The sequence below is a fragment of the Salmo salar genome, chromosome 11 (assembly GCF_965601325.2).
Source record: "Salmo salar chromosome 11, fSalSal1, whole genome shotgun sequence".
Lineage (NCBI taxonomy): Eukaryota > Metazoa > Chordata > Actinopteri > Salmoniformes > Salmonidae > Salmo > Salmo salar.
Genome location: NC_138301.1, coordinates 111927096 through 111994473, shown reverse-complemented (window position 1 = coordinate 111994473; position 67378 = coordinate 111927096). Strand labels below are relative to the sequence as shown.

The window sequence follows — 67378 nt, the reverse complement described above, 5'->3', positions numbered from 1 at the left end:
GCAAATTTCAATTTACAAAAAAAAAAAACAATGACGTTTTCGTCTTTTGAGCTTCTAGTCATGAAATCTATGCAGCCTACTCACTCACTTTTTATAGCTACTGTTTACAGGCCTCCTGGGCCATATGCAGTGTTCCTCACTGAGTTCCCTGAATTCCTATCGGATCTTGTAGTCATAGCAGATAATATTCTAATTTTTGGTGACTTGACATTCACATGGAAAAGTCCACAGACCCACTCCAAAAGGCTTTCGGAGCCATCATCGACTCAGTGGGTTTTGTCCAACATGTCTCTGGACCTACTCACTGCCACAGTCATACTCTGGACCTAGTTTTGTCCCATGGAATAAATGTTGTGGATCTTAATGTTTTTCCTCATAATCCTGGATTATCGGACCACGATTTTATTGCGTTTGCAATCACAACAAATAATCTGCTCAGACCCCAACCAAGGAGCATTAAAAGTCGTGCTATAAATTCTCAGACAACCCAAAGATTCCTTGATGCCCTTCCAGACTCCCTCTGCCTACCCAAGGACGTCAGAGGACAAAAATCAGTTAACCACCTAACCGAGGAACTCAATTTAACCTTGCGCAATACCCTAGATGTAGTTGCACCCCTAAAAATTCCAAACATCTGTCATAAGAAACTAGCTCCCTGGTATACAGAAAATACACGAGCTCTGAAGCAAGCTTCCAGAAAATTGGAACGGAAATGGCGCCACACCAACTGGAAGTCTTCCGACTAGCTTGGAAAGACAGTACCGTGCAGTATCGAAGAGCCCTCACTGCTGCTCGATCATCCTATTTTTCCAACTTAATTGAGGAAAATAAGAACAATCCGAAATTTCTTTTTGATACTGTCGCAAAGCTAACTAAAAAGCAGCCTTCGCAAATGGAGGATGGCTTTCACTTCAGCAGTAATACATTTATGAACTTCTTTGAGGAAAAGATCATGATCATTAGAAAGCAAATTACGGACTCCTCTTTAAATCTGGGTATTCCTCCAAAGCTCCATTGTCCTGAGTCTACACAACTCTGCCAGGACCTAGGATCAAGGGAGATACTAAAGTGTTTTAGTACTATATCTCTTGACACAATGATGAAAATAATCATGGCCTCCAAACCCTCAAGCTGCATACTGGACCCTATTCCAACTAAACTACTGAAAGAGCTGCTTCCTGTGCTTGGCCCTCCTATGTTGAACATAATAAACGGCTCTCTATCCACCGGATGTGTACCAAGCTCACTAAAAGTGGCAGTAATAAACCCTCAATTGAAAAAGCCGAATCTTGACCCAGAAATTATAAAAAACTATCGGCCTATATCGAATCTTCCATTTCTCTCAAAAATTTTAGAAAAAGCTGTTGCACAGCAACTCACTGCTTTCCTGAAGACAAACAATGTATACGAAACGCTTCAGTCTGGTTTTAGACCCCATCATAGCACTGAGACTGCACTTGTGAAGGTGGTAAATGACTTTTTAATGACGTCAGACCGAGGCTCTGCATCTGTCCTCGTGCTCCTAGATCTTAGTGCCGCTTTTGATACCATGGATCACCACATTCTTTTGGAGAGATTGGAAACCCAAATTGGTCTACATGGACAAGTTATGGCCTGGTTTAGATCTTATCTGTCGGAAAGATATCAGTTTGTCTCTGTGAAGGGTTTGTCCTCTGACAAATCAATTGTAAATTTCGGTGTTCCTCAAGGTTCCGTTTTAGGACCACTATTGTTTTCACTATACATTTTACCTCTTGGGGATGTCATTCGAAAACATAATGTTAAATTTCACTGCTATGCGGACGACACACAGCTGTACATTTCAATGAAACATGGTGAAGCCCCAAAATTGCCCTCGCTAGAAGCCTGTGTTTCAGACATAAAAAAGTGGATGGCTGCAAACTTTCTACTTTTAAACTCGGACAAAACAGAGATGCTTGTTCTAGGTCCCAAGAAACAAAGAGATCTTCTGTTGAATCTGACAATTAATCTGGATGGTTGTACAGTCGTCTCAAATAAAACTGTGAAGGACCTCGTCGTTACTCTGGACCCTGATCTCTCTTTTGAAGAACATATCAAGACTGTTTCAAGGACAGCTTTTTTCCATCTACGTAACATTGCAAAAATCAGAAACTTTCTGTCCAAGAATGACGCAGAAAAATTAATCCATGCTTTTGTTCCTTCTAGGCTGGACTACTGCAATGCTCTACTTTCCGGCTACCCGGATAAAGCACTAAACAAACTTCAGTTAGTGCTAAATACGGCTGCTAGAATCCTGACTAGAACCCAAGAAATTTGATCATATTACTCCAGTGCTAGCCTCCCTACACTGGCTTCCTGTTAAGGCAAGGGCTGATTTCAAGGTTTTACTGCTAACCTACAAAGCATTACATGGGCTTGCTCCTACCTATCTTTCCGATTTGGTCCTGCCGTACATACCTACACGTACACTATGGTCACAAGACGCAGGCCTCCTAATTGTCCCTAGAATTTCTAAGCAAACGGCTGGAGGTAGGGCTTTCTCCTATAGAGCTCCATTTTTATGGAATGGTCTGCCTTCCAATGTGAGAGACGCAGACTCAGTCTCAACCTTTAAGTCTTTACTGAAGACTTATCTCTTCAGTAGGTCCTATGATTAACCTGTTAGAACTAGGGGGCAGTATTGACACGGCTGGATAAAAAACGTACCCGATTTAATCTGGTTACTACTCCTGCCCAGTAACTAGAATATGCATATAATTATTGGCTTTGGATAGAAAACACCCTAAAGTTTCTAAAACTGTTTGAATGGTGTCTGTGAGTATAACAGAACTCCTATGGCAGGCCAAAACCTGAGAAGATTTCAAGCAGGAAGTGGCCTGTCTGAGAAGTAGTGTTTCATCTTGGCTCTTTTTATTGAAGACTCAGGATCTGTGCAATAACGTGACACTTCCTACGTCTTCCATAGGGTCTCAGAGCCCGGGAAAACGTTGAACGATATCGAGGCAGGCTCTGGCTGAAACACTTTATCGCTTTTGGCAAGTGGCCACTCAGAGTACTATGGGCTTAGGCGCGCGCCCGCTTCGACCGAATGCTTTGTTTTCCTTTGTCTGTTAATCTAAATGCAGATTCCCGGTCGGAATATTATCGCTTTTTTATGAGAAAAATGGCATAAAAATTGATTTTAAACAGCGGTTGACATGCTTCGAAGTACGGTAATGGAATATTTAGAATTCTTTTGTCGCGAATTGCGCCATGCTCGTCACCCTTATTTAGCCTTTAGGATAGTGTCTAGAATACACAAACAAAACGCCGCTGTTTGGATATAACGATGGATTATTTTGGACCAAACCAACATTTGTTATTGAAGTAGAAGTCCTGGGAGTGCATTCTGACGAAGACAACAAAGGTAAGAACATTTTTCTTATAGTAAATCTGACTTTGATGAGTGCTAAACCTGCTGGGTGTCTAAATAGCTAGCCCTGTGATGCCGGGCTATCTACTGAGAATATTGCAAAATGTGCTTTCACCGAAAAGCTATTTTAAAATCGGACATATCGAGTGCATAGAGGAGTTCTGTATCTATAATTCTTAAAATAATTGTTATGCTTTTTGTGAACGTTTATCGTGAGTAATTTAGTAAATTCACCGGCAGTGTTCGGTGGGAATGCTAGTCACATGCTAGTCACATGCTAATGTAAAAAGCTGGTTTTTGATATAAATATGAACTTGATTGAACAAAACATGCATGTATTGTATAACATAATGTCCTAGGGTTGTCATCTGATGAAGATCATCAAAGGTTAGTGCTACATTTAGCTGTGGTTTGGGTTTATGTGACATTATATGCTAGCTTGAAAAATGGGTGTCTGATTATTTCTGGCTTGGTACTCTGCTGACATAATCTAATGTTTTGCTTTCGTTGTAAAGCCTTTTTGAAATCGGACAGTGTGGTTAGATTAACGAGAGTCTTATCTTTAAAATGGTGTAAAATAGTCATATTTTTGAAAAATGGAAGTAATAGCATATCTAAGGATTTGAATAACGCGCCACAGGATTCAACGGGCTTTTGAGTAGCCCATAGAGGTTAAGTATAGTCTGGCCCAGGAGTGTGAAGGTGAACGGAAAGGCTGGAGCAACGAACCGCCCTTGCTGTCTCTGCCTTGCCGGTTCCCCTCTTTCCACTGGGATTCTCTGCCTCTAACCCTTTTACAGGGGCTGAGTCACTGGCTTACTGGTGTTCTTCCATGCCGTCCATGGGAGGGGTGCGTCACTTGAGTGGGTTGAGTCACTGACGTGGTCTTCCTGTCTGGGTTGGCGCCCCTCCTTGGGTTGTGCCATTGCGGAGATCGTTGTGGGCTATACTCGGCCTTGTCTTAGGACGGTAAGTTGGTGGTTGGAGACATCCCTCTAGTGGTGTGGGGGCTGTGCTCTGGCAAAGTGGGTGGGGTTATATCCTGCCTGTTTGGCCCTGTCCGGGGGTATCATCGGATGGGGCCACAGTGTCTTCTGATCCCTCCTGTCTCAGCCTCCAGTATTTATGCTGCAGTAGTTTATGTGTCGGGGGGCTAGGGTCAGTCTGTTACATCTGGAGTATTTCTCTTGTCTTATCCGGTGTCCTGTGTGAATTTAAATATGCTCTCTCTAATTCTCTCTTTCTCTCTTTCTGTCTTTCTCTCAGAGGACCTGAGCCCTAGGACCATGCCTCAGGACTACCTGGTATGATGACTCCTTGCTGTCCCCAGTCCACCTGGCCGTGCTGCTGCTCCAGTTTCAACTGTTCTGCCTGTGGCTATGGAACCCTGACCTGTTCACCGGACGTGCTTGTTGCACCCTCGACAACTATCAAATCAAATCAAATTTATTTTTATATAGCCCTTCGTACATCAGCTGATATTCTCAAAGTGCTGTACAGAAACCCAGCCTAAAACCCCAAACAGCAAGCAAAGCATGTGAAAGAAGCACGGTGGCTAGGAAAAACTCCCTAGGAAAAACTCCCTAGAAAGGCCAAAAACCTAGGAAGAAACCTAGAGAGGAACCAGGCTATGAGGGGTGGCCAGTCCTCTTCTGGCTGTGCAGGGTGGATATTAAAACAGAACATGGTCAAAATGTTAAAATGTTAAAATGTTCATAAATGACCAGCATGGTCAAATAATAATAATCATAGTAGTTGTCGAGGGTGCAACAAGCACGTCCGGTGAACAGGTCAGGGTTCCATAGCCGCAGGCAGAACAGTTGAAACTGGAGCAGCAGCACGGCCAGGTGGACTGGGGACAGCAAGGAGTCATCATACCAGGTAGTCCTGAGGCATGGTCCTAGGGCTCAGGTCCTCCGAGAGAAAGACAGAAAGAGAGAAAGAGAGAATTAGAGAGAGCATATTTAAATACACACAGGACACCGGATAAGACAAGAGAAATACTCCAGATGTAACAGACTGACCCTAGCCCCCCGACACATAAACTACTGCAGCATAAATACTGGAGGCTGAGACAGGAGGGATCAGAAGACACTGTGGCCCCATCCGATGATACCCCCGGACAGGGCCAAACAGGCAGGATATAACCCCACCCACTTTGCCAAAGCACAGCCCCCACACCACTAGAGGGATGTCTCCAACCACCAACTTACCGTCCTAAGACAAGGCCGAGTATAGCCCACAACGATCTCCGCCATGGCACAACCCAAGGGGGGGGGGGGGGGGGGGGCGCCAACCCAGACAGGAAGACCACGTCAGCGACTCAACCCACTCAAGTGACGCACCCCTCCCATGGACGGCATGGAAGAACACCAGTAGGCCAGTGACTCAGCCTCTGTAAAAGGGTTAGAGGCAGAGAATCCCAGTGGAAAGAGGGGAACCGGCAAGGCAGAGACAGCAAGGGCGGTTCGTTGCTCCAGCCTTTCCGTTCACCTTCACACTCCTGGGCCAGACTATACTTAATCATAGGACCTACTGAAGAGATAAGTCTTCAGTAAAGACTTAAAGGTTGAGACTGAGTCTGCGTCTCTCACATTGGTAGGCAGACCATTCCATAAAAATGGAGCTCTATAGGAGAAAGCCCTACCTCCAGCCGTTTGCTTAGAAATTCTAGGGACAATTAGGAGGCCTGCGTCTTGTGACCGTAGCGTACGTGTAGGTATGTACGGCAGGACCAAATCGGAAAGATAGGTAGGAGCAAGCCCATGTAATGCTTTGTAGGTTAGCAGTAAAACCTTGAAATCAGCCCTTGCCTTAACAGGAAGCCAGTGTAGGGAGGCTAACACTGGAGTAATATGATCAAATTTTTTGGTTCTAGTCAGGATTCTAGCAGCCGTATTTAGCACTAACTGAAGTTTATTTAGTGCTTTATCCGGGTAGCCGGAAAGTAGAGCATTGCAGTAGTCCAGCCTAGAAGTAACAAAAGCATGGATTAATTTTTCTGCGTCATTTTTGGACAGAAAATTTCTGATTTTTGCAATGTTACGTAGATGGAAAAAAGCTGTCCTTGAAACAGTCTTGATATGTTCTTCAAAAGAGAGATCAGGGTCCAGAGTAACGCCGAGGTCCTTCACAGTTTTATTTGAGACGACTGTACAACCATCCAGATTAATTGTCAGATTCAACAGAAGATCTCTTTGTTTCTTGGGACCTAGAACAAGCATCTCTGTTTTGTCCGAGTTTAAAAGTAGAAAGTTTGCAGCCATCCACTTCTTTATGTCTGAAACACAGGCTTCTAGCGAGGGCAATTTTGGGGCTTCACCATGTTTCATTGAAATGTACAGCTGTGTGTCGTCTGCATAGCAGTGAAATTTAACATTATGTTTTCGAATGACATCCCCAAGAGGTAAAATATATAGTGAAAACAATAGTGGTCCTAAAACGGAACCTTGAGGAACACCGAAATTTACAATTGATTTGTCAGAGGACAAACCATTCACAGAGACAAACTGATATCTTTCCGACAGATAAGATCTAAACCAGGCCAGAACTTGTCCATGTAGACCAATTTGGGTTTCCAATCTCTCCAAAAGAATGTGGTGATCGATGGTATCAAAAGCGGCACTAAGATCTAGGAGCACGAGGACAGATGCAGAGCCTCGGTCTGACGTCATTAAAAGGTCATTTACCACCTTCACAAGTGCAGTCTCAGTGCTATGATGGGGTCTAAAACCAGACTGAAGCGTTTCGTATACATTGTTTGTCTTCAGGAAGGCAGTCAGTTGCTGTGCAACAGCTTTTTCTAAAATTTTGGAGAGGAATGGAAGATTCGATATAGGCCGATAGTTTTTTATAATTTCTGGATCAAGATTCGGCTTTTTCAAGAGAGGCTTTATTACTGCCACTTTTAGTGAGCTTGGTACACATCCGGTGGATAGAGAGCCGTTTATTATGTTCAACATAGGAGGGCCAAGCACAGGAAGCAGCTCTTTCAGTAGTTTAGTTGGAATAGGGTCCAGTATGCAGCTTGAGGGTTTGGAGGCCATGATTATTTTCATCATTGCGTCAAGAGATATAGTACTAAAACACTTTAGTATCTCCCTTGATCCTAGGTCCTGGCAGAGTTGTGCAGACTCAGGACAATGGAGCTTTGGAGGAATACCCAGATTTAAAGAGGAGTCTGTAATTTGCTTTCTAATGATCATGATCTTTTCCTCAAAGAAGTTCATAAATTTATTACTGCTGAAGTGAAAGCCATCCTCCATTTGCGAAGGCTGCTTTTTAGTTAGCTTTGCGACAGTATCAAAAAGAAATTTCGGATTGTTCTTATTTTCCTCAATTAAGTTGGAAAAATAGGATGATCGAGCAGCAGTAAGGGCTCTTCGATACTGCACGGTACTGTCTTTCCAAGCTAGTCGGAAGACTTCCAGTTTGGTGTGGCGCCATTTCCGTTCCAATTTTCTGGAAGCTTGCTTCAGAGCTCGTGTATTTTCTGTATACCAGGGAGCTAGTTTCTTATGACAGATGTTTTTAGTTTTTAGGGGTGCAACTGCATCTAGGGTATTGCGCAAGGTTAAATTGAGTTCCTCGGTTAGGTGGTTAACTGATTTTTGTCCTCTGACGTCCTTGGGTAGGCAGAGGCAGTCTGGAAGGGCATCAAGGAATCTTTGGGTTGTCTGAGAATTTATAGCACGACTTTTAATGCTCCTTGGTTGGGGTCTGAGCAGATTATTTGTTGCAATTGCAAACGTAATAAAATGGTGGTCCGATAGTCCAGGATTATGAGGAAAAACATTTAGATCCACAACATTTATTCCATGGGACAAAACTAGGTCCAGAGTATGACTGTGGCAGTGAGTAGGTCCAGAGACATGTTGGACAAAACCCACTGAGTCGATGATGGCTCCGAAAGCCTTTTGGAGTGGGTCTGTGGACTTTTCCATGTGAATGTTAAAGTCACCAAAAATTAGAATATTATCTGCTATGACTACAAGATCCGATAGGAATTCAGGGAACTCAGTGAGGAACACTGCATATGGCCCAGGAGGCCTATAAACAGTAGCTATAAAAAGTGAGTGAGTAGGCTGCATAGATTTCATGACTAGAAGCTCAAAAGACGAAAACGTCATTGTTGTTTTTTTTTTTGTAAATTGAAATTTGCTATCGTACTACTATGATTTCGTCTTTATTATTATTATTTGACCATGCTGGTCATTTATGAACATTTTAACATCTTGACCATGTTCTGTTATAATATCCACCCTGCACAGCCAGAAGAGGACTGGCCACCCCTCATAGCCTGGTTCCTCTCTAGGTTTCTTCCTAGGTTTTTGGCCTTTCTAGGGAGTTTTTCCTAGGGAGTTTTTCCTAGCCACCGTGCTTCTTTCACATGCATTGCTTGCTGTTTGGTGTTTTAGGCTGGGTTTCTGTACAGCACTTTGAGATATCAGCTGATGTACAAAGGGCTATATAAATACATTTGATTTGATTTTGATTTGATTTGGGTAACCAGTTTCTCTTAACCTCACTAGGGTAGGGGGCACTATTTTCACCTCCGGATGAAAATCGTGCCCAAAGTAAACTGCCTGTTACTCAGGCCCAGAAGCTAGGATATGCATATAATTGGTAGATGATTTGGATAGAAAGCACTCTAAAGTTTCCAAAACTGTTAAAATTATGTCTGCGAGTATAACAGAACTGATATGGCAGGCGAAAAACTGAGAAAAATCCATCCAGGAAGTGGGATTTTTTTATGTTTGTAGTTTTATATTGAATGTCTATACAGTAACCCATGACTTAGGACTCAAATTGCACTTCCTATGGCTTCCACTAGATGTCAACAGTCTTTAGAAATTGTTTCAGGCTTGTATTCTGAAAAATGAGGGAGTAAGACCACTCTGAGTAAGTGGATAGTGGAAAGTCCCCAGACCTGTTTGCTGCGCACGACCGAGAGCGTGCCTTTCTTGTTTTTCTTTTATATTGACGAAGCTATTGTCCGGTTGAAGTATTATTGATTATTATGACTAAAAACAACCCGAGGATTGATTATAAACATCGTTTGACATGTTTCTACGAACTTTACTGATACTATTTGGATTTTAACCATCATGTGTGCTGCCACTTGTTTCGCTTAGGCCATTCCAGTGAGGACGATCACGGCTCCCAGTATTGTTAAAACTTCTTTAGGATTGGTGGGTCCCCTGCGGGACGGTTGAGCTAACATAGGCTAATGCGATAAGCATGAGGTTGTAAGTAACAAGAAAATTTCCCAGGACATAGACATATCTGATATTGTCCAAAATATTAAATTGTTGTTAATCTAACCGCACTTTCCAATTTACAGTATTACAGTGAAAGAATACCATGCTATTGTTTGAGGAGAGTGCACAGTTTTGAACATGAAAAGTCATTAATAAACAAATTAGGCACATTTGGGCAGTCTTGGTACAACATTTTTAACAGAATGCAATGTTTCATTGGATCAGTCTAAAACGTTGCACACACACTGCTGCCATCTAGTGGACAACATCTAAATTGCACATAGGCTGGAATAATACATTATGTGTTATAGTCTCCTACATTCTTTCACATTTCCACAAATGTCAGTGTTTCCTTTCAAATGGTACCAAGAATATGCATATCCTTGCTTCAGGACCTGAGCTACAGGCAGTTAGATTTGGGTATGTCATTTTAGGCGAAAATTGGAAAAAAGGGGCCAATCCTAAAGAAATTATTTTTAACGTTTGGTCATCCGCAGGTAGTGTAATCGGACCAAATTTAGAATTTCATGTCAAAGGTTATTCCAGCAAGTGCTACAACAATTGGGTGTAACCCATTGCCCCTATTGTACCCAGTCTCAAGGTGCTCTTGAGAGATTTCATCAGACTTTGAAGTCCATGTTAAGAGCTTACTGCTTTGAGTTGGAGAAATACTGGAATGAAGGGGTCCCTCTTGTGCTGTTTGCATCGGGAGGTTGATCAGAAATCTCTCAATTTTCTTTTCAAATGATTTCGTGTTTGGACCATGCCAGAGGTCTTTTGAGCTTTCTGAGATAAAGGTTGTTGCAGGGTGACACAAACACAAAAACAAACCTGTTGGAGCATGTTAGCGCTTTTTGATAAAGATTGCAATGTGCCTGTGAAGGCGCAAACGAAAGTTTGGTACAATCAAATGGCCTGAAAACGCACTTTCGATGTTGTCACGTCCTGGCCAGTATAAGGGTTAATTGGTATTGTAGTTTGGTCAGGACGTGGCAGAGGGTATTCGTTTTATGTGGTTCGGGGTGGTGTGTTTGTTGAAGGGGCATTTGATTTAAGTATTCCGGGGTTTTTGGGCACTGTTTGATTTTCATGTATTCTATGTTTAGTCTAGTGTGTCTGTTTCTATGTTTGGTTAATTGGGGTTGGGACTCTCAGTTGAAGGCAGGTGTTGTCTATTTGCCTTTGATTGAGAGTCCCATATATTAGGGTGTGTTTGTCATTTGTGGGAGATTGTTCTGTGTTTCGCCTTGTGCCTTGCCAGACTGTCAGTGGATCGTTCGTTCTCTTGTTTGTTGTTTTTTGAGTTCATTTTGATTTAATAAATGTTCAAAATGAACAAACACAGTCCTGCTGCATTTTGGTCCTCCTTCACCGACGATAGCCGTGACAGAATCTCCCACCAACACAGGACCAAGCAGCGGAAGAATTCTGGCGAGGACTGGGGAACACGTTGGGTAAGGGAGACCGAGAGGCACCCCCAATAATTTTTTTAGGGGGGGCCACAAGGGCTGTGTGACGGGACAAGATTGGAGACCCAGGCCAGCGCCCCGTACCCCTGTTAAAAGTAAACAGACTGGACAGGTCCCGTGCTTTGGGGTAGGTGCCATGGTAAGGCCTGGTATTTTTAGGCCAGTAGGCTTAATACCAGCACCCCGCACGTGCCAGGGGAAAATAGGCATCGAGCCAGCACCGGAGATGCCAACCCTGCGCTTAAGACTGCCAGTGCGCCTCTACGGTCCGGTGTTTCCCGTTACACGCACTAGCCTTGAGGTGCGTGTTCCCAATCTGGTACGCCCAGTACCAGCACCACGCACCAGGCTCCAAGTGCATAAACCCAGCCTCGCCAGTCAACAGTCGTCAGAGCTGCCCGCCAGTCAACAGTCATCAGAGCTGCCCGCCAGTCAACAGTCGTCAGAGCTGCCCGCCAGTCAACAGTCGTCGGAGCTGCCCGCCAGTCAACAGTCGTCGGAGCTGCCCGCCAGTCAACAGTCGTCGGAGCTGCCCGCCAGTCAACAGTCGTCGGAGCTGCCCGCCAGTCAACAGTCGTCGGAGCTGCCCGCCAGTCAACAGTCGTCGGAGCTGCCCGCCAGTCAACAGTCGTCGGAGCTGCCCGCCAGTCAACAGTCGTCGGAGCTGCCCGCCAGTCAACAGTCGCCGGAGCGGCCCGCCAGTCAACAGTCGCCGGAGTGGCCAGACCGCCCTGAACTGCCGGAGTGGCCCGACCGCCCTGAACTGCCGGAGTGGCCCGACCGCCCTGAACTGCCGGAGTGGCCCGACCGCCCTGAACTGCCGGAGTGGCCCGACCGCCCTGAACTGCCGGAGTGGCCCGACCGCCCTGAACGCCGGAGGGCCCGCCGCCCTCGCCGGAGTGGCCCGACCGCCCTGAACTGCCGGAGTGCCCCGACCGCCCTGAGCTGCCGGACTGTTCCGAGCTGCCAGACTGCCCCGAGCTGCCAGACTGCCCCGACAGCCTGGAACGGCCAGAGCCGGAACCCCCTCCAGAGATAGGTGGGTTGGGGAGGGGGGGTGTAGCACAGTGCCGTCGTTGACGGCAGCCACCCTCCCTTCCCTCCCTTTAGTAGGGGGGAATTTTTCTTTTGGTGTTGTTTGGGGTTATTTTTGTTAAGGTGCTTCCGGGGTTAGCACCTTTAAGGGGGGGGTACTGTCACGTCCTGGCCAGTATAAGGGTTAATTGGTATTGTAGTTTGGTCAGGACGTGGCAGAGGGTATTCGTTTTATGTGGTTTGGGGTGGTGTGTTTGTTGAAGGGGCATTTGATTTAAGTATTCCGGGGTTTTTGGGCACTGTTTGATTTTCATGTATTCTATGTTTAGTCTAGTGTGTCTGTTTCTATGTTTGGTTAATTGGGGTTGGGACTCTCAGTTGAAGGCAGGTGTTGTCTATTTGCCTTTGATTGAGAGTCCCATATATTAGGGTGTGTTTGTCATTTGTGGGAGATTGTTCTGTGTTTCGCCTTGTGCCTTGCCAGACTGTCAGTGGATCGTTCGTTCTCTTGTTTGTTGTTTTTTGAGTTCATTTTGATTTAATAAATGTTCAAAATGAACAAACACAGTCCTGCTGCATTTTGGTCCTCCTTCACCGACGATAGCCGTGACAGATGTGGTAGACCCAGTCCTGGTTTTGTTGCCCATTCTGGGGTCACCGTCGCAATCTCGCTTTTCAGGCCCTTACCCCATAGTGAAAAAAATTGGTAATCTGGATTACGTCATCGCCACACTGGAGCGGAGGAAGAAAGGAACGGCTGTGTTAGGTCAACATGTTGCAACCGTACTTCACCCGGTACGATTGGACAAAGAAGTCGGTGGAAACCGGTAATGATGTTCTGCCTGTAGCCACTGCTGTCGCTGTTCAGGCTGTGTAAGGGCTATTTGACCAAGAAGGAGAGTGATGGAATGCTGCATCAGATGACCTGGCCTCCACAATCACCCAACCTCAACCCAATTGAGATGTTTTGGAATGAGTTGGACCGCAGACAGAAGGAAAAGCAGCCAACAAGTGCTCAGCATACGTGGGAACTCCTTCAAGACTGTTGGAAAATAATTCCAGGTGAAGCTGGTTGAAAGAATGGCAAGAGTGTGCAAAGCTGTCATCAAGGCAAAGAGTGGCTACTTTGAAGAATCTCAAATATAAAATATATTTTGATTTGTTTAACACTTTTTTTAGTTACTACATGATTCCATATGTGTTATTTCATAGTTGTGATGTCTTCACTATTATTCTACAATGTAGAAAATAGTACAAATAAAGAAAAACCCTTGAATGAGTAGGTGTGTCCAAACTTTTGACTGGTACTATTTATATATATAAATACAAATGTGGCTGTTTTGTCTGGTATTTAAGTGTTGACAGACAGTAGACACCACGTTTATGCTGGAAAAGGCGACGCATTTAAATTGATAATGTTCTGAAATGGAAGTTGTTTTCTGTTGGTTGTGAGCAAACTTGTCCAATAAAAATATAGGATATATTTGTTGTCTTAAGGGGGAAGGTGTTACAGGCTTTGGTTTTTTCATGTATATTCCAAGGTTGTACGTTAGCACGTGGGGTGCACCAATTGTTGTCACCTCTTTAGTCAGAATGGGTTACACCTGTGCTGGCTTGTCATCTATTTAGTCAGAATGTGTTTCACCTTTAGTTGGCTCTCCCTATTTGATTTCTAGACAAACAATGCTTATTCTATTTTCGATTTTGCTCCACTTATTGGTTTACTTCCTGTCTTTAAGTTTGGTGTGGGTTTTAATTTTGTTTGCCTGTTCTTGGGCAAATTTAGTGGGGGCTCATGGTGGATGTATTTTAGGCCCCGGTTGTTTTTGCTAGTCAACTTTCAGTGGACACTCCTATGAGTGTCTTCCAGAACCCCTCCTAAAACCCCACCTGTTTCGTTTTGGTTGTGGTTACTGACTCTTTGTTAGTTCCCCCTTCTGTTCGAGTGACATTATTTGGTTTTCTTGCTGGGGAACATAACATTAGTCTAAAGTTATCAGGTTAGTCTGAAGGTAGTCTCAGGTTAGTCTGAAGTTATTATCAGGTTAGTCTAAAGGTAGTCTCAGGTTAGTCTGAAGTTAGTTTTAAGCTATTATCAGGTTAGTTTCATGTTAGTCTCATGTTAGTAAAAAGTTAGTCTAAAGTTAGTCTAACGTTAGTTTCAGATTAGTCCCAAGTCATTATCAGGTCAGTCTCAGATTAATCTAAAGTTATTATCAGGTTAGTTTCAGGTTAGTCGAAAGTTATTATGAGGGTAGTCTCAGTTTAGTCTGTTAGTCTCATGTTAGTCCCAGGTTAGTCTCAAGTTAGTCCAAAGTTAATCTAAGGTTAGTCTCAGGTTAGTCTAAAGTTATCAGGTTAGTCTCAGGTTAGTCTCAGGTTAGTCTAAAGTTATTATCAGGTTAGTCTCAGGTTAGTCTAAAGTTATTATCAGGTTAGTCTCAGGTTAGTCTAAAGTTATTATCAGGTTAGTCTCAGGTTAGTCTAAAGTTATTATCAGGTTAGTCTCAGGTTAGTGTAAAGTTATTATCAGGTTAGTCTCAAGTTAGTCTAAAGTTGTTATCAGGTTAGTCTAAAGTTAAGGATGTAATAGAATGAGAAATAAGAGTGATATCTCACAGTGAGGGGATGTTGGTGAGCATCAAACTGTGAGAAGTAGCACTTAACCTTTACCCTCGCAAGCAGCCTGATCTCGCGAGCTTACGTGAATGTTCGCTGAATGGATAACGGGAATCAGTCTGGTAATTATGAGGCTACGTCACCTTAGGCAACATATTGAGATGTAGCTGGGTGGCTAGTTTCTTAGAACTCTGTTAAATTGTGTGCAATGGTGCTGCCCCCTAGTGGTAGAAACAGTCACATACCGGTTATGGTTGGGTAATGGTTATAATGGTTATAGTAGGGCAACTGTTCATAAAAGATCAGCATAAATTACAGTTATTCGTCTGTGGTTTGTCATCAATCATTCTTACTCTTTTTATATCCAATCTCTCTTGAGCATTTTTACTTTTTATGGTTCGTTTTTGTGGTTATGAAGGGGTTTGTGTCATCTTCCAGAATTGCAAAATAGTTTAGCAGGAGAAGTAACTTGAATGTTTATGCAATGTCTAGGTTCTTGTTTTTTTAAGAAATTAGGGCAAACTCAGCACTTCCTGATAGTAAAAATAAAAGGGTTTGCTTCTCCGAAATTGTCTATATATGTAAGCATATTTTGGGTAGGTATGCATGGAAAATATACCCTTTACCATGAGTGGCTATGGGGTCAAAGAAATGTATAGTAGCCTACCTGATAGAATAACTTTGCAGGGAATGTATGATACTACAACAACTAACTATTATGACCTGGTATCAGGAATTCATAGAAGGTAGGAAATGAATTTGAGCTTATTGCTCTTTGAATTTGTTTATTTATTTGATTACATACTTACAGTACATTTCCATATATGTTAAAATGTTCTTACACTCAAGGCAAGACCAAAAATACAGTAATTGTTTTGTTACATTGTTACAAGCACTTTTAATAGGGAAAATATGTTGCTACAATTCATAATAATATACGTACAGTACCAGTTAAAAGTTTCGACACATCTACTCAAAATAAAGAAAAACCCTTGAATGAGTAGGTGTGTCCAAACTTTTTACTGGTACAGTACATTTCTTTAACTCTCATCCCCTTGGAACGAGCCCAACCAAAACAAAACTAATCTCCAAAACAGCAAAACGTGTTCAAAAGAAATTGTGAGCCAAGGCTACACTCTGGCAAAACACAAAACTTATTGACTGCCCACCATAATATAAAAACGTTTTCGCAGTAACTATGTCTTGTGTTACTTAGGCATGTTGCTCCATTCTCCAATAATTTTTAAAGAGATGCATTCAGTGGTGGCTCACTAAGCAGTATTCATGGCAGGCTTCACCAAAAAACGTACCAAGAAAAAAACATAAAATAATTTCCTTTCATCTCTCTGTGTTTCATCATTTTCCTTCAAGTCGCAAGAGGCTGAATGTGTCCCACCAGTGAAAGCATCCGAGCGAGCCAAACAGTGCCCCTCTGTCTCTGTATGTGTAGCCCATCTATCTGATGCTGTCTGGTCAAAAAGAGTATGACATTGTTGCCGCCCGTAGCATTGAATGCGAGGGAATACAGCAAGCATTTGGCCTCCCTTGATAAACATTTTAATTAAATAATAACCAATCAGCGTTGAGCTAAACTGAGTGAGCTCAACTGTGAATGGTCCTAGAGCACCAAAAAAAAAAAGCGTCAAGGGAAGCCAACCTGATTTGCTTCACACAAATAACATCACATCAAAAGCAAAACGTCATTGACAGAAACAACTTGAATTGTTGCATCACTTTGTGTCATTGTCAGGTTAGCGAGCAAACATTTTAGCCATGTAGCCTAGGACAACTAAAACTAAAAGCGTGTACTCTGACAGAGTCATAGACCGTTTCATCAACATGAGAGGAGGATGGCATTGGCGTTTCTCTACAAGTAGGGTGAGTCAACATGTTTTTTTCTAGTTGCACAAACAGAGGACAGAGGTTGCTCTCCGGTTTTGGGATGAAACAAAGGTGTGGTTGAAATAATTCTGCCACTGTATCTTCTTATTGTCTCGGCCTTAGACCTATATATCACGGTGTCAAGGCATATGAACTAACAGGTTATAGAGCAAATAATGCAATTATTACAACACACAGGTTGTAATATGGCTTTTTTTCCCCCTGACTTGGGTTCCCTAGGGATTTTACCCATGCATCGCTACTGGCATTAAGTTGTCACAGTCCGATCAGAGTTTGTAAAATATCTTGATCTGTGTAAATATAAAAGTTAAATGGGTAGAATAATGTCTGGGTTTATGGTCATTTTCTGTACATAAAATGTTCAAGGCATACACGCTTAGTTCCTTTTAAAACTGTTGCTTACTGGAACTTGACTTTGTACTTTGTAAAAAAGGTACTGTATGACACTAAAACCATGTTCTGTACAATGAGAGTGAAGACATTTGGATAATTTGGTGTGTCTAGTCCATCCACCTCTTGGCTATGACCGGCAGACAGTCATCTATGAACGTATAGTAATGGAGGATGGCCTGATGTGCTCTCAGCAGAACTGGTAATTGTTATTCCTCATCATCAGGGGCTGTTCCTCTTCTTCGTGGTTCAGTGTCTGATCACAATCCTCACTAATCTTAGCTTGGTCACACTGCTCTCCTGCCTCCTGCTGTGGCGTCTTATCCTGCACATTCCTGTAGGTCTGGCAGAAGAAAGGATACTTTGTGTCAAATTAAAAGTGTTGATGTCCCCAAACTACTTTACCCACCAAATTATATTATTCTTACTGTAAATGCATTTTAGGAGTACAGAAAATCTTGCTTTAGGAAATAATAAGAAGTTAGCGGAATGCTAAGAGAGAGACTGTAAATGTAAAACGTAAAAAGACTACAGTTTGTCACTTAAGTCCATCTGACCTGGTCTGGCTGGTCAGGCAGTAGACTCTGGATAAGCTGGCCAATGGTACTGAAGGTTGGACGCACTGTTGGTTCCATGTTCCAACACATCTTCATGATGGTGTATCTGAGGAGAACTCTCAGTTTCAGATACTGCAGCAGGTTGTCAGGTTACATCATCTCTTTTTGCCGATCTTGAAGTATAATACTCACATCTCTGGAGGGGCAAAGTCCGGCTGTGACATGTGGCATCCATCTTTGATCATCTTGTAAAACCGGGTGTCCACCACAATATTAGGGTATGGGCTCTTACCTAGAAATAACAACAAAACATTTATTTAAAAAAAATATATTTTCTCACATACTTTGAATCGACATAAGACATCATTTTTGTCATCACGTGCCAGAGTGACCTAGCCTGATCCCAGATCTGTTTGTGCTTTTGCCGATTTCATTTTCATTGGCAAGCGAACAGACAGACTAGCACCCATGCTAAGTGCCAGAGTGACCCACCCAGAGAGAAGACCTCCCACAGCAGTATCCCATAGGACCAGACATCACTCTGCACCGTGTACACACAGTCAAAGATGCTCTCGGGGGCCATCCACTTCACTGGCAGACGGGCCTGGGAAGGAACATAGTTCACAATCATTGGAGAATCTGAGCTTCCTAAACTAAAGTGATTTCTTTATATTGTTTTATTAACTCACATTTCCTTTCACCACATAGTTGGAGTCATTCTCGATGTCTCGAGCGAGCCCAAAGTCGCAGATCTTAGCCACGTGGCCATCGGTCAATAGGACGTTCCTAGCGGCCACGTCCCTGTGAATGCACTGCAAAGACAACATCGGTTTCACTCGTATAATCATGTGTCAATCTGCATGTTACACTACATGAGTTGACTTTAAATTACAATTACATTTTTCTATTACGTTTTTGGATGCAAGGAAGTCCATTCCCTGAGCCACCTGATAGGAGACCCTCAACAAGTCTTCTATGTCCAGCGACCAGGTGTCTGTCTCTGGATCCTCACATAAAGAACCTTGGACGGAGAGAGAGAGGAAGAGAGAGACTATATGAGACTTAACAGTGTATATTACCACCCTTCACTCCATAACCTAGCAGAGAGATAGAGAGAAAGATCGAGGAAGAGTGTATAATGCCCTTCCACTCCACAACCCTCTCTGTGTTACTGCAGTGTGTAGATGGATGTTAATTACCCATAGGGCAGTATTTGGGCCTCTGCGCTGGATGCATGTCCTGGTAGTTGTTTGAGCTGGAGCAGGAGATCCCACTGTCACTGCAGACACGTAAAGGACTGAGAGGTTACACTACGGTCTACACTGGACAGGTACACTGAGTGGACAAAACATTAAGAACACCTGCTCTTTCCATGACATAGACTGACCAGGTGAATCCAGGTGAAAGCTATGATCCCTTAGTGATGTCACTTCTCAAATATACTTACATCAGTGTAGATGAAGGGGAGGAGACAGGTTAAAGAATGATTTTTAAGCCTTGAGACATGGATTGTGTATGTGTGCCATTCAGGCGATGAAGTGCCTTTGAACAGGGTGTGGTAGTAGGTGCCAGGTGCACTGGTTTGTGTCAAGAACTGCAACGCTGCTGTGTTTTTCACGCTCAACAGTTTCCCGTGTGAATCAAGATTGATCCACCACCCAAAGGACATCCAGTCAACTTAACACAACTGTGGGAAGCATTGGAGTCAACATGGGCCAGCATCCCTGTGGAACGCTTTCGACACCTTGTAGAGTCCATGCCCTCACGAATTGAGGCTGTTCTGGTGTTTCTAATGTTTTGTACACTCAGTGTATTCTGTGTAGAAATGAAAATGTACGGTCAGTGATAACGTAGAGACCATGATGTGCGTCAAGAGGCATGAATGCCTTGTTAGTATAGAATGTAGATTTTGATATGGCACCACAGAGAGCAATGCATAAAATGAGGGCAGAGGAGGTCACTGGGTAGAAGAATACACAGCTTTGTCACCTGGTTGACGGTATATAAAACATGTGTGGAGACTGAAACTTGTGCCTCACATCTATTTCTCATTTCTCGTTTTGGTGCACTTTCACTAACCCAGAAACCATGTCTCTGGTTGGAGAAAGGAGAGTGAGTTGAGACTAGAGGCATGTTAGTGATCAGTTCAGCCCACCTCCTGACACGAGACTCCTGGCTACATGTGTTCTTGTAGTGATCACTATCCCCTGAAACCTCTGGAACCCCTGGTCCACTCAGGGTGGAGTCCAGGAACAGCTTGGCCTTGCCACGCAGGAAGTTCAGCAGGTCACCATGGCTACAGTACTCTGTGATCATCAGCATTGGGCCTGTGGTCGAACACAACAATGAGATGACCGATTTGGTTAACCAATGAAACTCACCCAACAAGTCATGCTACCTTCTTCTATGGAAATGCAAGTACAGAAAATAGTTTGTCGCACCTCCTTGAGTACACGCCCCCAACAGGTTAACAATGTTGTCATGACATCCCAGGTGACTGAGGATCTTCAGTTCTGACATCAGAGCTTCTCTCTCCTCTGAGTGGGCGCTTGCTGAGGAGGAGGAGGAGTAACTCTTTCATTATTGCATGTACTGAGACACTACTTCATCTAATGATGGGAACTACTTTCATGCCAGCATGTATCCAATAGCAGTTATGTATTGTACAATCATTTTGACTTCCTTCTGTAAATTAAAAGCAATACTGCAGGGTTAAAGATGTTTACAAACAGTATGAGGAGGCTAACTCACGCTTGAGCATCTTTACTGCCACACGGGTGGTCATGTTGTCATCGGTCCCCAGACCATAGGCAGTGGCCTCTACAACTTTCCCAAAAGCCCCTGCTCCCAGAATCTGGCCTGGAACACAGAGTTTTCAGTCAGTCATTACTGTTTCAGGTACTGATCTCTGTTTTAACCCCCAAAACGACAATAAAACATACCAAGCCTCAGCTTATCACGAGGGAACTCCCACTTCTTGTTATAAGGAAGTTGAGTAGGATCAATAAAGGTGTAGTTATTCCCGTCATTGGCCTGAATGATCTTCCACCGGACTTCATATTTGGGTTTCTATGAGAGAAAACATATGTTGTGTAATGGTCTAACTGCACATGTATTTGGGCAGTGTAAGCCAATGAACGAGTCTGTAAATGCAGCTCACCTGCTTGTATTTGTACAGAACGATGACAAGCAGAAGGAACAGAAGGGCTGCTGTGCTGGTGGCTCCAATGAGAGTGGGAGTGAACAGCTCGGACATTACAAATGTTGATGAAGTGGTAGCAAGAACATCTAAAACATAGCAAACACCACAGTACATTTGGATGCTCTTGAAGTCAGCTCATGACATTATTCATTACTGAACAGGGAAACGAGAAATAACACTACCCGTGGCTGTTTCAGTACTAGTCATAGTAAGAGACCACCGGCGCCGTGTGAGAATCTCACAAAACCTTTGTTTGTGCAGTATACTATGTAGCTGTAATGGTTGTCTTACGCGATACGAAGATGTCCCGATTTTTGCCAGCAAAGTTAAAGGTGACACACTCCACTGTGACCTCCTCAGTTGAGGGACTGAGGGTCAGCTCACTCTGCACCTCCATGGTGCTGGTGAAGAGAGGCTGCACCTCCACAGTGTCATTATCCGCATCACACCTGAACACAGAGGAACGTCAAGATGAGCACAGACAGTAGGCCTGTTTCATTTAAGAGTGATACAGCTCTCTCTGCATATTTTGCTGTGCAAAGCTCTTGGCTTATTGTTATCCAGTTAGAGAACCTACAACCAATCAAATTGAGTATATAAAGCCCTTTTTTACATCAGCAGTTTTTACACCTACGTGCTTTGTATTCCTGGGCACTGGTACCAGAGGATTGTGGGAGCTGGGTATCCAGAGGAGGTGCAGATCAGGGTGGTTGAATTCTTCAGTCTGAGCATGGCACTGGGTTTCTCTACTCAGTCAGAGAGGACAGACAGCATCACACTGGGTAAGTCATCATCACGTCACTCTCACAATACACGGAACAGTTTTGATCCATATTTTCTCTCTAGTTTGATAGTCGGTATGACTGGTCACATTGGAATAAGATATGTTACGGTAGACTTGGATATTGAAGGTGATGGATCTGTCGAGGCGCGCGCTCCTGGTGTGGAGGGTGTACTGGCCCCTCTCCTCAGACCTGACTCTGTGTAGCAGCAGGCTGCTCTCGTACCTACAGGATGACAGGACAGGATCAAATAACAGCACCGGCTCCTGTATTTATTCACCATCTTTTAGAAATGATGTGGTATACACATTCAGAAGAAGGGTAATTATTGGGAAAAGAATGACCTGTAATTGTCTTGGGCGGTCCATGTCTCGCCATGAGTGGAGATGTTGTGACTGTGAGACATGGGCACATCCCACCAATGCTCCTTGATTTGGGGATAGGCCTCGATCAGAATGCTTATCTCAAGGTTCTCCCCTTCTTTCACATTGACTAAGGAGCCATTTTGGTATAGATTGGGTGACAGGCGGGGTATGAGCCTAATGTAAGGCTCGTCTGAAGAAGGGAGAAAGACAAACAGAGGGATAACATTAAAGATAACATTATTTTGATCACAAACTTCAACAAAACTTAACATTTTAAATTATCACACCACAATTTCCTTTGAGGATGCTGAGCTGAGTTTCACTTTTAAAACAGGTTTCCATGTTTGGTGTTTGTGGAGATCAACACTAGCCTTGTACTACCATCCTGATCTCGCGGGCTTACATAAATATGATCCAATGTAGCGAAACATATTAGATGTTAGCCAAACATATTAGATGTTAGCCAAACATATTAGATGTTAGCCAAACATATTAGATGCTAGCCAAACATATTAGATGCTAGCCAAACATATTAGATGGTAGATCAACACTCCCTTTCCCTAATGCTTACCTACGACCTGCAGGTAGGTGGTGGACCTGTTGGCCCCAGCCTCATTCATGGCTGTACAGGTGAAGTTTCCTGTATCAGACATGGTCACAGCTGGGATAGTCACAGTACTGGTGATGTGGACCTGCTTGTCCTGCATTACTTTTTGTAAGAAGTTCAATGCCTGTATATATATAAAAAAAAAAAACACCAACATATCAGTTCAGATCTTCAGACATATACTGTATCATACAAGCTAATAGGAAACATATGATGTAATGATAGAAATTGAGGACAGGTTACTGTTTAACTTACTTTGAGGGAGGAGTGTTTCCAGGTGACGTTGTAGAAGTGGTTAGGGTTACTGGTGATGCAGGGGATGAGGAGCTCCTCTCCAACAATACTAACATACCCATCTACCTCAATTAACACAGACGGTGGCCAACGCAACCCTGGAACAGACACATAGAAGTAGATGTGTTTAGATGCTTTGGGACTAATAACCTCAATGCAATGTCCAACAAATACAACATGTACAGACATCTACTTCATCTTACTTTGAACGACATTGATGGTGATGTCTTTGGAGCGTGTTGTGACCCCATTGATCTTTGCGCTGCAGATGTAGTTTGCACTGTGACTGATCAGAAGGTTTCTGATGAGGATCCCTCTCCTGGGACTGACAGTGTAGTTCATGTCGGGGGGTGTTGGGTCTCCGTTGGCCATACGGAGGGACAGGTCTGTGGCACTGGGGTCTGTCAGCTGACAGAGGAGAAGATCCCCGCCCTCCTTAACATCTCTCATGTTGCGGGGGGTTACCAGGATGTTAATGGGATCTATAAGGAACATAACAGGTTGAGCAATGTTGACTTAACTTGTGACATATTAGCTGATAAACATACAATGTTGTGTGTGGCTTTGGCAGCTGGACAGATGATGATGATGATAATAATGATAATTTAACATTTCTAGAGCGCATTTCCCACTCTCAACATCCATAAAAGATGTCATGTCATGAAAACACTTACCTTTCACATAGATGTGGACCTCTGAGAACAGGTCTGGTTGGTTGTCATACACACACTTGTATGTGCCAGTGTAGTCTGCTGTAAGGTGCCTGGTGGTAATCATACTCCCCTGTTTAGTGTTCCTCCTTTTGAACGCTGTGGTAGACCAGGTGGCTGTGCTGTCCCCCTCACAGGTCAAGGTGAACGACGTTCCTAAAGGCAAAGTCCTCTCAGCCTCCCTCAGCAACACAGAGTTCAGCCTGATCACTGGAGGACTTCGCTCTGTCAACAAACCAAAGACAGAACCAGGAATAAACAATCAAGATTAACAATCCCTCACATATCCATCACATGTCCATCACATGTCCCTCACATGTTTCCTCACGTTTCCTCACATGTCCCTCACATGTTTCATGGAATATAGACATAGACTACGGTAATAATAGATTTCAATGAATTATCACATTTGTAACTCTAAAACCTATCTTCTCAGGGATGAACATGTTCAAGTGGATGCCCCACTGATTTGTATTTATTCAGTTTATATATTTGATCTTCAACTTCTATCATTACATTTTTTTAATATGTGAACATTTGTTCAGAGATCTCTCCATTTGACACATTTGTAGGGAGATTGAATGCGCCATGGACAGTTTGTTGTACAGATTGTTGTTTTTCAGGGTGGTGGTTGAAAATGTTTTGAACATTTTAAAGACCTCCACTGAAAAATATAACACTGATCCATCCTTGCATAAGGAGGGTGGAGTAATAGTCAGACGGAATTGAGTCATCAGCAGTAAATGCAGAGCCGGACAGATAGAACAGGATCTACCTTGGACAGAAGAGGAAGAACAATTTAAAGCTACAATATGTAACTTTTTGGGGCAACACCACCAAATTCATAAAGAAATGTGAGTTATAGATCTGTCATTCCCATTGAAAGCAAGTCTAAGAAGCAGTATATCTGTTCTATGTGCTCTGTTTCTATGCCCCCCATTCTTAAGTTTAGTTTTTGCATCTTTTACTTTCTCGTTTGTACACCATCTTCAAACAGCTGAAATTACAATATTTTTGGTTATTGAAAAGATATTTCACTGCAGTTTGGATTGTACCATGATTCTCTACATTGTTTGTTTTGTCACATTAACTGAAATTAGGCAAAGTATTAGAATTTTAGCAACCAGGAAATGGCGGCGCATCACAAAGAAGACTTGTAAAATAAATGTTATTTTGAATCTGTTTATTTGGTTTTTAGGCAATTCAGACAGTGATACTATACATTGGTAATCAATCATGGATGTTATAATCCAAAACAGTAAAAAATAAACAAATCAGATAATGTGATTTAGTACTGGGATATCGGACTGTGATTGGTTCATCAGTTAATTGTTAAATCCATACAAGCAAACTGACTTTATCAATGCATTCTCTATTGTATGCTTTATTGACCAAATTTGGTTTAGTAGCAGGTTATTGCCCACGATCTGAAACTGGATTGAACTGCTGCTTAGTTTGTTATGAAGCTTATTGATCCTGATTGGACAGCCTGTCTCATGCAGGTTAAGATTTGAGCGTCTCATTGGCTGGCAGCGTTGGGTTTCTTGGCCAGGTCCTGGAGGTGGGTGGAGATGCGGGACACCTGCAGCAGCAGGGCCTGGTGGTTCTCCACCAGAAGACTCTGGTGTCTGCCCAGGTTCTGCAGGTTATTCAGGTGCTGAGCTCCCTGGTCCTTCATGGCTTTCAGCAGGTTGATGACCTCCCTCTGGCCGCTGGACACCTCTCGGTGCTCCTGGATCAGCTGAGACAGCGCCTTGACCACCTCTCCTTTCCAGCTAGCAGCTTCTCGCTGGTCCTGGATATGTTGGGAGAGTAACTGTTTCAGCTCATCCACTCCACAGCAGAGAGACGTAGGGGCTACCACCGGGTCTGGGGGAGCCTGACTGAACTCTGGGTTGGCTGGGAGGAAGACTGGTTTAAGGTCCCCCATGGTCATGCCAACTGGTTCACTGGCAGGGGGTTCTTTGTCACCTGAAAGAGGGTGAAAACACATTGTCTCATTGTTGAGTGATGAGTGAAGGCCTCCCATTTTAATACAAAGCAACAAACCTGCAAGAAAAATACATTTTATTTGACTGTACAACACATTATTTCACTTGTATTGTATAAAATACTAAAATGGACATCAAACAATCCACTTACTTTGAATCAGTGAAGCACATCGTCTTGAATTTCTCCTCTGTCAGGCATGATGCCAACACTTCACTACCAAAGTTACGTCATTTGCTGTTACTGACATAATTTTATCATATGGTGAATTATGAGTTATTTCAATTTCAATGCCTTAGGTATCATCCATAGAAAGGTGGTAATAAAAATAATTTTCTTGGTATACATCAACGTCACCAGAGATAATTATTTTTGCAATAAACGCTTTTCTGTCCATTTCATATTTGAGTGTTTTTTTCAGGGAGAAAGGGGAAATGAGAGTGTTCCTGAGAAGGGTTTAAGCACGTCTCTTTTTGTGTGTGGAATTGTTTTTTACGAAACCTCCGATAGGGTCTAGCTCCAGGAAACACATTGTGCTCGGGACTTGCTGGACGGATCCAAGTCTCGGGGGGCCTGTTTCCCAATCCCACTCTCACTTCTGCTTCTGCTCTGTGTTTACCCCCCACCCCCTATGACCCCCCCTGTCCCCCCTGCCCCCCCCTGCCCCCCCTGCTCTCAGATGCCAGAACCCACAAAGCTAAACACCTGCTCTCACTGTAACAGTCTTCACTATGACATTTTATCCATTTGAGTCCAAATTCTGTTACATCCATGGTTACACTTTTTGGAAAAAAAAGATGAATTGTCATAAACATTTTATTAAGATTAAACTGCATGTATCTATTGTGTTAAATATTTAAACAAATGTATTTGACTGTTATGATGGCAATTTTATCCATGCAAAATACAAAAAAAGTTGGTCTTTTTTTTCTTCATCAAAACAACTCATGATACATTTGTGTGAATATTGACAGCACCATGAGATTTAAATGAGGTCTCGTTGGTAAAAAAAAATCATGACACATTCTCTGAACAATATTCAGAGAACAAAGGAGCTGATTTTAAACCACTTCCTACAGTCTCACATTGATTAATGTGCTTACCTTGGGCTGTGCAGAGCATGATGCCCAGGAAAAGGGCTAGGAAGAGCATATTCTGTCCCTCTCACTGTCTCTGTTGGTCTCTGTCTATATGTCTGTCCTCTGGGTAGTCTGTCCGCTCTACTCAAGGGTTGTTAAGGAACTGGTTGACTGGGATGGCTTGTCAGTCCTGATATCATTACAACTTCCCCTAACTCACCTCCCACAGTGCTTACAGCCAGTACATATTAAAGTAGTTTGGGTGTTCTGAATTCTTTTGATGGATGAGTCATTGTCTTTTAGTGAAGTATAACACATTTTTTTACAACGTATTTACAGATGGCCAGTTAAATTAGACATGAGTGGAAATAAGAGTAAACATTTTTATTACGTGTATTTTAAATAGAAATAAGCAAAATTCCACTAAAATACCTTGCAGTACATTTGCTGTGTAGCAATGTAGGCATGTCAATTAATTTAGGGAGTTAATTAAAAATAGATATGTGTACTTTTTGTTCTTCTTCCCATCTAACAAGCTTAGATATGGACAGCATTCTTCAGTTTATTCAGAATCATCCCTCTACCGCGTGTTATTCCATCTTACTATTACGTAGGATACCGAACAGAACAGGGAAATCAACGTTTTGCCCGGTTACAGTATTGCAAAGTGCATATATACCTTTCATTGCTTTGTTATGTAGGTACAGTACAAACAATATATATACGATGTATACAATACAGAGAGCACAAATTGAAAGAGGACACAATTCTGAACAATAAAGGCACTTCATTTGATATTAAAAGACATGAAAAATCATTTAAACATCATGAAAACTCTGTCATTTAATACATCTTAAGAAATTGCATGTGAAGTATCAAATGCCCTTTCAATGTGTTTGAGTTGACACTCAAGGACACTGGCCATAGACCTTTCAGTACAGAGCTGGAGGTTTAACAGTATTCTGTACACGACAATGCTCTAGCCAGGCAAACAGATTAGGCACAACAAAGATATATTGTACTATTTATGAAACAAATAAATTCTGACATTTACAATCAGTATCTTTAATATGCTACTGAAACCTGATGGAACAGCCCTGTCCAACAAATAGCATGAGAACCTTTGGATTGGGTTTTGTTGCACCTTACGTGTAGAATGATCTAGAATACACTTTAAAATGGGAGGAACTGGGTTGTTAGGGGACCTTTTCACTGAAGAATGTGTCTGTTTATGATTGTGTTTGCTTAACGTGTATAATAACGTGTATAATAACGTCTATTTTAATGTGTATATGAATGTGTCGTTTAATGTGTGTATTGTATTTTGATGTGTATGGTTGTGCTAAACAGGGCTCATCTGTTAAATAGACCTTTGTCTCAGCATCGACTCCCTGTCAAAATGAAGGCTGAGTAAAAATGTAGTGCTTAATGTTTTTAATCAATTATTCAAATCTTCATTTAGTTTGAAATTGGTAAGACATTTGATAAGAATGAGAGGGGCAAATATAAGAGGCACATTACTGCAAACTTACAGATGTAGGATCTTAATTTGACCCAGTTTGCTTTAGCAGGAAAATAATCCTGCAGCAACAGGAAATGTGAATTACTATGTGGATTATAATTAATGGACATTTTTGTAATGGTTGATACATTTTTTGTATGGGAAAATCAAGTCTGAAATTTGAAGTGGAAATAAAAAAACTCAAATTAACCTCAAATACACTACAAGTTCTCCTTCAACAAGGTGGTCAAATTAAAATTCTACGTCTGTACAGTCTATATAAATTATGTATTCTCTCGTTCAATGATATTTTTTTCTTTACAATTTGACAACTTCAATTAGATAAAAATTGCATATAATATGACAATTTCCATTGACATTCATCAAACTGCTGATGCTGTTTTTGTAAATCATAAAATGAAAAGGGAAAAAGTACCTTTTTACATTTTATTTTACCCTTATTTTACCAGGTAAGTTGACTGAGAAAACATTCTCATTTACAGCAATGACCTGGGGAATAGTTACTGTGGAAAGCAGGTATATATCACTAATATACAAAAACTCTGACAAGAAAAAATAATAACCAGATAATGTTTCCTAAATGGGCCTGCAACATTAGTGTTTAACTAACACACATTGTTCTGTATAATAGACTCCTCTAACATCAGCTCCCCAATTTGTAAGTCGCTCTGGATAAGAGCGTCTGCTAAATGACTTAAATGTAAATGTAATGAGGCTACAGGAACCTCTCCTCCGCTTCAGGGATGCATGGAGACTGGGGGAGCTCGCCTTCTTGTGTGAGGGCAGATACAGTTGAAGTCGGAAGTTTACATACACCTTAGCCAAATACATTTAAACTCAGTTTTTCACAATTCCTGACATTTAATCCTAGTAAAAATTCCCTGTCTTGCGTCAGTTAGGATCACCACTTTATTTTAAGAATGTGAAATGTCAGAATAATAATAGAGAGAATTATTTATTTCAGCTTTTATTTCTTTCATCACATTCCCAGTGGGTCAGAAGTTTAAATACACTCAATTAGTATTTGGTAGCATTGCCTTTAAATTGTTTAACTTGGGTCAAACGTTTCGGGTAGCCTTCCACAAGCGTCCCACAATAAGTTAGGTGAATTTTGGCCCATTCCTCCTGACAGAGCTGGTGTAACTGAATCAGGTTTGTAGGCCTCCTTGCTCGCACACGCTTTTTCAGTTCTTATACATTTTCTATAGGATTGAGATCAGGGCTTTGTGATGGCAACTCCAATACCTTGACTTTGTTGTTCTTAAGCCATTTTGCCACAACTTTGGAAGTATGCTTGGGGTCATTGTCCACTTGGAAGACCCATTTGCGACCAAGCTTTAACTTCCTGACTGATGCCTTCAGATGTTGCTTCAATATAGTCACATAATTTTCCCTTCGTCATGATGCCATCTATTTTGTGAAGTGCACCAGTCCCTCCTGCAGCAAAGCACCCCCACAACATGATGCTGCCGCCCCCACAACATGATGCTGCCACCCCCATGCTTCACGGTTGGGATGGTGTTCTTCGGCGTGCAAGCCTCCCCCTTTTTCCTCCAAACATAACGATGGTCATTATGGCCAAACAGTTCTATTTTTGTTTCATCAGACCAGAGGAAATTTCTCCTAAATGTACGATCTTTGTCCCCATGTGCAGTTGCAAACCGTAGTCTCGCTTTTTTTGGCAGTTTTGGAGCAACGGCTTCTTCCTTGCTGAGTGGTCCTTTCAGGTTATGTCGATATAGGACTCGTTTTACTGTGGATATAGATACTTTGTACCTGTTTCCTCCAGCATCTTCACAAGGTCCTTTGCTGTTGTTCTGGGACTGATTTGCACTTTTCGCACCAAAGTACATTCATCTCTTGGAGACAGAACGCGTCTGCTTCCTGAGCAGTATGACGGCTGCGTGGTCTCATGGTGTTTATACTTGCGTACTATTGTTTGTACGTGGTATCTTCAGGCGTTTGGAAACTGCTCCCAAGGTTGAACCAGACTTGTGGAGGTCTACAATTTTCTTTCTGAGGTCTTGGCTGACTTCTTTTGATTTTCCCATGATGTCAAGCAAAGAGGCACTGAGTTTGAAGGTAGGCCTTGAAATACATCCACAGATACACCTCCAATTGACTCAAATGATGTCAATTAGCCTATCGGAAACTTCTAAAGCCATGACATCATTTTCTGGAATTTTCCAAGCTGTTTAAAGGCACAGTCAAGTTAGTGTATGTAAACTTCTGACCCACTGGAATTGTGATACAGAGAATTGTAAGTGAAATAATCTGTCTGTAAACAATTATTGGAAAAATGACTTGCACAAAGTAGATGTCCTAACCGACTTGTCAAAACTATAGTTTGTTAACAAGTCATTTGTGGTGTGGTTGAAAAACGAGTTTTAATGACTCCAACCTAAGTGTATGTAAACTTCCGACTTCAACTGTACCTCTTCCTCTGTGCTGCCTACTGGCTCTTCTAGGAAGGTTTCTGGCTCAACTAGGGAGGCTGTATCAGTATTATAATGGTCAGTCATTCTAACAATGGAAGGTAGAAAAAAACAGTGGTTTTACTTTATTACGTCTCTATTACTGTCAGAGGAAAATCAATAAAACGGTGTTATCATAAGCCTGAGTGTCACTGACCAATTATTGATAACAATAAGCAAGAAACAAAAACCCAACATCTAAAAAGCTTTGAAGGAAAGCTGCCATGACATGAGGCAGTGCAGAATTGGGCAATCGTCAAATGCTGCCCCTGACTCACACAGTCACACTTCCTGTGGCAAACTGGCAGCCACAGGGTTTACAGATTAGACACACACTCTGTGGAGAGAACGTCCTATGTTACCTTGATGTACTCTGTGTGGTGGTGTCCAGCACCTCACCACCTCCTGCTTCTGCCTCTATGACTACATGGATATCTGGGATGTCGATGATGTATTCAGTCTGGGAGGGACCAGCCTCCTCCCAGGTCTCTCCTGTCTTCTGCCCTCCTAGATCCCCCCGAGGAGACTGGTTCCCTGCTGATCTAGGTTTGGTTTTGACTACAGCTGGGTGGTCGCTCTTCGGGAAAGCTCTCATTCACCTGGGTGTATTTCTGGGACTCTTTGGAAATTATATGTATCTACTAATTGTAGATATACATGAGAAATCAACATATTAAATCGCCATAGTGTTGAGGATGATCTATCATGGTTGTCGTTACCTTTCTTAGTCAGCAGGTTTCCCATCGAATGAGCTGGAGAGGAGAACTGTGGCCTCTTCTCCAATTTCTCATCAACACTTGCACATGACATCATAGCTGAAAGAAACAAAATCAAACTCAGTGTTAATGTCACCTTGTCCTATGTTTTACTTACAACCACAAATATTCCTACAGACAAAGAGAGACGGATGAGGCCTCACATCTCGTCTGTAGCATAAGTGGGTTTGGGCATCCTATAGCCTTTCTTCAATGCAGTGTAGAACTGTTGATTCACGGGAATGTCAGGATAGGGCGTTCCTCCTAAAGTTAGGCAAAAATGGGGCACATACCTAATATCAAGACATGTATTCATAAAAGATCTCTAGTTACAATAAATAATTAAAATACATCCGTAATATGCAGAGAATATTATATTTACCTAGGGTAAAGAGGGTCGCCCCCAGGTGATAAGGGTAGGTAACAACAAATCCGCCACACTGATCCTCAACACAGGGGCCCCTCAGGGGTGCTTGCTCAGTCCCCTCCTGTAATCCCTGTTTACTCATGACTGCACGCCAGGCACAACTCCAACATCATCATTAAGTTTGCCGATGACACAACAGTGGTAGGCCTGATCACCGACAATGACGAGATAGCCTATAGGGAGGAGGTCAGAGACCTGGCCGTGTGGTGCCAGGACAACAACCTCTCCCTCAATTTTATCAAGACAAAGGAGATGATTGTGGACTACAGGAAAAAGAGGACAGAGCACGCCCCCATTCTCATTGACAGGGCTGTAGTGGACCAGGTTGAGAGCTTCAAGTTCTTTGGTGTCCACATCACCAACAAACTTACATGGTCCAAGCATACCAAGACAGTTGTGAAGAGGGCACATCAAAACCTATTCCCCCTCAGGAGACTGCAAAGATTTGGCATGGGTCCTCAGATTCTCAAAAGGTTCTACAGCTGCACCATCGAGAGCATCCTGACTGGTTGCATCACTGCCTGGTATGGCAACTGCTCGGGCCTCTGACCGCAAGGCACTACAGAGAGTAGTGCATACGACCCAGTACATCACTGGGGCAAAGCTTCCTGCCATCTAGGACCTCTATACCAGGCAGTGTCAGAGGAAGGCCCTAAAAATTGTCATAGACTCCAGCCACCCTAGTCATAGACTGTTCTCTCTGCTACCGCATGGGAAGTGGTACCGGAGTGCCAAGTCTAGGTCCAAAAAGCTTCTAAACAGCTTCTACGCCCAAGCCGTAAGACTCCTGAACATATAATCAAATGGCTACCCAGACTATTTGCATTCCCCCCTCCTTCACACAGCTGCTACTCTCTGTTGTTATCATCTATGCATAGTCACTTTAATAACTCTACCTATATGTACATATTACCTCAATTACCTCGACTAACCTGTGCCCGGGCACATTGACTCTGTACCGGTACCCCCCTGTATATAGTCTCGCTATTGTTATTTTACTGCTGCTCTTTAATTACTTGTTACTTTTATTTCTTATTCTTATTTGTATTTGTTTAATACATTTTTTTAACTGCATTGTTGGTTAAGTGTTTGCAAGTAAGCATTTCACTGTAAGGTCTAAACCTGTTGTATTCGGCGCATGTGACTAATAACATTTGATTTGATTTGATCTCCCAAAGCAGAATGCCAAAAGACCAAACATCGCTCAATGTTCTGTAGAGGTTCTGGAAGATACTCTCTGGAGCCATCCACTTCAGTGGCAGGAATGTCTACAATATCAGAGACATACATTAATATATGCCATTTAGCAGATGCTTTTATCCAAAGAGATGTACAGTCATGCATACTGTTAGGTAATCCACTGAGCTACAGAGGACATTAGGTAACCTATTGAGCTACAGAGGACATTATGTAACCTATTGAGCTACAGAGGACATTATGTAACCTATTGAGCTACAGAGGACATTGGGTAACCTATTGAGCTACAGAGGACATTATGTAACCTATTGAGCTACAGAGGACATTATGTAACCTATTGAGCTACAGAGGACATTAGGTAACCTATTGAGCTACAGAGGACATTATGTAACCTATTGAGCTACAGAGGACATTGGGTAACCTATTGAGCTACAGAGGACATTGGGTAACATATTGAGCTAAAGAGGACATTAGGTAACCCATTGAGCAACAGAGGACATTGGGTAACCCAATTTAGGTCAAGACAGGTGTAATATAGAATTACAGATGTATTTGTGGCAAGTGGCCTTCTGTTTGTGGTACAGTGACGCAAATTGACATTGTTTTGGTAGTCTGACCAAAGTCCTGCACTGTCTATACCATAGCTGTTTCACATCCTCTCCTGATCTACCGCCCCCCCCCCCCCCCAAAAAAGCCAAGAAAAAACCTCAGTTGAAAAGAGTCCGCAGCCCAGATATAACATAACTCAAACACATTCTGGCAACAACAACTTTGAATCCAGTGGGAAGTTTTAGTGTTTAAAAACCCTCAGAAGATTTTCGATGCAAGCTTTTTTACCTAAAACATATTTTACATTCAGGATGTACAGAATTAACCAACAAGACAGCAGAGTCTGTAAAAAAATAGTTTGCGCAAAGTATGTGACATTAACCCACTTCTGGAAGTTCCTTACAGTTTCAATCACTTTCACCTCAGAACATAATGGCTGTTTGATGCAGGGGCACAACTTTGGTTTTAGAAGTGGGGGGGACATAATATATACAGTACAAGTCAAAAGTTTGGACAGATACACTCATTCAAGGGTTTTTCTTAATTTTTACTAAGTGCCAAGAATGTGCAACGCTGTCATCAAGGCAAAGGGTGGCTACTTTGAATAATATCAAATATTAAATATATTTTGATTTGTTTAACCTCTCTAGGGTAAGGGGCAGTATTTGCACGGCCGGATAAAAAACGTTCCCGATTTAATCTGGTTATTAATACTGCCCAGAAACTAGAATATGCATAAAATTGTTTGATTTGGATAGAAAACACCCTAAAGTTTCTAAAACTGTTTGAATGGTGTCTGTGAGTATAACAGAACTCATATGGCAGGCAAAAACCTGAGAAGATACCTTACAGGAAGTGCCCTCTCTTGACCATTTCTTGGCCTTCTACACTCTCTTTATTGAAAACTGAGGATCTCTGCTGTAACGTGACACTTCCTACGGCTCCCATAGGCTCTCAGAAGGCGGCAAAACATTGAATGATGACTTTGGAGCCCCTGGCTGAAAAACAGTAGCGCATTTGGATAGTGGTCGATCAGAGAACAATGAGACTGGGGGCGCGTGCACGAGCCGACACCATGTTTTTATTTTTTCGTCTTTGAACGAAAACAGGGTTTCCCGGTCGGAATATTATCGCTTTTTTACGAGAAAAATCGCATAAAAATTGATTTTAAACAGCGGTTGACATGCTTCGAAGTACGGTAATGGAATATTTAGAATTTTTTTGTCACGAAACGCGCCGTGCGCGTCACCCTTGGTCACCCTACGGATAGTATCTTGAACGCACTAACAAAACGCCGCTATATGGATATAACTATGGATTATTTTGAACCAAACCAACATTTGTTATTGAAGTAGAAGTCCTGGGAGTGCATTCTGACGAAGAACAGCAAAGGTAATCCAATTTTTCTTATAGTAAATCTGAGTTTGGTGAGGGCCAAACTTGGTGGGTGTCAAAATAGCTAGCCCGTGATGGCAAGCTATCTACTCAGAATATTGCAAAATGTGCTTTTGCCGAAAAGCTATTTTAAAATCGGACATAGCGATTGCATAAAGGAGTTCTGTATCTATAATTCTTAAAATAATTGTTATGTTTTTTGTGAACGTTTATCGTGAGTAATTTAGTAAATTCACCGGAAGTTTGATGTGTTCTGAACGTCACATGCTAATGTCAAAAGCTGGTTTTTGATATAAATACGAACTTGATTGAACAAAACATGCATGTATTGTATAACATAATGTCCTAGGAGTGTCATCTGATGAAGATCATCAAAGGTTAGTGCTGCATTTAGCTGTGGTTTGGGTTTATGTGACATTATATGTTAGCTTGAAAAATGGGTGTCTGATTATTTCTGGCTGGGTACTCTGCTGACATAATCTAATGTTTTGCTTTTGCTGTAAAGCCTTTTTGAAATCGGACAGTGTGGTTAGATTAACGAGAGTCTTGTCTTTAAAATGGTGTAAAATAGTCATATGTTTGAGAAATTGAACTAATAGCATTTCTAATGTATTTGAATATCGCGCCACGGGATTCCACTGGCTGTTGAGTAGGTGGGACGATTTCGTCCCACATACCCTAGAGAGGTTAACACTTTTTTGGTTACTACATGATTCCATATGTGTTATTTCATAGTTTTGATGTCTTCACTATTATTCTACAATGTAGAAAATAGTAAAAATAAAGAAAAACCCTGTAATGAGTTGGTGCGTTCAAACTTTTGACTAGTGCTGTATTTTTTTTTATCCAGTCGGATAAACACTCCAAACAGTCAATCTGACCCATCGGAGGCATCCACATGGTCCTAAAGCACACCGTTTCCTTGTTTTGTATCACATTCCCCAGTTAAAGTTGTGCCGCTGCTACACACACACTATACTTCTTTAAATGGCCTGTACACAAATACACTACAATAAAAGCTAAACAAATGAAGTCAATCTACCTTGTGGCCTACAGTAGCTGGTCTGGCGGGAATTCTGCAGCCTCCGACATATGTCTACACTGTTGGCATAGGTTCAAATCCAGCCTACTGCCCTTCGACACAACCTCTTTCCTCACTCTTATCCTCTCTATCTCTGTTCAATAAATTAAATACCATATATATATATATATATATATATATATATATATATATATATATATATATATACTGCTCAAAAGAAATAAAGGGAACACTTAAACAATACAATGTTACTCCAAGTCAATCACACTTCTGTGAAATCAAACTGTCCACTTAGGAAGCAACACTGATTGACAATAAATTTCACCTGTTTTTGTGCAAATGGAATAGACAACAGGTGGAAATTATAGGCAATTAGCAAGACACCCCCAATAAAGGAGTGGTTCGGCAGGTGGTGACCACAGACCACTTCTCAGTTCCTATGCTTCCTGGCTGATGTTTTGGTCACTTTTGAATGCTGGCGGTGCTTTCACTCTAGTGGTAGCATGAAACGGAGTCTACAACCCACACAAGTGGCTCAGGTAGTGCAGCTCATCCAGGATGGCACATCAATGCGAGCTGTGGCAAGAAGGTTTGCTGTGTCTGTCAGCGTAGTGTCCAGAGCATGGAGGCGCTACCAGGAGACAGGCCAGTACATCAGGAGATGTGGAGGAGGCCGTAGGAGGGCAACAACCCAGCAGCAGGACCGCTACCTCCGCCTTTGTGCAAGGAGGAGCAGGAGGAGCACTGCCAGAGCCCTGCAAAATGACCTCCAGCAGGCCACAAATGTGCATGTGTCTGCTCAAACGGTCAGAAACAGACTCCATGAGGGTGGTATGAGGGCCCGACGTCCACAGGTGGGGGTTGTGCTTACAGCCCAACACCGTGCAGGACGTTTGGCATTTGCCAGAGAACACCAAGATTGGCAAATTCGCCACTCGCGCCCTGTGCTCTTCACAGATGAAGCAGGTTCACACTGAGCACATGTGACAGACTTGACAGAGTCTGGAGACGCCTTAGAGAACGTTCTGCTGCCTGCAACATCCTCCAGCATGACCGGTTTGGCAGTGGGTCAGTCATGGTGTGGGGTGACATTTCTTTGAGGGGACGCACAGCCCTCCATGTGCTCGCCAGAGGTAGCCTGACTGCCATTAGGTACCGAGATGAGATCCTCAGACCCCTTGTGAGACCATATGCTGGTGCGGTTGGCCCTGGGTTCCTCCTAATGCAAACAATGCTAGACCTCATGTGGCTGGTGTGTGTCAGCAGTTCCTGCAAGAGGAAAGGCATTGATGCTATGGACTGGCCCACCCGTTCCCCAGACCTGAATCCAATTGAGCACATCTGGGACATCATGTCTCGCTCCATCCACCAACGGCACTTTTCCGCTTTAATTTTGAGTGTGACTCCAAATCCAGACCTCCATGGGTTGATAAATTGGATTTCCATTGATTATTTTTGTGTGATTTTGTTGTCAGCACATTCAACTATGTAAAGAGAAAAGTATTTAATAAGATTATTTCATTCATTCAGATCTAGGATGTGTTATTTTAGTGTTCCCTTTATTTTTTTGAGCAGTATATATATATGTATATATATATATTAAAGAACTCACACTGCCTTTGGCTATGTAGTTGGAGTTGTTCATGACGTCACTGGCCAAGCCAAAGTCACAGATCTTAACCAGCTTTCCCTCACAGACGGGAGCGTTTCTGGCAGCCAGGTCACGGTGAACACACTGTGAGGACAGGGACAACAGTTCAGACAAGCTGTTATTGAAGTGTCTTGTGGGTTCACTAAGATCATTTCTACGTGGCATCAGTAATGAATGAATGTTTGATGTGACATGGCATGAAATGTCATTACATGATCCGGTATTAATTAGAATGGATTGTGAATCAATCTGTTAAAGCGGATATAAGCCAGCTGTAATGAGTCATATGTTCTTGGATGACAGGAAGTCCATGTCCTTAGCCACCTGGTAACTGAACCCCACTAGATCAGTGTATCTCAGAGTAGGGGAGTCACTGATAGATGACGCCATGTCTGCTCTCTCTTGGCCTGAGCAACATAACAGAGAACAAACAATAGTCACAAACTCTGAGACAAGCTGATGGTTTTGATCAAAGTACTGTTTAAAGGCAATGTCTGGTTACGCAAGAGGTTGACACTTTAACAATCCTTTTATGGAAGCCGCTTGCATGTCAACAATTAAGGTGGAGTGAGAGGCTTCCCTATTTTGGTCTCTTCAGCAGCATTTCAACATCAGAGACAATGTCTACCCACCATCTATCTGACAGGGAAGTTTAAATGTTTCCAACACTATATCAGGCTGAGGGTTAGTCTGTTTCCATTATAACAGGCTGAGGGTTAGTGTGGTTTCCACTTTAAAAGGCTGAGGGTTCGTTTGGTTCACTCTATATCAGGCTGAGGGTCAGTAATGTTTCCCTCAGGCTGATATGGTTTCCACTATATCAGGCTTAGGGTTAGTATTGTTTCCACAATAACAGGCTGAGGGTTAGTATTTTCCCAATATATCAGGCTGAGGGTTAGTGTGGTTCACTCTATATCAGCCTGAGGGTTAGTGTTGTTTCCACTATAACAGGCTGAGGGTTAGTATGGTTCACACTATAAAAGGCTGAGGGGTTTGTATTGTTTCCACTATAACAGGCTGAGGGTTAGTGTGGTTTCCACTATAACAAATTGAGGGTTAGTATGGTTCACTCTTTATCAGGCCGAGGGTAAGTGTTGTTTCCACTATAACAGGCTGAGGGTTAGTATGGTTTCCACTATAACAAGCTGAGGGTTCAATCAAATTTCAATCAAATGTATTTATATAGCCCTTCTTACATCAGCTGATGTCACAAAGTGCTGTACAGAAACCCAGCCTAAAACCCCAAACAGCACGCAATGCAGGTGTAGAAGCACGGTGGCTAGGGAAAAACTCCCTAGTAGGCCAGAACCTAGGAAGAAACCTAGAGAGGAACCGGGCTATGAGGGGTGGCCAGTCCTCTTTTGGCTGTGCTGGGTGGAGATTATAAGAGAACATGGCCAAGATGTTCAAATGTTCATAGATGACCAGCAGGGTCAAATAATAATAATCACAGCGGTTGTCGAGGGTGCAACAGGTCAGCACCTCAGGAGTAAATGTCAGTTGGCTTTTCATAGCCAATCACTCAGAGTATCTCTACCGCTCCTGCTGTCTCTAGAGAGTTGAAAACAGCAGGTCTGAGACAAGTAGCACATCCGGTGAACAGGTCAGGGTTCCATAGCCGCAGGCAGAACAGTTGAAACTGGAGCAGCAGCACGGCCAGGTGGACTGGGGACAGCGAGGAGTCATCAGGCCAGGTAATCCTGAGGCATGGTCCTAGGGCTCAGGTCCTCCGAGAGAGAAAAAGAAAGAAAGGAAGAAAGAGAGAGAGAAAAAGAGAGATAGAGAATTAGAGAGAGCACACTTAAAGTCACACAGGATACTAGATAAGACAGGAGAAATACTCCAGATATAACAGACTGACCCTAGCACTCCGACACATAAACTACTGTAGCATAAATACTGGAGGCTGAGACAGGAGGGGTCGGGCCCCATCTGACGATACCCCCGGACAGGGCCAAACAGGCAGGATATAACCCCACCCACTTCGCCAAAGCACAGCCCCCACACCACTTGAGAGATATCTTCATCCACCAACTTACCATCCTGAGACAAGGCCGAGTATAGCCCACAAAGATCTCTGCCACGGCACATCCCAAGGGGGGGCGCCAACCCGGACAGGAAGATCACGTCATTGACTCAACCCACTCAAGTGACGCACCCCTCCTAGGGACGGCATGGAAGAGCACCAGTAAGCCAGTGACTCAGCCCCTGTAATAGATCAGAGGCAGAGAATCCCAGTGGAGAGAGGGGAACCGGCCAGGCAGAGACAGCAAGGGCGGTTCATTGCTCCAGTGCCTTTCCGTTCACCTTCACACTCCTGTGCCAGACTACACTCAATCATAGGACCTACTGAAGAGATGAGTCTTCAATAAAGACTGAAAGGTTGAGACCAAGTATGCGTCTCTCACATGGATAGGCTGACCATTCCATAAAAATTGAGCTCTATAGGAGAAAGCCCTGCCTCCAGCTGTTTACTTAGAAATTCTAGGGACAGTAAGGAGTCCTGCGTCTTGTGTATGTGTAGCGTACGTATAGGTATGTACGGCAGGACCAAATCGGAAAGATAGGTAGGAGCAAGCCAATGTAATAATTTGTAGATTAGCAGTAAAACCTTGAAATGAGGGTTAGTATTTTTCCCAATATAACAGGCTGAGGGTTCGTACGGTTCACTCTATATCAGCCTGAGGGTTAGTGTTTGTTTTCACTATAACAGGCCGAGGGTTAGTATGTTTCCCAATATATCAGGCTGAGGGTTAGTATGGTTTCCACTATAAAAGGCTGAGGGTTAGTATTGTTTCCACTACAGTGCCTTGCGAAAGTATTCGGCCCCCTTGAACTTTTCGACCTTTTGCCACATTTCAGACTTCAAACATAAAGATATAAAACTGTAATTTTTTGTGAAGAATCAACAACAAGTGGGACACAATCATGAAGTAGAACGAAATTTATTGGATATTTCCAACTTTTTTAACAAATAAAAAACTGAAAAATTGGCCGTGCAAAATTATTCAGCCCCTTTACTTTCAGTGCAGCAAACTCTCTCCAGAAATTCAGTGAGGATCTCTGAATGATCCAATGTTGACCTAAATGACTAATGATGATAAATAGAATCCACCTGTGTGTAATCAAGTCTCCGTATAAATGCACCTGCTCTGTGATAGTCTCAAAGGTCCGTTTAAAGTGCAGAGAGCATCATGAAGAACAAGGAATACACCAGGCAGGTCCGAGATACTGTTGTGGAGAAGTTTAAAGCCGGATTTGGATACAAAAAGATTTCCCAACCTTTAAACATCCCAAGGAGCACTGTGCAAGTGATAATATTGAAATGGAAGGAGTATCAGACCACTGCAAATCTACGAAGACCCGGCCGTCCCTCTAAACTTTCAGCTCATACAAGGAGAAGACTGATCAGAGATGCAGCCAAGAGGCCCATGATGACTCTGGATGAACTGCAGAGATCTACAGCTGAGGTGGGAGACTCTGTCCATAGGACAACAATCAGTCGTATACTGCACAAATCTGGCCTTTATGGAAGAGTGGCAAGAAGAAAGCCATTTCTTAAAGATATCCATAAAAAGTGTTGTTTAAAGTTTGCCACTAGCCACCTGGGAGACACACCAAACATGTGGAAGAAGGTGCTCTGGTCAGATGAAACCAAAATCGAACTTTTTGGCAACAATGCAAAACGTTGTGTTTGGCGTAAAAGCAACACAGCTCATCACCCTGAACATACCATCCCCACTGTCAAACATGGTGGTGGCAGCATCATGGTTTGGGCCTGCTTTTCTTCAGCAGGGGCAGGAAAGATGGTTAAAATTGATGGAAAGATGGATGGAGCCAAATACAGGACCATTCTGGAAGAAAACCTGATGGAGTCTGCAAAAGACCTGAGACTGGGACGGAGATTTGTCTTCCAACAAGACAATGATCCAAAACATAAAGCAAAATCTACAATGAAATGGTTCACAAATAAACATATCCAGGTGTTAGAATGGCCAAGTCAAAGTCCAGACCTGAATCCAATCGAGAATCTGTGGAAAGAACTGAAAACTGCTGTTCACAAACGCTCTCCATCCAACCTCACTGAGCTCGAGCTGTTTTGCAAGGAGGAATGGGCAAAAATTTCAGTCTCTCGGTGTGCAAAACTGGTAGAGACATACCCCAAGCAACTTACAGCTGTAATCGCAGCAAAAGGTGGCGCTACAAAGTATTAACTTAAGGGGGCTGAATAATTTTGCACGCTCCAATTTTTCCGTTTTTTATTTGTTAAAAAAGTTTGAAATATCCAATAAATTTCGTTCCACTTCATAATTGTGTCCCACTTGTTGTTGATTCTTCACAAAAAAATTACAGTTTTATATCTTTATGTTTGAAGCCTGAAATGTGGCAAAAGGTCAAAGTTCAAGGGGGCCGAATACTTTCGCAAGGCACTGTATATCAGGCTGAGGGTTAGTATTGTTTCCACTATATCAGGCTGAGCGTTAGAATAGTTAGCTCTATATCAGGCTGAGGGTTAGTGTGGTTTCCATTATAAAAGGCTGAGGGTTAGTATGGTTAGCTCTATATCAGGCCGAGGGTTGGTATTGTTTTCACTATTTCAGGCTGAGGGTCAGCATTGTTTACACTATCTCTACCTTGTCCTTGGTTGCTGTCCTGATGGTAGGTTGTCTCATAGACTGACAATGTCTGCATACTTGATGTTATCAGTCAGCTCTGGCATGGGGACATCATTTAAAGAATCCTCCTTAGTCATGTCCATGTAACCCCCATCGCTCTCTCTGCCAAACACGAAGGGGCACAACAGTAAATGCCAGTATGTCTTTGATTGTGAAGTCAGTAGTGTGTATTTTGGTGGGCAGCAGTCTTGCCTTTTTCTTTGTATTTGGACTGCGCTTTCTACGCTGTTGCTGCACATATCAGCATCCCTGCATTTTTTATCTGTGTAGTACTGCAAGAAGGTGTGCCTTTTGCGGTGGAGGTAGTCAACCAAGTCGCCATAGCGACAGTACTCAGTTATTAGGTAAATAGGACCTTCAGGACAGAGAAAAAAGGGACAGTTGTTAATACACACACTTTGACTAACATATGGTAATTATGTTAAGGCCTAGATTCAAATCTGAACTGTGGAAGATCTGCATTATGGTGCGATTGATTGACATTTAAATAACATTTCCATTTGAGCTGACATATGCAGTGTTTATCATGAATACGGTCTCCACGAACACAAAAACATTGCCTGTAAAAGGTGCACAGACGAATAAAGGCAGTCGTTAAAGTGGTGGTATGCTTCCCAGTTCCCACCTCATTTGGTACAGGCCCCAAGTAGGTTGACAATGTTTACATGGGGCCCAAGGTGACTCATTATTTTCAGCTCAGATATCAGAGGCTGAGTCTCACTTCTTCTTGCTGTGGCTGTCCGTCAAAGGCAATAGGAGAACACACAGCATTGCAATATTATTCTGTGGTTGAGAAAGAGGACATAGGTCTGTGGTTTGCGTGTAAAATTTAGGATTTTTTGTTTGTTTTGAAGTTGTTGGTGAAGCAGAAAGCACTGACACTTGAGCATCTTCACAGCCACTTTGGTGGTGGACTGGGTGTGACCAAGTCCGTATGCTATTGCCTCTTCAACCCTCCCGAACGTGGGACCTAGTGTGACAGAAAATGAGGTGCACTGTTAGCTTAGCCAATGCCAAATCTATCAATAAAGTATGATTTATACAGTATATAGGCTACGCTATTCACACAATTATGCTAAAACTTATTCACTGATTTACTGAGTTGTAATATTCCCTCACCCAGGACCATGCTGTCTCGGGGCACCTCCCACTCACAGTCATATGGCAGGTGCATAGGGTCGATGTAGGTGCACTCATGGCCATCTGAGCTTACTGACTCCATCACCTTCCATCAAATCTCATAGCGAGGCTTCTGAAGGCAGAGACAAAAGCCTGTCAGAGTTTTATAACTTATATATATATATATACTTAATTGTCCCCGACGGGAGATATGTCTTGGACAATTAAAGAGTGCTGTTGATTCCACGTAAATACATAGAATCAGATTGATTCAATGTACATAGAATAACATGACCAACATACACCCACACAAACTTTTGTTAAGACATCAAGGCTGTGACTTAGGTGGCAGTTCAGTTCCACATGAAGGCTATTTAGACCTACTAGCCAGGCTCCAGTCCATTATCGTCATCATCCCTAATTTTACAGTCTCATCTTCAACAGTAGCATCACTATCAAGGCAAATGTGATGGGAAGAGACTTTGGGTCCTTGAAAAGCACTATATACGATAAGGTCCATATGCACATCGGAACTTTAGTGTTTGTTTGCATCTGGGGAATTGAGCGAGTTGAAAATCATTGGTTAATTAATCAAGATGGTTGACTAGCTATTCAAACTTTAGTTGCGATGTGCATCTGGGGAATTGAGCGAGTTGAAAATCATTGGTTAATTAATCAAGATGGTTGACTAGCTATGAAGCCACTTATAAAGACATGAGTTAGGCTTACTATTAGGACATGGAGATAGGTTTCTGTGTGGGCGTCACCTTTCTCCAGAGGGCAATGAGGAAGATGACAGTGATGACTACGAGGGCTAACACTGCAGCCAGCACAGCCACCTGGGAGAACAGAGCTGCAGACACACACACAGAGATAGAAGGAGCTCATACAACAGGTGGTCCTCTGTAGCTCAGTTGGTAGAACATGGCTCTTGCAATACCAGGGTAGTGGGTTTTGATTCCCAGCGCCACCGATACGTAAAATATGTATTTGGATAAAATCATCTGCTAAATGGCATGTTATGTACTCTGTTAGTCACAGAGGATTTTCATCAGTTAATCAAAAGTTATTTGACATCAATTGTTGATAGTTACTGTAAATACTTATTTTCATTGTGTCAAAGTCATTGACTTCAACCAATGCTGAGTCAGTGCTTACAGTTGGAGACGAGTTTGATGTCCCAGGCCCTGCGACCTCCGTCGTTGTGGGCTTCACAGTGTACTGACATAACACTTTTCATGGTCTGAAAGGTCAACAGGCTGCGGACCTGGTAGACTCCTGAGGTCTCAATGTATCTCACGTTCATCTGGATGCTGACGTTGTCTGGATCAGCCAGAAGAGTGCTTCCATGCTGTGGTCTTACGACTGCATCTAGGTGATAAGGTCATAATTGTGGATTATCTTGGTGGTGATAGAAAAATATCAGAGTTGGAGTCAATTCCATTTAAATTCCAGTCAATTCAGAAATCAGACCAAATTCCAATTCCACTTCCAAGTTTTCTTAATTGAAAATCACTGAAGAGAATTGGAATTTTACTTCTTGAATCGACTGGAACTGAAATATAATTGACCCCAACCCTGGAATGAGACTTTGACCCCAACCCTTCACTGAGACTTTCTATCTCAGTGAAATATTGGGTGACTGAAAAAACAACTATAGACTTTTGAGTGTCTAAAATAAGCAACAGGTCTAACAATTATGACTAATATTTACGAATGTAGCCCTAGTGCTGCACTACCCTCTACAGTTTGAGAGGAGAAAGTCGCAACACAACTGAACAGGCTGAATATGCTTCTTTGTGTTGGTCAGTATTTATTTCCAGGTTTTTCCCCCCTTACTTTCCCATGGTTTCACTGCTGTACCAGTGAACAGTGGGCGTGGGGGCCCCATCTGTGACACAGAGCACAACGTGGCCCTGGTCCATGTGCTGGTCAGACAGATCTACTATCTTCGGGGAAGCTGCAGGGAGAGGAAATATCCCATGAGAATGTGAAAAGTAAATATGGAAACATAGGTAGGCCATTGTTTTATCACTAGAAAGAAACTATTCAACATCCTTTATATTCCAATGTGATAACTCAATAAAGGAAAATGTATGACTGAATAGTGATCCCATCTGTAATGTAGACACGTCTAATGTTCCAGAGCAGATAATTATATCTCAGCTGTGTATTTATGTATCTTACCCTTGACCTGCAGGTCAAAGGTTATCTCTTTGACGTCATCTCCATTGGCCACCTGGACGGTGTAGGGACCCATCTGTTCCATCCTGACCCTTACCAAGATCAGAGTACTGAGGTAAGTGGAAGTCAAAGGTCAAAAGGAAAATAACACAATCAATATCAATACAACTTTATTGTCCATGTTAGTGAACAACAGAAATGTGTTTGCTTCTAGGTATTTATCATGGGGCTTATGCATTGATTGTCATCATAATCAAATATTTTATTCTGTTGGGATGTCAATGACATGTATGATGGGTACCTGGTCTTATGCACGTATTTGGTGTCAAGGATACCGTGTCCCCAGCGAGGGTTGTGTTGTCTCTGGTCCATAACACCTGAGGTTTGGGATACGGTTCGATCTGCACTGTGGAGCTCAATGCTCTCGTTCCTTCATCGCTGAAACATTGGTGCTGACGGAAGGTTCCAAATTCACTAAGCCATGTTCTGTAACATGGCATTGGAATAGAAGAATACTGCCTTATAGGTGAATGGCAAGAACCTCAATCAGTTAGTGACTTTCCAAAGCGGAAGCACACAAAGCCCATTGAGCCCCCATTGCAATGTGCTTAGTATTTCCACTTTTTCAGTTGATTAATTAAAAAGTGTTACTAGGCCAATGTTGTGAGTTTGGAAAAGCTTTGAGGTCGTTTGCTCACCCAGAACAGTGACAGTGAGATTAACCATGGCTGACTGTCCTGACAACGTGTCCTGCACCCAGCAGGTGTACTGGTCCGAGTCCTCCAAAGTAGCACTGGAGATGTTCAAGAAGGAGTGGATTCTGAGTTCCCGGTTCCCTGGTAGAAAATCTGTCAATGGCTCAATTATCTTCAGATGGAAACAAAATATAACAGAAGTAAGAACAGCTGTTAACAACAGCATAATTGTCCAAAAAAAGGAGTTGATTATGCTTGGTAATATGTGTCACATATAATCAGCCTACAGGCTGCGTGTTCCCAGTCTGGTACATCCAGTACCAGCACCACGCACCAGGCTTCAAGTGCGTCATCCCAGTCAAGAGTCGCCCGAGCTGCCCGTCAGTCAAGAGTCGCCCGAGCTGCCCGTCAGTCAAGAGTCGCCCGAGCTGCCCGTCAGTCAAGAGTCGCCCGAGCTGCCCGTCAGTCAAGAGTCGCCCGAGCTGCCCGTCAGTCAAGAGTTGCCCGAGCTGCCCGTCAGTCAGGAGTCGCCCGAGCTGCCCGTCAGTCAGGAGTCGCCCGAGCTGCCCGTCAGTCAGGAGTCGCCAGAGCTGCCCGTCAGTCAGGAGTCGCCAGAGCAGCCCGTCAGTCAGGAGTCGCCAGAGCCACCCGTCAGTCAGGAGTCGCCAGAGCCGCCCGCCAGTCAGGAGCTGCCAGAGCCACCCAGACTGCCCGGAGATGCCAGAGTGGCCAGACTGCCCGGAGATGCCAGAGTGGCCAGACTGCCCGGAGCTGCCAGAGTGGCCAGACTGCCCGGAGCTGCCAGAGTGGCCAGACTGCCCGGAGCTGCCAGAGTGGCCAGACTGCCCGGAGCTGCCAGAGTGGCCAGACTGCCCGGAGCTGCCAGAGTGGCCAGACTGCCCGGAGCTGCCAGAGTGGCCAGACTGCCCGGAGCTGCCAGAGTGGCCAGACTGCCCGGAGCTGCCAGAGTGGCCAAGACTGCCCGGAGCTGCCAGAGTGGCCAGACTGCCCGGAGCTGCCAGACTGCCCCATCGGCCAGGATCAGCCAGAGTGGCCCATCGGCCCAGAGTTTGCCGATGACCAAAACCCAAGGGAGTCTAGCAGCAACCTTGAACTGAGTAAGCCTGACAATTCAGAACTTAAAGAGATTAACTGTTTAAATGCTGAGTCTGCATACAGGGTGGAGAGGTGGAGGTCTGCCCATGATCCGGAGCAGGGGGAGTCTGCCTATGGTCCGAGGCTGATCGGGTCAGTCGGCACTCTGGAGGACAATAGGCCGGAGCCTGAACCACCACCTGCATAGGTGAGTTGGGGAGGGGGGGTGTAGCACAAGTGCCGTCGGTGACGGCAGCCACCCTCCCTTCCCTCCCTTTAGTTTAGGGGGATTTTTTTGTTTTTGTTTGTGGTTTTGTTATTCTTGAGGTGCTTCCGGGGTTAGCACCTTTGGGGGGGGGGGGGGGGGGGGGGGTACTGTCACGTCCTGGCCAGTATAAGGGTTAATTGTCATTGTAGTTTGGTCAGGACGTGGCAGAGGGTATTCGTTTTATGTGGTTTGGGGTGGTGTGTTTGTTGAAGGGGCATTTGATTTAAGTATTCCGGGGTTTTTGGGCACTGTTTGATTTTCATGTATTCTATGTTTAGTCTAGTGTGTCTGTTTCTATGTTTGGTTAATTGGGGTTGGGACTCTCAGTTGAAGGCAGGTGTTGTCTATTTGCCTTTGATTGAGAGTCCCATATATTAGGGTGTGTTTGTGTTTGTCATTTGTGGGAGATTGTTCCGTGTATAGCGTCAAGCCTTACAGGACTGTTTATTGTCGGTGTGTTTCTTTTTGTATACGTGTTTATTTTGGGTTTGCCTTCTTTCCTTATAATAAAGAAGATGAGTATACACATACCTGCTGCGTTTTGGTCCTCCTTTACCAACGACAATCGTGACAGTAATGATATGTAACGATTTATCTTTTCCATTCGTTCATAGGAACATTATGTTGTCATGGCCTTTTCTCTAAATCATTGATATTTGAAATATAGCATAGTTGGTGAAGGTATGTATGGGTTGTCTCAGGCTAATGTGTCACGTCCTGACCCTGGTCCTGACCCTCCCATACGGGGAGTTTGGCGAGGTCAGGGGGGAGCCCTGATCTAACTTCCCGGGCATTTCGAAGAGAGCCATGCAGTAAACCAGAGCCAGTCGGGGAGTCAAGCGCGGAGCACGACGCTAGATTCCAGAGAGAGGTACTGGAGGAAAGGGCACTGCAGAGCATACGCACAGAGGGGCGAGCAATGCAGTATGGAGTGATGCGCACTGTGTCGCCCATACGCACTCACAGTCCGGTGCGGTCGATACAAGCTCCTCAATGCTGCCGTGCGAGAGTTGGCCGGCAGCCAGGGAAAAGTGCGCCGGCTCAACGTATCTGGCCTCCAGTGCGGCTCTTCGGCCCAGGATATCCTACGCCTGCTCCTCGCACGGTACCCCGCGTTCCCCAGCACAGCCCAGTTCGTCCTGTGCCAGCGCTCCGCCCTTGCCGGGCTAGAGTCAGCATCGAGCCAGGACGGGTTGTGCTAGCCGTAAGCGCCAGAAATCCAGTGAGCCTCCATGGCCCAGTATATCCTACGCCTGCTCCACGCACGGTACCCCTCAACCCCAGCACAGCCCAGTTTGTCCTGTGCCAGCGCTCCGCCCTTGCCGGGCTAGAGTCAGCATCGAGCCAGGACGGGTTGTGCTAGCCGTAAGCGCCAGACCTCCAGTAAACCTCCATGGCCCAGTACGTCCGGTGCCTGCTCCGCTCAATCTCCCTACAGTGCGCACCCATAACCCAGTACGGCCGGTGCTTGCTGTGAGCACTCGGCCCTTAGTGCGTCTCCCCGGTCCGGTGAGACCGATTCCTGCTCCACGTAAAAAGCCTCCAGTGATAATCGATGGTCCGACGCCTGTAAGGATGATCCATGGCACTAAGCCTCTAGTGATGATCCATGGCCCGGAGCCTGTAGGGACATTCCATGGCACGAAGCCTGAAGAGGTAATCCATGGCCCGGAACCTGAGGAAAGAATCCTTGGCAAGAAGCCTGGAGGGATTCTAAATGGTCCGGAGCTTGTAAGGATAAACCATGGCAAGATGCCTGTCGGAATAATCCATGGCCCTGCACCTGTAGTGAGAATCCTATTATATATATAATGTTCTGAAGTATTCATGGAAATGTTGTGAGGACTGTATATATATATATATATATATACAGTCCTCATATATATATATATATATATATATATATATATATATATATATATATATATATATATATATATATATATATATATATATATACAGTCCTCACAACATTTCCATGAATACTTCAGAACATTATATATATATACTTTCTAAATGTAATCCGTTACAGTTACTAGTTACCTTTCCAAAATTGATATCACTAAGGTAATTTTTGGATTACCCAACCTCAGTAACATAATCTCACGCGTAAACACAGTTCACGTTCATAGCAGCCACATTGTATTCCTTCTCGCATCTATGCACTCACCTCCTCTCACCTCTTCCCTTCGCTTGTGGACTTCAATGCACAACACATCAGCTGTATGTGACCAGGCAAAAAAAGCTTTCCAAGCCAAACCGCTACACACAGCCTACACCCTTTCTGAATTTAAAAGTACTTTTTTTTTGCAATCAAATTACATGTAATCAGTTACTCCCCAACCCTGATTGAGAGGCACATTTGTAGTTTTCAGTATTGAGCATGTGTTAATCTGTGACCCAAACAAGGCCTTAATTAATTTGACACATTATTCATGCATTTTTCATTTGTCTGGATTGAAGGAAGGGGTCGGTGGTGCTTTTACAGCCTATAATGCATTATACCCAGTTCTGGGGGAGAATAGTATTTTAAGCCATTGTTTTTAGTTGAGTGAAGTCTTGTTACTCCCCCCCCCTCCCATTGAGGTTACCTGTGAAGGAAACTAAGTAGCTAGTAAAGATGGAAGGGTGTATGGAATAATAAAATGTCGGTCAGTTATGCAATTGAAATCGCAGTTGAATAGTCAATCAGTGGTGGTCAGTGCCGTTTAAGATGAGGGAGGAGCATGGCCTTATTTATATTACAGCATATTGGATGACTGTCATTCATATTCCATTCACCCAGTTCAATGTAACATCGATAGGTTTAGGCTACTACATGACACTCAAAATGAGGTTGCTACAACCTAGCCTATGAATGAATGAACGTTTACAGGTGCACACAGGTCGAGAGACAAATCTGAGGGGACAGACAGTGACACATGGACAGACAGTGACTCAATATCGCCTTTCACACTCTTGTCTGTGTCTAGCTGATATAGGGTGTAATCATTAGTCCAACAGTTGCAAACAAAAGTTTCTATTGGACAAATTCAGCTATGTTTATCCCCGTTTTGTTCCATTTTCCTGCTGTTTAAGAAAATTATTTTCAACAGAATCGGCGGAATGAATACACCCCTGATCACGGGTAAAAACAGTTCACGTTCATAGCAGCCACGTTGTATTCCTTCTCGCATTTATGCGCTCACCTCCTCTCACCTCTTCCCTTCGCTTGTGGACTTCAATGCACAACACATCAGCTGTATGTGACCAGGCGAAAAAACCTTTCCTTGCCAAACCGCTACACACAGCCTACACCGTTATCACCATATTAGCTAAAGTAACGTCCTAGTCAGCATAGCTAATAGAACTAATGCGTTAGTAAACCCACTACAATCATGCAGTAAAGTTACATTGTACAGTCAGTTAGCAGTTACACAGCGGACCCCGGTGGCAATAACTTAGTTAAACCAAAAGCTTACCTTGACTTGGAAGAGTTCCAGTGTTGTGTTGGAAAGTCATAGCCAGCTAGCTAACATAGCATCCCTCTGTTTGAGCTGGGTGTGCTGCTAAATAAGTGATAGTGAAAGTTCATTGTACCCAGAGGAGGACAGAAGCTAGCTGTCCTCCGGCTACACCATGGTGCTACCCCACAGAGTACTGTTGAGGCTACTGTAGACCTTTTTTGCAAAATAGTGTTTTAATTATTTGTGTTTCAATTATTTGGTGATATGTTATTATATTTAGTATAATTTTGTCTAAAAAGGATAACTTTTTAAATGTTTTACAATTTTATTTTTATGAAATTCACAGAGGAGGATGGTCCTCCTCTTCCTCATCGGAGGAGCCTCCACTGTAGTCAATATATATAATGAGCTCTGTGTGGCTTATGGTGCATTGTGCAACAGTAAAGTAACGTACTGTATCTACGTTTTCTTTGACCATTGTGGCGTTGAAATTAAATCCAAGCATGTGTTATTGACCAGCCCCCATTGCGGGAGGGGAGTGATATGCATAGTGGGTCAGTAACTCTTTCAACAGATAGACGTTTGTGGTTGTCGTGGTTCTCATTCCACTTTATGCTGTTTTCCTTTCATCCATCTTGGGAAAAAAGTTTGACCATCTTGTCAATGTAACTGAAATAGTTTGAGTATTCTTACTTATGTCTGGAAAAAAACACTTGTCAAAATCCTCCTGTTATCAATTAGCTGCCTTGCCTGAGGCATAGAAATGCACAGCAGAGGACACGTATCCAAGCTGCACTGAGAGACAAGTTATTAGAATAAAAAAATCAGAGTGTGACAATACCACAAGAGAGACGGATCAGGATGTGGATAGCATGTCACCCATCACCGGGTTGGGGATTTTGTAATGCTGAAAGCAGAGAAACCAGTACTGTCTCACAGACAAATGTGTGGGTTGGCAGTTGCAAACTAGTCTGGGCTGGTTGCAGACATAGAGAAGCAGCCGTGAAACCCCCCTTGTTGTGTTGCGTGTTAGAACAAGAGAGAGAACAAGAAATATGATAAGGACAATATGGCCATCACTTATCTTGGGAGAGTGCCTGTCCACCTTTTTCAACACTGTGTCTTGTCTGTTGACCAGTAGGATAGCTATCTGTGCTCCTGTATCCTTTCTGAGTTGGACTAGAAATCCTTGATGTTGATGTTGAGTGAGCTCCTTCAATCTGCAGTTAGATACGGGTAGAAACCTTCAGTAAGGAGTGTGCCTCAGGAGAATGTATGGGAAGTAATCTCTTATGTGTTCATAAAAACTACCGCAATATCCAACAATCTTCTTGAAGCCATTAGGGTCAACAGTTTCTCCTCGTCCTTGAATAGGACGGCGGTTCTGGCTAAACTTGCTGTGTCCATTCTAACAAAAAGAGGACAAGAAATACATCAATAAAAAAAGGCAACGCTTATCTATTGGCAGAAGTCTGATGTCGCTTTGAAAGTCCATATTCTTCCATTCCCATAGAGTGTGGGAGAAGAGAAGGGCGCCTGCTTTTCTTTGAGGGTCCAAGCTCTACTGGAAGATACTCTCTGCATCTGTTTTCAATCTTGGCTTTTCTCCCCTTCTTTTTATTCTCCCTTGTCAGGATGCCTAGAGAATGAATGGCTCTCGCCAGCACAGCTGAGCTTTCTTTTTTATATGTGGGATTTTTGTGTGTGTGTGTGCGTGTGTGTCTTTTCCATCCTCCGTTAGCTAATATAATAGAAACTGTGACATTAAATTCAGTACTTCAATACTTATGACTTTTTGGAGATCCCACTTCAAACTAATTTACCTGTACTGTGTGGGATCGTATTCATATGGAATTTCCCACATAGTACTGCTGTAGAGAGATGTTAGTAATGGTTAGTATGTTAGTATGTTCCTGCTGTCTCTGACAGAGCAGTGTTTGTCATGGCTCTGCTCTGTGGAGGACACACAGACAGGAATGAGGCAGTCCCCGATTGCTGACCTGACCAGTTTTAGACCAGTGTGTCTGGGGTAATGGTCACCTCCCTACTCAGCATGCAGACAAAGGCCAACATATTCTACTGCTGCCTTTATGGTGGGTGTATGTTACATGTCATCAAGCATAAAGGTCCAAAGCAGCCGTTTTTATCTAAAGATCAAATCATTGCTAGGTAACAATTAAGTACAAAAATGTGCTAAATCGTTCTTAGCTAAATGCAATTTGTTAAGCAATAATTTAGTTAGGACTGTTGGGAAGTCGTCTGAGAGACCTAATTGGAAGAGCCTAATGTGAGGGATGTGTAACCTGTAAACTAGCTGTTATTGGCAGAGATGAGGGCAAACTCTCTGTTATTGGTGATGTCACCAGGCGGTCCACAAACCCCACCCAAAAACCCTCAAACAGCTCTTAAACAAAAAATGCATTATCATATTTCTCCAAATTTCACAGTGTTATTCCAATCTCATAGTATGGAAATATATATAAAGCACAGGATAATCACGTTTATTTATTTATTTCACCATTATTTAACCAGGTAGGCAAGTTGAGAACAATTTCTCATTTACAATTGCGACCTGGCCAAGATAAAGCAAAGCAGTTCGACACATACAACAACACAGAGTTACACATGGAGTAAAACAAACATACAGTCAATAATACAGTAGAAAAATAAGTCTATATACAATGTGAGCAAATGAGGTGAGATAAGAGAGGTAAAGGCAAAAAAGGCCATGGTGGCAAAGTAAATACAATATAGCAAGTAAAACACTGGAATAGTAGATTTGTAGTGGAAGAAAGTGCAAAGTAGAAATAGAAATAATGGGGTGCAAAGGAGCAAAATAAATAAATAAATACAGTATGGGAAGAGGTAGTTGTTTGGGCTAAATTATAGATGGGCTATATACAGGTGCAGTGATCTGTGAGGTGCTCTGACAGCTGGTGCTTAAAGCTAGTGAGGGAGATAAGTGTTTTCAGTTTCAGAGATTTTTGTAGTTCGTTCCAGTCTTTGGCAGCAGAGAACTGGTAGGAGAGATGGCCAAAGGAGGAATTGGCTTTGGGGGTGACCAGAGAGATATACCTGCTGGAGCATGTGCTACAGGTGGGTGCTGCTATGGTGACAAGTGAGCGGAGATAAGGGGGGACTTTACCTAGCAGGGTCTTGTAGATGACCTGGAGCCAGTGGGTTTGGCGACGAATATGAAGCGAGGGCCAGCCAACGAGAGCGTACAGGTTGCAGTGGTGGGTAGTATATGGGGCTTTGGTGACAAAACGGAATGCACTGTGATAGACTGCATCCAGTTTATTGAGTAGGGTATTGGTGGCTATTTTGTAAATGACATCGCCAAAGTCGAGGATCGATAGGATGGTCAGTTTTACGAGGGTATGTTTGGCAGCATGAGTGAAGGATGCTTTGTTGTGAAATAAAAAGCCAATTCTAGATTTAACTTTGGATTGGAGAGGTTTGATGTGAGTCTGGAAGGAGAGCTTACAGTCTAACCAGACACCTAGGTATTAGTAGTTGTCCACATATTCTAAGTCAGAACCGTCCAGAGTAGTGATGCTGGATGGACGGGTGGGCAGGTGCAGGCAGCGATCGGTTGAAGAGCATGCATTTAGTTTTACTTGTATTTAAGAGCAGTTGGAGGCCACGGAAGGAGAGTTGTATGGCAATGAAGCTCGTCTGGAGGGTTGTTAACACAGTGTCCAAAGAAGGGCCAGAAGTATACAGAATGGTGTCGTCTGCGTAGAGGTGGATCAGAGACTCACCAGCAGCAAGAGCGACATCATTGATGTATACAGAGAAAAGAGTTGGCCCAAGAATTGAACCCTGTGGCACCCCCATGGAGACTACCAGAGGCCCAGACAACAGGCAATCCGATTTGACACATTGAATTCTATCAGAGAAGTAGTTGGTGAACCAGGCGAGGCAATCATTTGAGAAACCAAGGCTATTGAGTCTGCCGATGAGGATGTGGTGATTGACAGAGTCGAAAGCCTTGGCCAGGTCAATGAATACGGCAGCACAGTATTGTTTCTTATTGATGGCGGTTACGATATCGTTTAGGACCTTGAGCGTGGCTGAGATGCACCCATGAACAGCTCTGAAACCAGATTGCATAGCGGAGAAGGTGCGGTGGGATTCGAAATGGTCGGTAATCTGTTTGTTGACTTGGCTTTTGAAGACCTTAGAAAGGCAGGGTCGGAGTCGGAGGCCGAAACTTCTCTGGTCTCTGCTCCTCCCGTTGTGGGGTCTGAGACGCCGAAGCCTCTCACCATTAGCTCTGACAAATTGAAAACCCTAGTCATTGGCGACTCCATTACCCGCAGTATTAGAATAAAAACTAATCATCCAGCGATCATACACTGTTTACCAGGGGGCAGGGCTACCGACGTTAAGGCTAATCTAAAGACGGTGCTGGCTAAAGCTAAAACTGGCGAGTGTAGAGAGTATAGAGATATTGTTATCCACGTCGGCACCAACGATGTTAGGATGAAACAGTCAGAGGTCACCAAGCGCAACATAGCTTCAGCGTGTAAATCAGCTAGAAAGATGTGTCGGCATCGATTAATTGTCTCTGGCCCCCTCCCAGTTAGGGGGAGTGATGAGCTCTACAGCAGTCTCACAACTCAGTCGCTGGTTGAAAACTGTTTTCTGCCCCTCCCAAAAGATAGAATTTGTAGATAATTGGCCCTCTTTCTGGTACTCACCCACAAACAGGAATAAGCCTGGCCTGTTGAGGAGTGACGGACTCCATCCTTGCTGGAGGTGTGCTCTCATCTTATCTACGAACATAGACAGGGCTCTAACTCCTCTAGCTCCACAATGAAATAGGGTGCAGGCCAGGCAGCAGGCTGTTAGCCAGCCTGCCAGCTTAGTGGAGTCTGCCACTAGCACAGTCAGTGTAGTCAGCTCAGCTATCCCCATTGAGACCGTGTCTGTGCCTCAATCTAGGTTGGGCAAAATTAAAGATGGCGGTGTTCGCTTTAGCAATCTCACTAGAATAAAGACCTCCTCCATCCCTGCCATTATTGAAAGAGATTGTGATACCTCACATCTCAAAATAGGACTACTTAATGTTAGATCCCTCACTTCAAAGGCAGTTATAGTCAATGAACTAATCACTGATCATAATCTTGATGTGATTGGCCTGACTGAAACATGGCTTAAGCCTGATGAATTTACTGTTAAATGAGGCCTCACCCCCTGGTTACACTAGTGACCATATCCCCCGCGCATCCCGCAAAGGCGGAGGTGTTGCTAACATTTATGATAGCAAATTTAAATTTACCCCCCAAAAAACAACAACGACGTTTTCGTCTTTTGAGCTTCTAGTCATGCAATCTATGCAGCCTACTCAATCACTTTATATAGCTACTGTTTACAGGCCTCCTGGGCCATATGCAGCGTTCCTCACTGAGTTCCCTGAATTCCTATCGGACCTTGTAGTCATCGCAGATAATATTCAAATTTTTGGTGACTTTAATATTCACATGGAAAAGCCCACAGACCCACTCCAAAAGGCTTTCGGAGCCATCATCGACTCAATGGGTTTTGTCCAACATGTCTCTGGACCTACTCACTGCCACAGTCATACTCTTGACCTAGTTTTGTCCCATGGAATAAATGCTGTGGATCTTAATGTTTTTCCTCATAATCCTGGACTATCGGACCACCATTTTATTACGTTCGCAATCGCAACAAATAATCTGCTCAGACCCCAACCAAGAAGCATTAAAAGTCGTGCTATAAATTCTCAGACAACCCAAAGATTCCTTGATGCCCTTCCAGACTCCCTCTGCCTACCCAAGGATGTCAGAGGACAAAAATCAGTTAACCACCTAACCGAGGAACTCAATTTAACCTTGCGCAATACCCTAGATGCGGTTGCACCCCTAAAAACTAAAAACATTTGTCATAAGAAACTAGCTCCCTGGTATACAGAAAATACACGAGCTCTGAAGCAAGCCTCCAGAAAATTGGAACGGAAATGGCGCCACACCAAACTGGAAGTCTTCCGACTAGCTTGGAAAGACAGTACCGTGCAGTATCGAAGAGCCCTCACTGATGCTCGATCATCCTATTTTTCCAACTTAATTGAGGAAAATAAGAACAATCCGAAATTTATTTTTGATACTGTCGCAAAGTTAACTAAAAAGCAGCATTCCCCAAGAGAGGATGGCTCTCACTTCAGCAGTGATCAATTCATGAACTTCTTTGAGGAAAAGATCATGATCATTAGAAAGCAAATTACGGACTCCTCTTTAAATCTGCGTATTCCTTCAAAGTTCCGTTGTCCTGAGTCTGCACAACCCTGCCAGGACCTAGGATCAAGGGAGACACTAAAGTGTTTTAGTACTATATCTCTTGACACAATGATGAAAATAATCATGGCCTCTAAACCTTCAAGCTGCATACTGGACCCTATTCCAACTAAACTACTGAAAGAGCTGCTTTCTGTGCTTGGCCCTCCTATGTTGAACATAATAAACGGCTCTCTATCCACCGGATGTGTACCAAACTCACTAAAAGTGGCAGTAATAAAGCCTCTCTTGAAAAAGCCAAATCTTGACCCAGAAATTATAAAAAACTATCGGCCTATATCGAATCTTCCGTTCCTCTCAAAAATTTTCGAAAAAGCTGTTGCGCAGCAACTCACTGCCTTCCTGAAGACAAACAATGTACACGAAACGCTTCAGTCTGGTTTTAGACCCCGTCATAGCACCGAGACTGCACTTGTGAAGGTGGTAAATGACCTTTTAATGACGTCAGACCGAGGTTCTGCGTCTGTCCTCGTGCTCCTAGATCTTAGTGCTGCTTTTGATACCATCGATCACCACATTCTTTTGGAGAGATTGGAAACCCAAATTGGTCTACATGGACAAGTTCTGGCCTGGTTTAGGTCTTATCTGTCGGAAAGATATCAGTTTGTCTCTGTGAATGGTTTGTCCTCTGACAAATCAACTGTAAATTTCGGTGTTCCTCAAGGTTCCGTTTAAGGACCACTATTGTTTTCACTATATATTTTACCTCTTGGGGATGTCATTCGAAAACATAATGTTAAATGTCACTGCTATGCGGATGACACACAGCTGTACATTTCAATGAAACATCGTGAATCCCCAAAATTGCCCTCGCTAGAAGCCTGTGTCTCAGACATAAGGAAGTGGATGGCTGCAAACTTTCTACTCTTAAACTTGGACAAAACAGAGATGCTTGTTCTAGGTCCCCTCTTTCCACTGGGATTCTCTGCCTCTACCCCTATTACGGGGGCTGAGTCACTGGCTTACTGGTGTTCTTCCATGCCGTCCCTGGGAGGGGTGCGTCACTTGAGTGGGTTGAGTCACTGACGTGGTCTTCCTGTCTGGGTTGGCGCCCCCCCTTGGGCTGTGCCGTGGCGGAGATCTTTGTGGGCTATACTCGGCCTTGTCCCGGGATGGTATGTTGGTGGATGGAGATATCCCTCCAGTGGTGTGGAGGCTGTGCTTTGGCAAAGTGGGTGGGGTTATATCCTACCTATTTGGCCCTGTCCGGGGGTTTCATCGGATGGGGCCACAGTGTCTCCTGACCCCTCCTGTCTCAGCCTCCAGTATTTATGCTGCAGTAGTTTATGTGTCGGGGGCTAGGGTCAGTCTGTCACATCTGGAGTATTTATTTTGTCTTTTCCGGTGTCCTGTGTGAATTTAAATATGCTCTCTCTAATTCTCTCTTTCTCTTTCTTTCTTTCTCTCTCTCGGAGGACCTGAGCCCTAGGACCATGCCTCAGGACTACCTGGCTTGATGACTCCTTGCTGTCCCCCAGTTCACCTGGCCATGCTGCTGCTCCAGTTCCAACTGTTCTGCCTGCAGCTATGGAACCCTGACCTGTTCACCGGACGTGCTACCTGTCCCAGACCTGTTGTCCCAGACCTGCTGGAACCCTGACCTATTCACCGGACATGCTACCTGTCCCAGACCTGCTGTTATCAACTATCTAGAGACAGCAGGAGCGGTAGAGATACTCTCAAAGATCGGCTATGAAAAAGCCAACTGACACTTACTCTTGTGTTACTGACTTGTTGCACCCTCGACAACTACTATGATTATTATTATTTGACAATGCTGGTAGTTTATGAACATTTGAACATCTAGGCCAAGTGCTGTTATAATCTCCACCCGGCACAGCCAGAAGAGGACTGGCCACCCCTCATAGCCTGGTTCCTCTCTAGGTTTCTTCCTAGGTTTTGTCCTTTCTAGGGAGTTTTTCCTAGCCACCGTGCTTCTACACCTGCATTGCTTGCTGTTTGGGGTTTTAGGCTGGGTTTCTGTACAGCACTTTGAGATATCAGCTGATGTAAGAAAGGCTATATAAATACATTTGATTTGATTTGATTTAGGATAGCTATAGGTCTGTAGCAGTTTGGGTCAAGAGTGTCCCCTCCTTTGAAGAGGGGGATGACAGCAGCTGCTTTCCAATCTTTGGGAATCTCAGACGACACGAAAGAGAGGTTGAACAGGCTAGTAATAGGGTTTGCAACAATTTCGGCAGATCATTTTAGAAAGAAAGGGTCCAGATTGTCTCGCCCGGCTGATTTGTAGGGGTCCAGATTTTGCAGCTCTTTCAGAACATCAGCTGACTGGATTTGGGAGAAGGAGAAATGGGGAAGGCTTGGGCGAGTAGCTGTGGGGGGTGCAGTGCTGTTGACCGGAGTAGGGGTAGCCAGGTGGAAAGCATGGCCAGCCATAGAAAAATGCTTATTGAAATTCTCAATTATTGTGGATTTATCAGAGGTGACAGAGTTTCCTATCCTCAGTGCAGTGGGCAGCTGGGAGGAGGTGTTCTTATTCTCCATGGACTTTACAGTGTCCCAGAACTTTTTTGAGTTTGTGTTGCAGGAAGCAAATTTCTGCTTGAAAAAGCTAGCCTTGGCTTTTCTAACTGCCTGTGTATATTGGTTTCTAACTTCCCTGAAAAGTTGCAAATCACGGGGGCTGTTCGTTTGCTAATGCAGAATGCCACAAGATGTTTTTATGACCGCACTGCACCTTTAAATGATAGTGTTACTTTTGTTACCCTCCAGTTTATCCAGAGAATAATGTATGACTTTAATAAGGAGTGGTAAAGATAAATGTAATTTGGAGTGCTCAAAGCATGAAAAAACATTGGAAGCCATTTGATGTGTCTAGTACCAGAGCATGTTGTAGTAACATACAAATCAGAGTGAAGCAACACAAACATAGAGGCAGACACATGCATACACACACACATGTTAACATATGCACTATAAACACACTTACACATGGATTTTGTGTTGTAGATACAGTACGTGGTAATGGAGTAGGGGCCTCAGGGCACACACTTAGTGGGGAAGCTAACAGAAGCAAACGAAACAAAATTGGGAGTTAACTACCTACATTTGTCCAATCCACTACATTTGTTGCTACGGTGCAAAACGTTTTGCTACGGTGTGTGTGTAATAAATACACCCCATTGAATGGCTTGCTCCTCATTGATGCCACAGGGGGGAGACAGAGGGCAGTTCACATGATAAAGCCTTCACATAGGGTCATAACGACCGCAGACTATTTTTATGACCACAACAATAAAATACTCCATCTACAACTGTGTGGATATAGTTATAAATTAAAAGATTAGTAAATGTGATGACATTATCATTTAAAATTGAGGGACAAAGCAATAGTTGATAAAAGATTCATGTAAAACTTTGACTGCAGAATGTGTAAAGTGTGGATAAAATAAATCACAATTGCCCTTGATTGGAGAACACTGCTCTGAAAACAATTCTCACATAATTGATTTATACGAATAAATTGATGTCCTAGATTTAGTTATAAGCATAAGAAATAAATGAAGCTTAATAATAAAGTTGTCCTCTAAAAGTGTGTCTTGAGTTAAAATAGATAATATACTGTAGTGCTATAAAATGGAAAATGGAGTGTATCCCTCTATATTGTATCCAAAGTATAGAAAATAGCACAACTACATGTCTGAAAACCTGAACATTAAATCTCGTGGAAATGAAATAGTCACATGCCTAACTACAGTGAGGGAAAAAAGTATTTGATCCCCTGCTGATTTTGTACGTTTGCCCACTGACAAAGAAATGATCAGTCTATAATTTTAATGGTAGGTTTATTTGAACAGTGAGAGACAGAATAACAACAAAAAAATCCAGAAAAATGCATGTCAAAAATGTTATAAATTGATTTGCATTTTAATGAGGGAAATAAGTATTTGACCCCCTCTCAATCAGAAAGGTTTCTGGCTCCCAGGTGTCTTTTATACAGGTGACGAGCTGAGATTAGGAGCACACTCTTAAAGGGAGTGCTCCTAATCTCAGCTTGTTACCTGTATAAAAGACACCTGTCCACAGAAGCAATCAATCAATCAGATTCCAAACTCTCCACCATGGCCAAGACCAAAGAGCTCTCCAAGGATGTCAGGGACAGGATTGTAGACCTACACAAGGCTGGAATGGGCTACAAGACCATCGCCAAGCAGCTTGGTGAGAGGGTGACAACAGTTGGTGCGATTATTCGCAAATGGAAGAAACAAAAAAATAACTGTCAATCTCCGTCGGCCTGGGGCTCCATGCAAGATCTCACCTCGTGGAGTTGCAATGATCATGAGAATGGTGAGGAATCAGCCCAGAACTACACGGGAGGATCTTGTCAATGATCTCAAGGCAGCTGGGACCATAGTCACCAAGCAAACAATTGGTAACACACTACGCCGCGAAGGACTGAAATCCTGCAGCGCCCGCAAGGTCCCCCTGCTCAAGAAAGCACATAGACATGCCCATCTGAAGTTTGCCAATGAACATCTGAATGATTCAGAGGACAACTGGGTGAAAGTGTTGTGGTCAGATGAGACCAAAATGGAGCTCTTTGGCATCAACTCAACTCGCCGTGTTTGGAGGAGGAGGAATTATGCTTATGACCCCAAGAACACCATCCCCACTGTCAAACATGGAGGTGGAAACATTATTCTTTGGGGGTGTTTTTCTGCTAAGAGGACAGGACAACTTCACCGCATCAATGGGACGATGGACGGGGCCATGTACCGTCAAATCTGGGGTGAGAACCTCTTTCCCTCAGCCAGGGCATTGAAAATGGGTCGTGGATGGGTATTCCAGCATGACAATGACCCAAAACACACGACCAAGGCAACAAAGGAGTGGCTCAAGAAGAAGCACATTAAGGTCCTGGAGTGGCCTAGCCAGTCTCCAGACCTTAATCCCATAGAAATCTGTGGAGGGAGCTGAAGGTTCGAGTTGCCAAACGTCAGCCTCGAAACCTTAATGACTTAGAGAAGATGTGCAAAGAGGAGTGGGGCAAAATTCCTAAGTACTAAGTCATGTTTTGCAGAGGGGTCAAATACTTATTTCCCTCATTAAAATGCTAATCAATTTATACAAATTTTGACATTTGTTTTTCTGGATCTTTTTGTTGTTATTCTGTCTCTCACTGTTCAAATAAACATACCATTAAAATGATAGACTGATCATTTCTTTGTCAGTGGGCAAACGTACAAAATCAGCAGGGGATCAAATACTTTTTCCCCTCACTGTAAACCAATACCATTGCACAAAACACTTTTGCACACAATTGAAAAATACAAATCTGAGTGATTATTGTAATTATAAACTGTTACTGCCCCCTAATAGTCTTGTACTCAAATTCATATTTTAAAATCTCTCTCTCTCTCTCTCTCTCTCTCTCTCTCTCTCTCTCTCTCTCTCTCTCTCTCTCTCTCTCTCTCTCTCCTCTCATTTTATTTGGAATAGTCATGAAGTATGCCATTCAGAATGAATTAAATGTGGAAAAATGCCCAAATTATGAATTACAAAAATTATCCAATGTGAATTCTCCCACTGCTGGTATTCTATTGAATTACATGTATATATTGGCTCTACACTCGTTCCTCCACCTGTTCCATTGAACTGAATCAGCAAAGCAGCCAGTAAGCCAGCCACCCAGTCAGTCAGTGTGTCAGTGAGTCAGTCAGTCACTCAGTCAGTCAGTCAGTCAGTCAGCCAGCCAGCCACCCAGTCAGCTACCCAGTCAGTCAGTGTGTCAGTGGGTCAGTCAGCCAGTCAGTCACTCAGTCAGTCAGTCAGTCAGCCACCCAGTCAGTCAGCCACCCAGTCAGTCAGCCAGTCACCCAGACAGTCAGTCTCACAGTCAGCCACCCAGGCAGTCAGCCAATCAGTCTCCCAGTCAGCCAGTCAACCACCCAGTCAGTCAGCCAGTCAGCCAGGCAGTCACCCAAACAGTCAGCCAGTCAGTCAGTCAGTCAGCCAGGACTTCACTGTCTCCATGACACACAGGTCATTCCCCCTGACTGGCTTCATGACACTGTGATGTTGACCAGGAAGTGACACCTAGTTGTGAAGTGTGACCTAAGACTTTCAAGTCCTACTTTGAACTTAATGGTTTACTTTATCTTACCTCTCCCAATTTTCATGATTCTTATTAATTTCTAATACCATAAAAAATTACATCTAAATTCACAATAAAAACATTTCAGAGCAAGAAAAAGTATGAAATATACATCTAAATCAATACCATGTTTTTAAATCAGTAATGTATTTCAGAAACACAGAGGGAGGCAGGCAGACTGCTAGTTTGTGAGAAGCAGTGGGAGCATGGCATAGAGGGATGCATGTTTACCATGAGGGGCGGGAGAGAGGGGAGCATCTTCCTCAGGTCATTGTGCCCAACAAACACTGTGCCAGACAGACAAGGGGCCTTGGGGCCCTGAGCCTGGTTGAGGAACCCCCTCAGGGTCCAGGCCAGACAGAGGTCACCTCACAGCATCCTCCTTCTCACACAGCTCAGGTGAACACATCACCAGTCCACAGTGCTCACAGAAAAAAGTGCTCCCAGACGGCTACTCAGGTGAAAAAGAGCAGAGAGAGAGAGAAGGGAAGAGTAGACTGCTGCTGTGAGATACAGGGTAGCTCAAAGTCTCTGTAGCACTGTACTATATATAATATACTGTAATATACTACACTATAATATACTATATTATGAAATACTATAATATACTGTACAATATATATAATATACTATAATATACTACACTATACTATAATATACTACACTATATTATAATGTACTATAATATGCTATACTATAATACATTATATTATAATATACTATAATATAGTATACTATATATAATATACTTCACTATAATATACTATAATACACTACATTATACTATAATATACTATACTATAATATAGTATAATATACTATAATGTACTACACTATACTATAAAATACTACATTATACTATAGTATACTGTACTATAATATACTACACTATACTATACTATACTCTGCCCCACCAATGCTTCATCAGAGTGCACAGTAGGCTCCCACTGTTCATATACAGATTATTGTCAGATTATTATCAGAACACTAACTGCTGCTGTGAGACACAGGGGAGCTCAAAGTCTCTGTAGCACTATACTATATATAATATATTACACTATAATGTACTATAATATAAAATACTATACTATAATATACTGTACGATATATATAATATACTATAATATACTACACTACACTATACTATAATATACAACGCTATACTATAATGTACTATAATATGCTATACTATACTACATTGTACTATAATATACTATAATATATAATACTATATATAATATACTATAAAATACCACACTACACTATACTATACTATACTATAATATACTACACTATACTATACAATACTATAATATACTATACTATAATATACTGCACTATAATGTACTACACTATACTACATTATACTATAATATAGTATTCTATAATATACTACACTATACTATAATTAGAACATGCTATAATATTCTATACTATAATACACTACACTACACTACACTATACTATACTATACTATACTATACTATACTATACTATACTATACTATATGCTTCATCAGAGTGCACAGTAGGCTCCCACTGTTCATATACAGATTATTGTCAGATTATTATCAGACCATTAACTGGTCCAAACTGGTGAAACTGTTTCAAAATGACTAGTACTGGATGTTAAACTGTTTCAAAATGACTAGTGCTGGATGTTAAACTGTTTTAAAATGACTAGTGCTGGATGTTAAACTGTTTCAAAATGACTAGTACTGGATGTTAAACTGTTTCAAAATGACTAGTGCTGGATGTTAAACTGTTTTAAAATGACTAGTGCTGGATGTTAAACTGTTTCAAAATGACTAGTGCTGGATGTTAAACTGTTTTAAAATGACTAGTGCTTGATGTTAAACTGTTTTAAAATGACTAGTGCTGGATGTTAAACTGTTTCAAAATGACTAGTGTTGGATGTTAAACTGTTTTAAAATGACTAGTGCTGGATGTTAAACTGTTTTAAAATGACTAGTGCTGGATGTTAAACTGTTTTAAAATGACTAGTGCTGGATGTTAAACTGTTTTAAAATGACTAGTGCTGGATGTCAAACTGTTTTAAAATGACTAGTGCTGGATGTTAAACTGTTTTAAAATGACTAGTGCTGGATGTTAAACTGTTTCAAAATGACTAGTGCTGGATGTTAAACTGTTTTAAAATGACTAGTGCTGGATGTTAAACTGTTTTAAAATGACTAGTGCTGGATGTTAAACTGCCATAAAGTGTGATATAAATAGCCTACATTATATTATATTGAATTAAATTAAAGGTAGGTTGGCCTACTTTTCGGTTGATACTGACAGAATGATAAAAACTGTCACCTGAACTGAAATACATTGAATTCATTAATTATTACTATATTGTTATCATTCTAATTATTTGATGATATAATTATTCTGGTTTGTAATATTTATACCTGTTGAAGCTGTTTTTATACAAATCTGTTTTAGGGAAGGATATAAATTAAAGTGACATATTACATAATACTTGGAATCTCCTTCATCAATCATAAATTATGTTTTTTTAATAAATAGCTAATTTCTAAATCACTATAGTTATTTAAAATTTTTGAATAATTTATCTAAAAACGTTATTATTTAAATACTTTATCTAAAGAAAAAAAAACATTTGATATTATATTTTGTAATAGCAGACAACTCAATGAAATGGCCCATACAAACTTAATTCTAGATCTAAATAAATAATAGAAAACGTAAAGAAAACTAGAAATATTATGTTCTATTTCGTTAGTAATTATTTTAACAACGTGAACAGTAAGGTCTGAATCAATTACAATGACCTGCACGGACCATTTAATGTCCTCTTTAATTATTCGAAGTTTAGGCTACAAAATCAACAGTATGATTTGACTGTGTGAGTTGGCTATAAAGTCTTATTTCGTTTTAAATTCAATGTATTTCAATTGTATCGAAATTTAGACACAAAATCTATGTTAATTGTGTGACCCTCATTAAACCTTGCTAAAAACTTGCAATGTTTCTTCATCCGACTGGTTCAATTCGGTTTCTAAAGCTCAAGAGAAGGATGACTAACAGCAGAGAGGCATAAACTGGGGGCATGGAGAGGGCAATGAGTGGTATTAACATTCGAAATATTCCACGAGCCACTTCCTCCTGGTTTAGAACCCCCAGCCAACACCCTCCCGGATTGGGGCCTTACAGAGAATGTCGTGAAAAGGTGGGCACGATACTAGACCGACATATCACCTCAGAGATCTGTTTGAAATTCCCCTCAATACAGCCGTGGAGCCGCGCTGTCTGTTTCAGCCCAGCACAGAAATAAATAGGCCTAGATTACTTAACTCCAAAGAAGCAGGCCAATTCCATGTTTTATATAATCCTAATAAATTTGAATTTAAGGTCAAATATTTCTAACTGCAGTGGGAGAGTAAAATACAGGTCAACTCTTGAAATAAAGAGAAATATATAGGCCTAATATTATAAAGATTATATCACACAAAACAAGTATAGGCATGAGGAATTTTGAAGAGCACAAAGACAATGTATCTAAGGAAATATCGTTATTTTAAAGAGGGTAGTATTACATTTAATAAGGATTTATTGGGGCACATGTATATGCACAACATGATTTTATGCTATCTGTTAATTTGAAAAAGGCCATGGCCACTCCAGGACTCTACCACGTTCCTCGACCCTTCCCCATTTCATTCCACAAGTTATGCGGACACGGCAGTAGCAGGTTCTCCCGTTGAGAAAATCAACATGAACTCATGTTGGTTTCTCCTGTGCGATTTGTAGCATTCTTCTAGACGC

The 67378-nt window shown here is 42.8% G+C and overlaps 1 protein-coding gene and 1 pseudogene across 5 annotated transcripts; both read right to left on the bottom strand.

The window, feature by feature from the left end:
- Positions 1-15531: 15531 nt before the first annotated feature.
- On the bottom strand, positions 15532-38832 carry LOC100329180 (macrophage colony stimulating factor receptor-like protein). 4 transcript variants are annotated; one of them, XM_045688837.2, is made up of 24 exons: positions 37991-38832; positions 37628-37750; positions 31570-31669; positions 31370-31465; positions 23551-23811; positions 23080-23358; positions 22838-22974; positions 22547-22706; positions 21955-22165; positions 21720-21835; positions 21463-21574; positions 21120-21277; positions 20787-20914; positions 20569-20695; positions 20378-20485; positions 20068-20178; positions 19782-19953; positions 18826-18905; positions 18538-18647; positions 18316-18438; positions 18119-18230; positions 17819-17918; positions 17627-17732; positions 15532-17412 (listed from the first exon to the last, which is right to left on the bottom strand). In XM_045688837.2, the coding sequence occupies exons 3-24, from the start codon at positions 31583-31585 to the stop codon at positions 17260-17262; spliced, it is 2976 nt and encodes a 991-aa protein (XP_045544793.1). In that variant the 5' UTR covers positions 31586-31669; positions 37628-37750; positions 37991-38832; the 3' UTR covers positions 15532-17259.
- A 3143-nt stretch (positions 38833-41975) lies between these two features.
- On the bottom strand, positions 41976-46017 carry LOC106563736 (platelet-derived growth factor receptor beta-like; annotated as a pseudogene). Its single transcript, XR_014379331.1, has 9 exons — positions 45947-46017; positions 45649-45755; positions 45301-45421; positions 44620-44832; positions 44229-44314; positions 43462-43594; positions 43223-43312; positions 42968-43078; positions 41976-42697 (listed from the first exon to the last, which is right to left on the bottom strand). The product of XR_014379331.1 is annotated as a platelet-derived growth factor receptor beta-like (transcript).
- Positions 46018-67378: the final 21361 nt, after the last annotated feature.

Bases quoted from the DNA above. Each gene is read 5' to 3' on its own strand.
- LOC100329180 (XM_045688837.2), bottom strand. The intron at 21,836-21,954 runs GTCATTCTTTTC...GTCATCCTGTAG, and splicing joins ACCGCCCAAGACAATTACAG to GTACGAGAGCAGCCTGCTGC. The intron at 19,954-20,067 runs GTGCGACAAACT...GTTCGACCACAG, and splicing joins GGGGGCGTGTACTCAAGGAG to GCCCAATGCTGATGATCACA.